Consider the following 68031-nt stretch of genomic DNA (forward strand, 5'->3'; position numbering starts at 1 on the left):
GTAACTATTGAATATTTTTTGTTGGTTTAAATCAAACATTATTAGGTAAATTATTTCTTGAAAACGAAAGAAATATTTGTTTAATAATAACTTATTTCAAATGTTTGATCGTGAATGACGTCTACATAGCTATTTATTTAGTGGTTTAACAGTTTAGTATAGAACAAATAATTCAAAACTCGAACAAAACGTAGTTTCTGTAGTGGGGGTAGAGTTTAATACAATTCTACACACTGCAGCATTATACCTAATGGCTAACGGGTGCTCGTGTTTCTGTTGTTTCTCACTTACTCATGCGCAACTTTATGTCGAGTTGGAAGCATTGAACTCGATGTGGTACGTATTACGTAATGATTTATTTTATAATATGATTATATTAATAAATATTAATTTTAAGCCATGGTGATACCTCACTGAATTCAACAAAAAATATGTTATCATACGGAAATGGGTGGAGGTAGTTTTGGATGTCGACATAGATCCGTTCATCCGATAGAATTAAAGAAAGCTGTTATCGCAGTGACGAAGTATAATAAATCCCGATTCCGAGTACTCAACTACCGTGCGCATGAGCAATAATTAATAAGCGAATAAAACAATATTTTGTTCAATGTTCACGATCGTGCGTTATCGCAGACCGCAGTGATAACGTAATCGGCTAATCGATGTGGTAACGGCAGCCACTGGACGAGTTGCAACCGTGGTGGTGTTAATCCGCCGTCGTCGTTGACATCACAAATGATTTTCTAGTTGTCTATAATATTATACAAATTTACAATAATTATTGCGACGTCTGTTTGATCGACTGACACGTCTTGTTTCACATTGCCTGCGTCCCGTCGCCAACAAACGATTACTGGATTTTAACTTTACCGATCGTTGTAGTTGTTTCGTTCGCTATTCACGGTGGTTGGTCGCTTTCCTCCTTCTTGGTGTCTTGAACTATCGGTAATCCAGAAGAGAGATGGGTGCGGCCTAGCGTACTGTCGTTCTGTATACTGGTAAGTACTAAGAAGGCGAGTTTCGTCGAGTAACACTCGATTGCATGTGAATATGATATCCCTGGCCTCTGTTTTATGTGGTCAGAATTGATGTTGTTGAAGTTGGACGGCGGTGGTGACTTAGTGCAAATACGGATGTACTTGTTGCTATAAGTGTTTTGTTTTTTTTTTTGCAGAACAGTCTGTTACAATAATTGTTATAAAATGTATAATTTTCAAAATATTGTTCTAGGACTGTGGCAATCAAGTGATTTTGGGGTTGTAACTGTTAATGTTTGTAACGGGAACCTTCTGCTGCTGTTATTAACTTCGATGAATTTTAACTGTCGACCTAGGTGCTATTACCTTAATCATCACTACTACTTCTACTACTTTTACTGAGTACCTTTAGGTGATCCAGTTACAGTGGTAAGAGTATACATAAAAGGTTAGACACATGAAGAATACTTACAACTAACAAAACAGTATTTTTAGTAAACTAACGAGCAATTGAACCGAAATGGAAGGTGTTCCACGATTGTATATGATTGGCTTGCCAGCCAAACGGTGTGTTAACAACCAGACGCCTGATTTTTCATCTGCTTTAAATCATGTAAATATTAAATTATATGTACATAATATTATAATTGAGAAAAAAGTCTTAAATATTCTGGGTTCAATATACTGCTATATTTTATAATATTGGAATGTATCAACATGCTAGTAGTATATTGAAGCTGAAAGAAATAATATTTGTATATTCTTTGAAAATGTTTGAATAGGTTCATACTTTTAGTTAAAAGTTCGGTTTACTAATAATTTGATAATAACATACACCTAGCACTTTAATCAATTTAATACAAATACTTAAGTAATAAAAGCTAAAAAATTATGGTCATTCGTTAAGAGGACATCACAACCCAATATATTGTATTTATTTTAAAAATACATCGTATTATCTAATTTTACCTCAATAATTTTACAATGGTATTTATAAATGAGAGTAAAATTTAAAGTATGAATATTTTCAAAATAAAAATAAAAACCTTAGAGATGTCCTCAATCATTTCAGCTTTACACTTTATAAATTATAACCATGTCAATTCATTCTAATTTCAGAATTTATAGAAAACTGTATTATTGCATATATAATATTTTTACTTTATGAGCTATTGGAAGTATATATAATTTATAATTAATATTTTATGCAGCAAATACAAAAATCATATGACCGAGATCCCAGTTTGTATTCAGCTGACATAGACACATTACTCGCACTTAGACAATCTGCTGTTGACGTTGTGATGTCATCTGTTTGCACTGTAGAAGAGTGCACAGCATTAAAACGTTATTATGCACACCTTGTTCGATTAACGGATAAGTTTCCTAAACTGATAGAGCAACAAAGTATTGGGCTAAAAGAATCTTCTGATGACATAGAGGTTACAACAGCTAAAGAACCAAAACCACTGATTTTTAAATGGTGAGTATCTTTAATCTATTATATTATATGATATTATATTATATATTATAATATCTATTCAAAAGTTATTACGAGTAAATTTAATGTATTTTATAGTTAATTGTTATAAATAGACATTTATTGCTGCTGTCTTGACTTAAAGTACTTATGTATTTTGTTTATGACATATGATTTCATCTTACTGTCTTAATACCTCTTACTGTTTATTTAATGTTTAGGAAACGAGCTCTTGGTGGTAAAACAAACCTACAACATCAAATGAAAAACGATATAGACTCCACAGCAGTAGTAGATAGCGGCAACATTGGTTATGAGATGAGGTGTGTGTTGTACAATATAGGCGCAGCTTATAGTCGATTGGCTGCAGCGCAGGACAGGTCACCACCATTAGTATCTTCCAGTACGCCAACTACAATTGATGCAGAAATTCCATCAAACAATGCCCTCAAGATAGCTTGTACACACTTGCAGTGTGCTGCATGGGCTTTTCAGGTATTTTGCTCAATCACATATCCAAAAGATTTGAGTACCTAATCTGGATGTGTTATGTGCTTATATATATATATTGTATTGTATCTGTTTTATTTAAAGCAATTGCTTGGTGGTGATGGTTCCAATAATGAACAAACAAAGTGGAACCATCGGCAGCAGCCACAAGTTACAAGTCGTGCAGTTCTTGAATTCGCATACAATGTGACATTAGCACAAGCACAGGAGTGCATACTGGAAAAAAGTATGATGGATGGCCGAAAATCTCTAATAATAGGTATTGACAATAATAATGTACAATTAAATTCTATATCTTATAAAATAATACAATTGAAGTGAGCCAGTATACCAATTTTCAAGAAGCTGTATACTGGCAAATTAAGTAATTTTTGCTAATCAGTAGTTATTTTTTAAAAATAATACAGTTAATTTGTGTTTGCGTTACTTGTACAGTATAACATTTTTTTTTTTTTTAATACTGAAAATAAAAATTTAAATTTTTCTTTAAAATTCAAAGTAGCAAATTTGTAAATCTGCTTTTAGAGAAATTGACTGTAAAAAAATTTATCTATGTTAGGTGGTTTATTTTGTCAAGTCAACATTTTTTGAAGTAGTCATTGATTAAAGAGTAATAACTTTAAAAAAAGTTTTTATTTTTGAATTTAAAATATTTTCGACTATTGGATCAATTAAATTTAACAACATAATAATAAGATTCAAAAATAGTAAAAATATATAACATGATTTAAATAAATGTGTTTCAATCAATATTTTACTATTCTAAAACCAGATATACAAATTGACTACTTAAAATTTTTTATTTTTAATGTTAAAATATCATGAAAATAAAAAAAATGTTGTACTACAGTCTAATCTACAAGAGAACAATCAGTATGCTGATCCATTCTTTTCAGTGCTACAAATTTCCCACCAATTGCCTGGTGTTAGCATGATCAAATAGTGCTTGATGTAAGAATCGATTCATTTGTGATTCACAATAAGTTATAAATTTCTCATAGAATAGAGTATATTATACATGAAGTGTGCTAGTCAATAAATTAAATTAAAAAAAAATTTTAAATGTTCATAAGAATAAAAATTCTCAGGTCTTCATGTTACATGCTCTATTGTAAATATGTTACTTTATAGGCATTGTATGTGTAATTTAAATATATATTTGTGTATGAAACTTGTGACTATCATCCTCAAATATGATAGACGTACCTAATAATTTCACAAAAACATTAACAAGTAAATTAAATCATTTTTTGAAATAAATGTTAAATGAATAATTTAATTACTAGGGTTAGGATGTTTATGACTTTTGCATATTTTTTTCTTTTAGTCGTGCACTTTGCAGACCAAGTTATAAATTTGTTTTGTGCGGCATAGAATCAGATACATTCAATTTTATTTTGCATATTTTTGCATGTTTAGGGATTTTTATGAATAAATGCATATTTTGAAAAAAATTGTAAATAAATGCATATTTGGCCAAAACTATAGTAAATAAATGCATATTTCGCCAAAAAATAACTTAAATACAATATAAACCTCAATAAAAACCCATAGGTAGGCACAGTCAACATTTAACGAAAATGAGAAAATATGAAACCCGTAGTATATAATCAACTTATCTTTATTACTTACATGTTTTCAATTTCAAAATATCATATTTTTATATATTTGTATTTAAGTTTAAAGTTATAAAAAAGTTGTAAATTAATTATTTCGGATTAGAAATAAAATTTTAAAATGTCATGTTTAATTTTTTTTAAGAGCATATTTTGATATTTATTGTGCATATTTGCATGCATTTTTTAGTATTTTTAAGGTCATAAACATCCTAACCCTATTAATTACTGTTTATCTATATAGATTAACTGAGAAGGATTTACATAAAAAAAAAAATATGTAAAAATTAAAATATTTTAACCAATAAATAAATTTTTTTTCTTATATTTAAAATACTACATTCTGAATCGTTTGAAAAAAACAAATGATTGTTTAACATTAATTTTTGCTACAATTATTCCATGAATTAATATTTACCAAAAGTTAGCCAATTTAAAAACTGTAATGTAGCTTCTATTTAATTATAACAGAGTATACTATTATATTATTATTATTGGTATTAACTTTTTGATATTTTTATTATCAATCTAGCTAAAGTATCAGCTATGATATGTGAGTATTTTGCTGGAGCAGTGGATGCAGTTCAAAGAGTAGAACGTGAACCTTATTGTGTAAGCAGTAGCAGGCTTGAGGTGAGAAAGGTTTTAGTATTAACTCTGTGGTCATTCTCGACTACTACTAGGTGCTTGAGAGTGTTTTTTTTGTTATTGACAAACTATTATTTAATGTGTTATAGAAGTGGCGACTATACTCAGAATTCAAGTGTCGATATTATGGTGCTGTAACTGCCCTATTCCAGGGTCAACATGTCCAGGATCAGCTGCAGCAAATGGGGACCCGTGTGTCATATTACAGGCGAGCAGTGAATCTATTGGGTCGGGCTGGTTTGATATCAGAGAACGGTGGTAAGATGGCAACTTCAATGTCAAAAGATGAAGATTCGTCAGACGATGACTACTACTATTACTTACAATCAGAGCATGGACATCAAGGTGCTGGTCAATCTGCGGCTGCTAAAGTAAGACTATTCAAGAAATAAATTATTAAAATGATAACCTGGATTTATAAATTCGTATAACTGGTATAATATAACATAACATACACTTATTATTAGCAAAAAAAGTATAGTAACAATTGTTAGTTAAGAAAAAAATAAATTAACAATATCAACTACCAATATTGTGAACTGTTCAATTAAAAGGCAAATATTTTAATATTTGTGGAAGTCAAGTAATTTAGTAAAACTGTCAGATTCTTCAGAATCACCAATCACATGTGTGGGTGTTTTGTTAACTTATATTTAATAATACTTGTGTCGTATGCTATAGTATAAAACTATAGATAGCTATTTACAGTAAATTTATTAATATCCTATTCTATCTACATTATTCAAGTTATCTACTCATTTTCTCATTATATTTTTAGTATATTAACAACTATTCTTATAATTGTATTTGTATATGCTTCATCAATTAACAATTCATTCAGATGAGTAGAAAGTATACATCACTTTAAAATATCACAATTTTCTTCACCAAACTGTTAACCATAGCTAGAACTTTATAAACGTGCATACAGGTGCTCAAAGACAAACAATTGAGTATTTATAGAGACACATAAATCTGATTTATAATATAAGGTCACTTGGAGCTACAAACTTACTAAAAAGCACCTACGGGAAGAATTGTAGTGTTCAGTTAACCCAACCAATGGGTTTGAACAACTGACAACAAACTAACTAACTAACAACTTGACAAATTGTGAAGCAGAACGTTCATTCTCAAAATTGGCTCTAATTAAAAATCGACTAAGATCTACACAGATTAAAGATAAGTTGAATGCATCAACAATTATGTCAATTAAAAATGACATATGTAAAAAACATGATTTTGATGATGTTTTAGATACTTTTGCAACAAGTACATCTAGAAAATTTTTTTTAAATAATCATTTGTTCGTATTTTTGTGTTATTACCATATATTTTATAATTTAACATTTAAAAAATTAACTATGTAATGTAAATTTGGTGTCTGAGAAAAATGTTTTTCCTATTTAACTGATATATATCAATTGGCATATTATTATAAAAATACTTTTTTGTAAAATTAGTGCCCCATAAATAAATTAGCCCAGGGCCACTAATTTCATTGATCCAGCTCTGTCCTCTGTATGTTACTATTGGTTACAAATAGCAAGTTGCGGCTATCAAACAAGATAAAGGTATTTCAGATTTTGAATTTAATTACCCACCTACCAAACCTATCACCCCGGTTTACAATTTAGTACCTAACAAATAATTTAAATTTTTATGTTACCCGAAACTCACTCATAAGTACATTTGTATTTTATAGGTACTACCTATATTAATTTAATATACCTAAAAAAATTGTTGGATTTTAATAATAATATAATAAATTAATTGACTTATTCACACCAAATATTTAGTTAGCAGAGAACTTGCTTCAGCAAAACTTTTAAATATATTATCATTTATCATGATCAAAAACTTCTGAAATATCTCTTTCATAACTAATTATCAGCAATTCTTCTAGTCTATTTTGTGTCATAGTTGTTTTTAATCTAGACTTGAAGATTTTGGGTTTTGATAAAACCCTCTCTGTCAATGCACTTGAATTTGAGGGGATCAGTCCAATTTTCAAATTTCTGTATGTAGCACTGAAAATACTGAAGCCAAATTGTTGTTGTGGATTACTTTGTACATGTTCTTCATACTACATGCATTTATTACAACTATAGAATTCCGCTTGGGTAGAACTATTTTTTTTTTTCACTATTGTCGTCTGATTCAACACTCATAATTTTGCACATCTCTGTAGAACAATGTAGGTAATGCTCTAGTTTCAGAGGCTCGTATTTCCATTTTCTTTCGTGCTTGAGACTTACAACTACCGATGGTGTTATTATTACAAAAATATTAAGTGCATAGTTAACAATAAATCTGGGATATATGTTATATAATAATAATTAGCAACCATTTATAAACAAACAAAAATTTCCATCAAAAATCTCAAAATATCTGAGCATCTCCCAGGGTTGGGCCTATGACGTTTTAGCTCTGTCTATCTTTTGGTCTAATATATCTCTTTACCAGGTTTTGTCGCAATCAGTCCAGCCATTTAGGAATTCATAAAGGACAATTAGACAGAAATCCATTTATATACATATATATATAGATAGCGACTTTTACATTCATGTTTATTTACTTCCTGGTGCATATTATTCGTACTGTTGATATTTTCTGTATGTTGATGTTGTTCTTTGACATCATCACATTCTTAATTTTATTTTATTTATACATATTCCTGTTGACATGCTCACTAAGTAGTTTCTTGGCTATTTGAACGACTTTCTCCCTAGTCTTTTTCAACACTAAAATATCATTGATGTATGCTAATATCACTGATTCTCCATTTCTGTCTATTTTCTATTGTTTATTTATATCCCTTACTATTTCTCAAGAACTAGATTAAATAATGTAAGATACAGCACATCCCCTTAAGATAGGGCGGATTTTATCTCAAATGGTTCTATATAGATCATTCTGTAAAAATCAAATTTTACAAATTGTCTCCTTATTACACATTTTTGTTAGGTTTATACTTGTATACTTCTTTGGTCTCTTTTGGTAGTTATAATTCTTTCCATTATTAATTTATGTTTATTGCTGTTAGAAGTATATAAATATTAAGTGTAGGTCTTATAATCAAATTCTTAATATATAATTTAAACTTGTCTGAATACAAAGATGTACCTAGTTTATGGTTGATTTGCCTTTTCTAAACAACATTAGTAACTTCCTTTAATTTATTTTCAATTTGTGTTGTATTTTTTCTAAAATTACTGTTCTAAATTTTATTTTAATAATATTGATAATTGCATTGTTATAATATTATGATATTAAAACTATTAACTAGGTGAAGTGAGCATGTATGTAATGACTAACGAGTAACAATATTTAGTCTTGGTTATTAAGTTTTAGCATATGTAGCAAAATAGAAACTAAGTTGAGCGATAATATATACTATATAATTGATAAGATTAGTAAAAATGTGGATCCTTCAGTGCTAATTGCTTGATATGATCATCTTGACAAGTCGTAAATGAAGTCTTAGCTTTTAATTTATTGTGTGTGTTAAAGTAATGTATGCCAGAAGCAAACGGTGTATACGACAATAGAATTTACAAATATTATTTTATATTCAGGAATCTTTACTGGTATATTTATCTTGTTTGATAATAACTGTTACTATAAAATGAATCTACAAAAAGATCCACTGATCATAGTGCTTGTTAAAAAGTATTTTGTACATATTTTGTATATAGTGTGTTTTAAATTTAAATATATTCAAAATAGTATTTAATGTTATACTTAGTGATTTAATATAGAAGTGTCTACAATATTTTAGGCACCTATGTTAAATATTATAAACATACTTTTTTCAAAAATGATGTGTCTTTTAATTGAACGCTCACCACTTTTTATTTTAGGGCTCATATATTAATAATATCATTGATATTACTTACTTTAATCCAGTGTTTTCCAACCTTTTTAACACCACGGACCACTTCGACAATATTTTATATGTCGGACCACCTCAATTTTACGCAAAAAAAAACTAGGAAGATCTTTTTTTTTTTTTTGCTCATTAACTCATAAAGTATAAATATATAAGCAACCATGTTTGCAATTGAAATGATCATTATCAGTCGCGATAATGGTATAATTTATTACTCTGATACCTATACACTTATAAAAGTGGAAAATACTTATCGGTCGTCGGCAGAAACAATGATAAGATAACCGTATATTATAGTGAAATAAAAAATTTTTCACTGTTAAAAAAAAAATAATTTTTAATAAAAACGAAGAAAGGTACCGCGGACCACCTATGACTGGCCCACGGACTACCGGTTGGGAAACACTGCTCTTTAATCAATGGTGATATACATGTCTGTTATAGTATTATATAACAATTAATAGTAGTACACTTCTACCATTTGTAAAACTTGTTTTTGTAATGTTGGTTTAATTTTGTATAATTCATCACACTATGTGCCCATGTATTTGTATTGTTAAAACTGTTATTTTTACTACTATAGTTGTTTATTAGTATCAAATATTAAAAACTTTTACAATAATAACAATAATTATCATTTTTCTATTAATTTATAAAGGAATTGGAGATGCGCCGAGACACTTTGTCGTTTGCAATGGATGTGGCTGCAGCAAAGTGGCGAGCAGCCAAGTCAGAAAATGAGCTAATCTATCATGAACCGGTGGTGCCTGTGCTGTCCGATGATGATGATAGTGATTGTTTGGGAAATACCTTATCAAAAACCGGTGGTCATCGCCAATTGGATAGAGTCAAAGGTGCATCTCTGGTCAAGCCTATGGCATTTGGTGTTGATGATCCTGAGCTATTAGCTGTTGTTTTGATCACTAATAATAAGGAATCACCTAGTGTTACTACTACTTCATTATTCAAGGATCTGGTGCCAACAGTTACCCGTCACCGAGCCGCAATGTATCGGTTGGTATCATATTGAGTTAACAATACTCTGTTTTTGTTACGATTTTTAATAAATAATTATTTAACCAATCTACTCTTAGAGGTATAGACTTACTAAATGAGTTACTGTACTACTTATTGAAGTATAAAATAATTTTTAGTTAAATACTAAACATATTATTCATACATTTAGTCCAAATACCAATCCATTTTTATAAGTAAACTAGTTGATACCTGTGCACTTTGTTGCCTTTTAAAAATACCAACTCTATATTATATATAATTCAAAATTTGTGTTAAATTCGTTGTTTAATACCCCGTTTATCTAGTGGTGTTCAAAACTTAATAAAAATATAATAATATTAATATTATATTATATAATATTTAATACAAATAAAATATTAAATATATTGTGATCATATATTTCGATTTTTTAACCACGGATATAGAATCTATTTAAAATCTGATGTATATACTACTAATACTAATCCTGAGCACTACAACAGATCATGATGACCCTTGACTTCCAAAATAATTTTTCTCCACCCGTCCTGGTTTTTAGTCGCATTTCTCCAATTCTATATGCCCAGCTGTTGCAGATACTTCTTTACTTTATCCGACCATCCACTTCTTGGTTGTCCTTGTCTTCCTGTTCCTTCCATTTTTGCATGTATTATTTGTCTAGGCATTCTTTTCTCGTCCATTCTTTGTACATTACCTAATTATTGTATTCTTCTTGCTTTAATGAATCCTACTATATTTTGTTTTTCTAAGATATGTTTTATTCTGTTGTTATTTCTTAAGAGTGCGTAACAGTCGTGGTATTTGTTGTCTCCGTCTTACCAGTGCGTAATATAGCAAATTTACATTCAGTAAAACACTTGTAGCTCCTTTAGTTTAAAAATTACAGTGAATCAACCTATTATGAAATTTGATGGTAAGAACATTATCTGTGTTTGTACATTGGTTTTTTATGATAATTAAATTTTTAAGTGAGTTATGAGCATATAATATACAGTACATTAAAAATGCTCATAACTCACTTAAAAATTGAATTATCGTAAAAAACCAACGTACAAACACAGATAATGTTCTTACCATCAAATTTCATAATAGGTCGATTCACTGTAATTTTTAAACTAAAGGAGCTACAAGTGTTCTGCTGAGCGTAAATTTCCTATATTACGCACTGGTAAGACGGAGACAACAAATATCACTGTTACGTACTCTTAACACAGCATCATATATTTTCCTTACCATTTTTTAATGAAAAATTTTAATTTGTTGCTGTCTGCATTTGATAATTTCCAAGTTTTGGTTCCTAGCACAATTCCAGCTTTATGAGAGTTTTATATTACTTCATCGTTGTGGCTTTCAATAACAGTCTTGATCTAAAGAGTGAGATATTGGCAAAATATAGCAATTGCTGGCCATGATTTTTCTGCTTATTTCTTCGGACATGTTATTACTTTTATTGAGTGCAGAACCAAGATACACAAAACTATTAATGGCTTCAAAGTTATTCTCACTGTATTGTCTTGTACTATTTGCTATGTATCTACTGCAGATATTTTCATGTAATTAGTTTTATCTGTGCTAATTTTTAATCTTATAAAACTTCCCTTGCTTTCAATATTAGAATAGGCCCTTCTCATGGCACTTTTAAAATGCAGATTCGCCATGATTTATTAATAATGCTTCCTTTTGATGTACCTATATAGATGTTGAGTTTCGTGATTTTATATTTCAAAATGAGAATAAATAAATAATTAAAGAGCTACAGCTGCTCACACTGAAAATTAAAATTATGTTAATCATCTGTAGAAGAGCAATGATATAAGAGCGTCAGAGAGAACTATATAAACATTATGTGTTAGAAAGAAATGGATGCCATTGGCTCCAAAATCATGATTCATTCTTCCAATATAGATAATCTATTAATGTTTTAAAAGTGTTGAGTAGTAATAAAAAATTAAATTATTGATCAATTATTTATTTAATTTTTAGGTGGCTATTAATTTTTTTGTGATAAATCTAAATTTTTTATTATTCAATTGCCATAAAATTATCTAAAAAAAAGTATGCTTCTATATTAATTTTATATTAAAAATTTTAAAGGTAAAATGTGTTATACATTTAAAGTGTTTAATTAAATTTAGATATTTAATAATTACTTTATATTGATAATATATGATAAGATGATATTTATAGTCATAAAAAAAATTCCATTTTTGTGTTAAAAGAATTAATTGTGCTTAAAAATTCCATAATATTGATCATAATTTTACTCAATTTTACTGTAGATTAAAGACATTTAAATTGTTATTAATTTAATTTTGTAAGTATCAAAACAATGTTATATATTTACTATACCATTTCTGAAGACATATGCTACAGATGAGTAGTCTTTGATATTACACCAATTTGATATATCTATTTTATATTTTAGAACATAATAGATACTAAATGCTATACATCTAACTGAATATGCAATTTTTTCATCAACAACTTAAAACTAAAATATACACTTTTACAACAATTTCTTATGACTAGTTCTTCTTTTCTTATAAAATTAATTTATGAATCTATCAATGATATCGTCATAAGATGCTTTTTTATATTCTGTATGCAATCTAAAATTTATAAAAATGTAACATTTTATTTGATTTAGGTATTTTTTCTTATCCACTTATGTATGTATGTGTTGATTATTTGAAATGAAATACAAAAATGCTTTACTCTTAAAACCTATATAATTGTTTTATGTTTAATTCAATAGTTGACTTTTATAGGAAAACATAAAAACTCAACTAAATATTTTATAATTGATTGATCGTTATAAGCTTATTAGGTAATTTGATTTTTAGTATTAATGGTTTCAAAGATTAATATAAATTAGTGAGTTATGTTTAGTTTAAATTAGTATGTAATAATAGTCTAGCACTAATAATTAAAATACAAAATTATATCTTTGGATCACTTGTAATTTGGTTTTACAGAACAGAAAAACGCAACCTTGAGGCAGAAATGCAATCATTGTGCCAGAAAGCAGATGACCAATTGATTGAATTTTCTGACACATTACACCTGGAATGCTTAGAAATGTATGAAGGCGTAAATCCTGAATTCAGTGATGGTGTTAATGAGAAGAATGATGTGCCAGAACTCCCACAAGTAAGCATTCTTTGTGCTATTATTTATTATTTCAGTTATTTATGATTTTTGTGGAAAATAGCAATTAGTTAATTGTTGTGCTGCTTACCAAGCCATTTTGCAACAACGACATGAAAACAACGGAACATCATCATTTGCAGACGATGAAGACCAGTTGGACATTGACATGGCTCGGCTATCATCTGCCGTGCAGGCTGTAGATGGTATGCTGGATGAAATAGACAGACTCCTAAAGGTATTACATATTTATTTATTAATAATTATTATTTTTGCCTGTGACAATGTTTTCCCTGAGTTAGAACTCGTACATTACAGTATTAAAATACAATAAAAGCCTCAAGGTGTAATTAATACTTATTATGATATACATATGCATACAGTTAAAATTAAAATTAAAATAGTATTTATTTATTTATCTATCTGATTTTCTTTGAGTAGTTGCCTATAGCAAAGCTATATTTATATTTTTTGTATTCAGAACTAAGATAAAACTATTAACTCAGATAAATAAACCTATCCAAACCTTTTAATAAAATTGGTTAACAAAATATGATGCTTTTCTTTGGAACAAATTTAGTGGTTACCAGTGACGTAATTAAGGGGTTTCCACCCCCCCCCCCCCAACCACCCAAAAAAACTTTATATATTGGTATTTTATCTTCTGTGATACTGATTATTTTTAAAGTAATATTTTTTTTGCATTTTTCGATGAGGGAATTAATACCAATTTGAAACAAAATAAAAATGACGTTTAGTTTAACTAATATCTTGTAATTTGTGTCATAAATATATTTTAACCATTTTAACAACCCCCCTCCCCCCAGAAAAAAATCGTATCTACGCCGCTGGTGGTTACTGTTAACACGTTCAACAGGTTTCATTTCTGTTATTCTGTTTAAATATACCATATTTTTTGTGACAAATTTTTACATGTACAACTTAATTTTACTGTATATTATTTGGATTTAACTAATTTATTACATTTAATTTGATATTTCTATCTGCTGACAATTCGTATGGCGTTAATATTATCAAAGACCGAAGAACTCGGTGACTCCGAATATCGTCGAACGGTAGGTCGTCCGTATGATTATTCTGCTGGTCGGATGCGTGAATTACGCCGCGAAGCTTCCCGGTACAGGGAAGCACATGTAGGCCGTGCACGGGACAGCTGGGTGACTCTGAGTCGAGCTGTCCGAGATCGCCGTCGCCGGGACCTGGAGCTGCTAGCATTGCCACCAGATGAACTTGCTGCTCGCTTACCGCCTGCTCGTCCGGCAATATCTGTGATTGCGTCTGAAGTTGCCGCCTCTGGTTCTGTTGAACCTTCTTATGACGTAGCTGGTGAGAATTATTACTATTATTATTACTTAATCTAGTGAATATCAAGTAATGTAATATGTATAGTATTATATAAATTAACTATATATATGATTTTAATTTATTTCTGCCCTCGTTAGAGTCATTGGATCAAAACGAAGACTCGGAATCGGACGACGGTAGTGATAGTCGATTACGGATGTTGCAAAGAGAATCAATCAAACGTTTGGATCGGCTAAATATGGTAGTCGGAAAAATGAAAGAAGTGCGTGACCAGCGTCAAGCACTGTTATCCCGGCTTCGAGACGAAATGAACCGAGAAGATAAGGACGCTGCAGCCGCAGGTCTTGAAGATATGGTAGGAGATCTACGAGGATCGGAAGTCGATGTGACGATGGCTCTGAAAAAAAAGTTGGATGATCGATACGGAAATTTGGTACGTATTATATCATGTATTATTACATCTTTCTAAACACAAGTATATAATTAGTGTAAAATCATACAGATTATATATAATATGATAAATAGAGTATGTACTATGTACCTATCTATAGATCAGTTCAGTTTTTTCTTAGAGATGACGGTTTTATTAACAGGATTTAAACACACAACATACATTTTCAATTCAAACTTGTTAATTGAAACTGTTCAAAATTTATTTTTCAAAGCCAAATAAAATAATTAAAAGAAATGTATCTGATATCCCGCATTTATTAGTTATATGCGTGGAGTGTGGTAAAATTTGGTTTAGTATTAAATTAAAAACTTTAAAAAATATGAAACATATTATGTCAACTTTTTCTCACATAACACATTTTGAGTTTTTTCTTGCCTTAATTTCATTAATTTTTTATTACATATAATATAAATTATAATTACATACATTATACACATTTTAAATTTAAATACATGGAAATATATTTAGTTCTTTTTTAAGAGTTTCGTTAAATTCATAATATGTTGTTGGTTTGTAATTAAACCTATAAAATCTTTTTAATGATAATTTTTTCAAGCTCGTATTAATTTTTCATTGAAATGATGAATATGTAAGGTGAACATGATTGATCAGAACCTGTCGGCTCAACTAAAAATTTTGGACGCTGTGAGGTCGGCGTATGCAAGAGCCGCACCTGAGCGGCGGGCATTCGCTAATGCCATGCAACGGCGTCGGGCTGTAGTGTCATCATTACTAGACGCGTACGAAAGTTTTGCGGTATCCAATGGAGGGTCACCATTAGAAACTTGTAATGAAACCGTGGCGGCGTCACCGACCTGTGGACTACTTCCAGACGCAGTACTAGCTGAGCGGTGTGCAAAGGGTTTAGATTTTTACCAGCGATTGCTAACCAACGTTTCAAAACTGTTACAACGTGTAAAAGGTATGACATTCTTTAGCAGCTCAACAGTTCTCTAGGTACTGTCTGACCACCTCAACTCATTATTTACGTTCACTATTGTTGATATCCAAAATTGCATGTTTTGTTTCCAACAGGTACATGTCAAGTACAGACTGAACAGCGAGATCAGATGATAAAACAACACCAAAAGTGGGAATCTACAACACAACAGACAGATGACGATCCAACTGCTACAATTGGTGGTCTTGATGATTTACTTGCTGGTGTCTCGGGTATTGACGACCAAGATCACCAACAGGAAGACTTAGCCGCCTTGATTGAGAGCTTCAGTAATTGTGGTGGGCCTAATAAGCCTGTTTTGCCTCTAGGGAGCAGTCACTGGGATGAGCAGCATAACCATCATCGTAGACTTTCACCGCTTGGATCTGAACAGCAACAACAACAAAAACAATATTATCATCAGTACCGTCATAATCAAATACAATTGCCGTCGTCATCCTCATTTAACCCCAGCGATGGTGGTATTCCCTACTATGATGATCATTTACCTTCCACAAAAGAAATTTACAATCGTCACAACGACAGACAGCAACAGCCAGAACCAGTAATATCAACAAGTTATCCGTATGCAGCCACTTACAGCGTCACTGTTAGTACAACAGCACTTACGGTACCTGTAAATTCTACTCCATCACTCCCCTCTCCTTTATCATCATCATCATCTACTCCATATAACTATTACAATTATCAATTACTCACGAAAAAATCATCAGAAAATCCTACATTATCGTCATCATCATACAACAACATCATAACTACAGGTGCTTCTAGTGATATTGACTTACCCATGAAACCTATGATGAATACTCTCCATTTGAGTGATAACAATGGCAGTGGCCAAAACATTATTTCTTCGTATAATCAGAGTATTGGTAATGACGTTTTTCCAAATGCCGCAGCAGCAGTTGCAATTTTGCAACGGCCACTATCTTCACAATTCAGTGGTAGTGTTGGTTATGGATATCACCATCCTCATGCATTATTAGAATCGCGACAGCAGCAATTTTATTCATCACAAAAGTACCAGAAACAAATCTCAACCACCAACGCTGATACGACAAGTGTTGTAGGAGTATTTGCACCACAAAACCAACAGAAAATGATAGCGGGAGGTAGTGGTTTATCTGCTGACATATCGCAGCCACAATTTTCGATGTCTTCACCTTCGATTTCAACAGCTACTGTTAACAGTTGTGGTTTAGCTGCAGTTGTGCGATCGTCTTCTACCGCTGGTGTTGGCACATCAACTGTTGGACATTTTTACCATCAATTACCATCACAACTTCAACAACAACAGCAGCAGCAACAACAACAACTTCAAATTTACCAACAGCATCTACAGGAACAGAAACCACAGCAACAGCATTCACAACAACCTCAGTTGTACCAACAACAATTTCAGCCTCAGTTATATCCACAGCAGCAGCCTCAACTGTACCAACAGCAACCACCTCAGATGTATCAACATTTACAGCAACAGCCTCATCAATTGACAACCAAATTAGGAAGTACCACTGGTAATTTTTACTACCCTTCAGCGCTCCAGCAACAAACATCCCAATTGTATCAACTACCACAACACCAGCAACAAGTTCTACTGCAACCAACGTCAACATCTGCTGTAACTGCCAGTCTTCATCAACCGTCATTATTGTCAAATAACAGGGTTAGTGTGGGCAGTAGTTATTATCAACAACTCCAGCATCATTATCCCCCAACAACAGTTATATCAGCAACTAACCTCAACTCAGTGCCAACTACCCTTAACAATTACATTTATCAGCAGCCATCAATTGTCTTTAACCAACATCAACAGCAGCAACAGTACTATCAACAACAGCATCCTATTACTAGTGATGGCAGCGGTGGCGGTGGTTGCTTGACCACTATAACATCGAATGCCACTCCAATCTTAAATTTATTGGACGATGATCTGTTAATATCAGGCCCACCACCGATTCAACCAGAAAAAATTAGTATGAGTAGTGGCAATGATACAATTACAACATCAGGTACAAACAGTAAAAAGTGACTGACTGTTTGAGGAACAAATAGTGATGTTTATAATTTTAAATGTTTAAACTTATTACAGTACTTGTGTTACTTTTTTTAAAATATATATACGTGGGCGAATGTGTCTGTTTTATCAATGTTCATAATAATTATGATTAGAAATGTTAAAATCAGTCATTGCCGCGCATTGTGATTTTTATTATTTTACATATATTTCTATTTTATTCCATTATAATTATCTTTAATATTTTATTGTAATACTATTATTTCATTTATTAATATATATACATATATCTATAAAAATATATTTTTTATTTGTGTGTGCTGGTAATTGGATTTTTTGTGTTTGTTATTATTTTATAATTGTATAGTGGTTATTATTATTATTAATTAATAATTATAAAACTATTTTATCTATTATATACGTGCTCATTGTTCTTTATTTTTTACGTACAATTAATCTATATTTCAATTTTCATACAAATAATCATAATAATGTATTTAATAAATTACAATAAAACCAAAAATGCCTTCCTACTTTGTAATTTAGTCGATTTTAAATGAAAGTTGATGGAATTTTGATAACTTTATATATAGCCCTATATTATCCAAATAATTTTTTTTCTTTACACAGAAAAAATGTGAAATGTTCTAAGTTAAAAGCAAATAAACAACATTTACTTTACTTTAACAGTTTAATAGTTTAAACCAGTGGTTCTCAACCTTTTTGTAGCCGCGGACCACCTAGACAGCTTTTAAGTAGGACCACGGACCACTTTGGGTTTTGCTTCAAAAAATAAAAAAGCTGTGTTTTACTTTTTTTAATTTTACCTGGAGATTAGTGTATTAAGTTTAGTAAAAAGTTAAAAGCATATATAAATATTTAGAAAATATAATAATACCGGTGTACTGGTTGAGAACCGCTGGTTTAAACTACAGAACAATTTTTCGATAATTTCCGATTGCACATAGGCACCTTTATAAATTCGTGTTATTTAACCATACTGCGGTGGTGGCGTGAACTTTTCTTCCTATGAAGCCAGATTTAAATTCAAAACAGACGAAACATGAAAGTAAACTTGCCATTTATTATTTTTTATATAATTATTAATCGTATACATTTATTAAAATTATTTAAATATTTAGAATACTCACTGCGATTTAATACAAGTTGTGAAATACTAAAATAAACAATTAACATTAATTAATAGTAAACAAAAAATTATCATTTATTCTCTAATATACGTAATTTGTCCATGTTCTGCACTACTCGCTTTCTTAAATTAGTATTTTACATTTTACATTCTTTGTATAATTTTGTTCTAAATAACAACTCAATTATATACATATAGTGATTATGACAACTTGAGTTCTCGACATCAGAATATTTTTTGTATATTATTGGTAGAGCCTTTTCCTTAGATAGAAATATAATTTTTTTTTCGGTCTTGATTTTTGGAAACAAATTTTGAAATACATCTAAACAAATTTCAACTATTCCTAGAAGTTTATCCGATGGAATTTTGAGACCTTGTGCCAGTCCAACGTTGTCGAATGTTTTTTTAGGATTAAAATTTGATTTTACGAAATTGGTCGAAAACGCGAAAATTTGCAAGTAATTTTGAAGTTGAAAAATCATAAAAATTTTTTAAAAATTTTAAGTGCGTTTGAATTTTAAATTTTTACGAAATAGCGTAACGATAACGATTTATCCTGAAACGATTTTAAATATTTGTTATTATTCAAAAAATATAAGCCCTAGATACTTGAAAATTTTACCAGTTATTTATATTGATATTTTCTTTACATGATTTAATTTTAAAAATATTTTGACTTTTTTTGAGATATTTATAGACAACTGAAATTTTCAATTTTTCATAAATTTTTTTTTTGAAGTGTCGATAAAAATTTTTTGGCCCAATCAAAATACTTGAAAATTTAATACAAAGTTCCCCATAAGTTATTCTTATAGTGATTAAAGAATTATAAGAATATATAGGCACAATTTTTTTTTATAAGCGTTTATAGTTCAAATTTTTACGAAATCTGTAGAAAATGCGAAAATTTGCAAGTAATTATGAAGCTGAAAAATCATAAAATTATTTGTGTTTATGACTAAGGATTAAGAATACAACACTAGGTTTTCCATAAGTTTTCCTTCAAGTAGCTATAGAGAAATGTCGAAGCGTCATTATAGGAAAAATTTGAGGTGCGTTTGAATTTTAAATTTTTACGAATTTGCGTTCCGATAACGATTTATCCTGAAACGATTTTAAATATTTGTTAGTAGTCAAGAAGTATAAGTCGTAGATACGTGAAAATTTTATCAGTTATTTAGATTGGCATTTTTTTTACATGATTTAATTTTAAAAATATTTTGACTTTTTTTGAGATATTTATAGACAACTGAAATTTTCATTTTTTCTGAAAAATTTTTTGAAGGGTTGATAAAATTTTTTTGGCCCTATCAAAATACATGAAAATTGAATACAAAGTTCCTCATTAGTTATTCTTATATTAATTAAAAATTTATAAAAATACATAGGCACAATTTTATTTTATTAGTATTTGAAGTTCAAATATTGACTTAATACGTAAAAATGACGGCAATGTTCAAATTATCTTAGATAGAAATTCATAAAAATTTTTCTTTTTAGATCTATGATTTGAAAATTTAATACAAGGCTCCTAACATATTTTTACAATAGCAGTTGAAAAATAAAAGAAATATACATGAATACATTTTTTTTTAAAAGCATTCAAAGTCTTAATTTTTACAAAATACATAAAAATCACGAAAATTCGTAAATTATTTTATTCTAGAAATTCATAAAAAATTTTCCTTTTATACCTAAGATTTAAAAATTTAATACAAGATTCCTTACAAATTTGTCAATCTTTATCACAAAAAAAATGTCCACCGGAAATTCAAATTAAATTTTTATTAGCATTTGAATTTCAAATATTGACAAAAATTCGTCAAAACCATGAATATTTGCAAATTATTTTGTAGTTCAAAATTCATAATATTGTTTGTATTTATATCTAAGGTTATAAAATTTAACACCAAGTTTTCCATAAGTTTTGCTTCAAATAGTTATAGAGAAAATTTGAAGTGTCATTATAGGAAAAATGTTTTGAGCGTTTGAGTTTTAAATTTTTATGAAATCGCGTAATGATAACGATTTATCCTCAAACCAGGTACATGTATATCTATGATAATATAAATGTATTATGAATTATGATAACTACATGATAACTACACTAATTGATTAACCATGCCATATGCAAAATGCGTCTTAATTGAAAAATAAAATATTTGTTTCAAAATAGAATATATGATAATATTTAAATATAATATATCCTAGACTGACAAATCATCTCCGTTCAGAATCGTTTTTCGTATACAATGATACCTATCATTGCATTCAAATTTAATCCCATCTATTACAGTAACCTACAGTACAGCAAAGCGACATCCACGACTTACCCGCTTTTTTAGTAATTATTTAGTTTCAAAAATTACTTACCTGAGTTTATTATCCATTTTCTATATACTTCTTGATTAGATGATGGGATTAAATGAAAAACATTATTACTCGTTTTTCGAGTTTTATTACAATTAAAGTAATAACTAACATCTATCACCACCAGACATAGTTAAATATTTACTTTAAATATTAAATTGAAAACAAACGTTAATCAACACAGAAAATAATATTATGCACTAGTCGACAATAGTCTATAATAGCTATGTAATAGTCGATTTGATATTCAAATTTAATTTAAATAATAACAGTACAAGACCTACAAATTCTGCTTGTAAAGTTGTAAATAATACGATATTATTTAGAATCAAGACGTTGATGTGTTCACTGCGACACATAGACGTATACAATTCTGTCAATTCTACTATTTCTACTTTATAAATGTATAATAATAATTATTGTTATTAAATGGTTAAAAATAAATTTTTATACAACCCATGTCTCATATGACTGCAGTGTAAATAAGAAATTTCTCAAATAACATTTATAAGTTATAAATAATATATAATATCATTGACTGCGACAATTCAGAATAATTATTGCTATACATCTATTATTTTATTTAAGAGGATGTCAGTGCACTATTTGTTTTCTCTATCTGGCCAATGCACAACATTGACAAATTGCATTTACGCAGGATCAGTTTTTCTGTTTTTAAGTAATGTTAAGAGTAAAATCACCCATCACAAAAAAAGATAGAAAATAAATTTTTAAGGGAATGACATCGATTTTATATTTTATTGTAATTTGACTTTGTATTCGACTTTCAAAATCAACAAAAAATTTTTGCAAATTTAAATTTTTAAATTTTTTTGGTATAATATTTAGGCAAATTGATACATTATTGATATATATATATATCAGTTTTTCTGGTTTTCTTTTAGATAGATACCTATTCTAAAGGACCTTCAAAATTTTCCAATGCTTATGTTGACATCATAATATTCTAATATCATATCAAATTATAATTTGTAGATATATCAATAATATAATGATTTATGAATAATGATTCTACAAAACTCAGTCATATTTATTAATTTCTAATAGGTTAGGTTAGGTAACTGTCATTAGATATTTGGCGTATTGTAAATTGCGAGTTGCGACTTTCAACTTCATGAAATAACTCGTGAAATTAGTAATTAGTAATTACTAATGAACTATTAACATAATAATATTGTGCGATAAATGATAATGTGAATATGCGTTATATGGCACTGCGCCCGCCCGCATATTAACATTCCGCACATCAAATAAAACCCATAGGGAAATACGGCATTCTCATTGGTCTGAAATGTTTAGCGCCAAATTCAAATTTAAATTACGATATAATTACCTTATTTACCAATTTCAATATTAATTCATCTATTTAATGTATACATATTACAATATGCCTAGTTCATAATATATTATAACACTATACTGTTTAACACACAATGCAAACTGTTACAAAACAAAAAACATTAACAAAAACATATTTCATATACCAACCAATACCAATAATATAGATAATAAATAGTACTTCATTTAAACTTTTAGACCAATGGACCAAAATATGTACTAATTTCAATAATTTCAATAATATGCTTGTAAAATGTAATATAAAATGTAATATAAAAACTGTAATATATCAATTACCTACTGCAAGATGGTTAGTTATATTGTACTTGTACTATTTTCTATTTTCAGGTATAACAGAGAAATTTAGGTGCGTTGGTCATGTTAAATGTGTAGATAAATTCAAGTATTTACTATTATTATTTATTAAATAGTTTAATTAGTATAATATAGTTTAGTCATATCATTATACAATTTAATTAAATACATTAAGTTATATTTTGTTTATTGATATACATAATTTGACTCACCTTAAAACTGTAATACATTAAGTACCTACCTACTACATAGTATATTTTATACCGAAGCCCATTGGAGTACCTATATCCAACTACTTTATTTACTAATTTTATTTCACTATTAATTCATGTCCATGCATATAATATAACTCTACTATTATGTATATACATACATCTATAAAATACATTAGTCATATTATGTAGGTACATAATATATATATATATATATCAATTTGTTTATTACATTTGATATTAAATAAATAAATATACGTGATAGACCATAGACCTATATATTGAGTAATATCAAATTATGTCATATCATTATACAATTGAACCATCAGAGTATTATATTATACTATTTGAAAAATATAGGTGCGTTGATCATGGTAAATGTGTCAAGTATTAACTAAATATTAATTATTATTATTATTTATTAAAAATACTTATAGTATATTCATATAATTAGTTATAGTATAGTCATATAATATGATTAAATTCATCGAGTTATATTTTTAATATACATAATTTGACTCAAATAAAAATTGAGTACCTACTACATAGCATATTATAATATGTTATTGTATACTTAATGTGAAATAACCTGTTTCCAATACCTAGTTACTCTCTATTAGTCTATTAATGTTATGTACCTACTCTTGGAGTACCTACTCACCTATGTCCAACTACCTTATTTACCAATTTCAATGTTAATTCATTTATTTAATGTATACATATTACAATATGCCTAGTTCATATATTATGACACTATACTGTTAAACACACAATGCAAACTATTACAAAAAAAAACCTATTTCATATACCAACCAATACCAATAATATAGATAGTCAGTGGCGCCGAAGTCCATGTTTATGTATGGCAGCTGCCATACATATAAAAATTTGGCTGGGGGGTGGGTCTTTAGATGAAAATTAATAGGAATAGGATCACAAATTATTAAGTAATATTGCCCATTGGGCATTGAGAATATTTGGTATTAAACATCAATGTTTTCGTTGAACCCTGAACAATAAACGCTAAATAGTTCATAATAAATAATAATACAATCAATAGTAAGAACAGTAACAACTATTAGCGCAGAAATCGGTGTTAGTTGCTTAGCACTAGTCAGCAGTCAGTCATTACTTTATTAAGTATTCAGGTCAGAGTGAGCGACTTATTTGTTATTTTTGTTGAGTTTATTGTCTACTAGTGTTCATGTACTATTTCTGTTAACTGAATAGTTTATAATTAAATGAATTATTATTTAATATACTTAGTTTATATTTTTAGTTATCACTTTTTCTATTATTTTGATTTTAGTCTTTTGAGTTTTGACTTTTTAAGCACGTTTATTTTTAATAATTAAAATACTTTATTACCCATATTAATATATTATATGAATGTTAATACTGCCTTATCGACTATTATTTATACATTTAAGAATTGAGTATACTTATTTTATGTACATACGTATATGGTATATCCGATATCGTATATAGAAACATTAGAAACAAATATTTTGAACAGAACAAAAATAATAATAGAAACCATCAACCAATAAAGGTATCCGCCGACCGGCGACCATCTACCCCACTACCATAATTAATTATACTACATTATTACCGTCCATCTATCATAACATAGCAAGCACGAGGGAATTATTTAATTTATTTTGTTTGGCTAAATTAGCTAATATTTTTCCAAATTTATATTTAGTTTTAAAATTAGCTGTTACATTACCTGTAACAAGCTGTAGCGTAGAGCGAACGTTTTCTAAATTAAAACTTATAAAAACAAAGTTAAGAACAACTATGTCACAAGATCGTCTCGAGAGTTTAATGAAAATATCATGTGAGCAAGATATAATTATTAATAATGAAAATGTAATTTTGTTATTTGCAGCTAAAAGTAGTGTTCTAACTAAATGTTTGATTTATTAGTACATGTTTAATACTTATATTGTTATGAAAGGACATAATTATTATTAATACTGTATATTGTATAATATAATATAAAATAAAAGGTTGAATTTTGTTTATATCTTTGTATTTTGTAGTAAGTACTATCGTTGAAGGCAATTCAATATAATTTGTATATTATATATTTATGTTAATTATTACATAGTTGGAAAAAGGAGAAAAAGCTTATAAAAAATAAGAGTGTGTAGAAAATTGTTTGTGAGAAGTTTCAAATTTTATTTGTGGGTTGTGTTGTAGGTGGCGGGGGTGGGTGGGTGGGTGGTTGTTGGAGATTCTTGCCATACATTTAATTTTGTACTTCGGCGCCACTGTAGATAGTAAATAGTACTTAATTTAAACTTTTAGACCAATGGACCAAAATATGTACTAATTTCACTATTAATTCATGTACATACATAATATGCTTAAATTATATAAATATATCATTAGGTATAAAGATGCATGTATATAATAAATAGTACATAATATATATAATATATCAATTTGTTATTCATCATTAGTAATTACCAATAACTCAACCTCAACCAAACTGTGATACATTTAATAGGTACCTACGACAAAGTATACATGTAGGTTAGTTATTATTATCATTTATTAAATAGTTTAATAAGTATAGTATACTATAGTCATATAATTATGCAATTTACCTGCCAGAAATTAATTAAACACATTAAGTTATATTTTGTTTAATTTGACTCGCCTAAAAACTGTAATATACTAATTAAGTAGGTAGTAGGTACTACAAAGTATACATGTAGGTTAGTTATATTGTACTATTGTCTATTCAAATAATAAAATAAATATACAATGAATCCCTTTTAAAAAATATAGGTCCGTTGGTCATGGTAAATGTGTAGATAATAAAATCAATTATTAATTATTATTATTATTATTATTATTTATTAAATAGTTATAGTATAGTCATATAATATGATTAAATCCATCAAGTTATATTTTTAATATACCTACATAATTTGACTCACCTAAAAACTGTAATATACCAAGTACCTACTACATTGTTTATTATATATCGATCCCATCAAACGATCAAACCTACCTATAATATAAGTAATAGAGTAGTCATATAATTGTACAATTTAACTGCCAGAATTCAATCAGTTCTATTAGATCTACTGTTTACACACAATGCAAACTGTTACAAAAAAACATATTTTATATGGTAGGTATACCAATACCAAAAATATAAATAGTAAATTTATAATTTTAGACCAATGGACCAAAATATGTACTAATTTCACTATTAATTCATGAACATACATAATAGGCTTGTAAAATGTAAAATATTAATAAAATGCAATAAAATAAATATAATATAAAAACTGTAATATATCAATTACGATATAAAATATATTGAATATATTATATTATTAGCAAACAATACAAATAAATATAATACATAAATATAATAATAATAATAAAAATGAATATTTTTTTTATAATATTTTATAATATATTAACTTTATATTATTTTGAATGATGTAATGATTGTCTAATCTTTTTTTTAAAATTAAATATGAGAACCAACTCAAAAGAAAACTAAACACCTATGGTAGTAATACTTTAGTATAGGTTTGTGGAATTAGTTATAACTATTAGTTAAGATTTAGTTATAACATATATACAGTGGCGGCTCGTGGGTGCTGGTGATGGGGGTGCGACTTTAAATATAATACATTAATGCCCTGCCCCCTAGTCATAGATATAACAAATTGTCAAATTAAGTATAATGAAAATAATAAAATGAAACATTTATTATAACATTATTTGACATGTTGAAATAGGTAATTAAAATAAAAAAATAATAAATTGTTCACTTACAAGTTATAAGATGTATGCAATGACGACAATCTTAGCCGTTTCCTACTAGTCGCAGCCTCGCAGGCCGCAGAAGAAAATAGAAATGAAAATAATATTATAATTATATATAATTATATCATGGACGACGCTACCAGTCGTCAAAAACGCGTATATAAGACCGCAGTTCAAATGTACACGCATGTATACATGTATATATTATTTTATTATTAAAGTGTCATAAATAATAAAAATGTTTCAAGATAATAATCGACAATAACAATAGCGATTAGCAACCGTTAACAACGAGCGTATACGGTTAATTTTAAAAATAAACACTAATATTTTTCTTTATGGACGACGCTGCCGATCGTCCAGACCCCGCAATAAGTTCGCAGCTAAAACGTACCCGCACGCACACGACTGCGGTGCCATCGGTTATAATGTACGTATTCAGAATTACGTCTGGACGACGCTGCCGGTCGTCCAGACACTGCTCGTGTGTGCATGCGTACCAGCGTACCCATATGCTCCTGGTATCTAAGGGAAACAAATTTAATGTTCGTATACGACAAAATATACTAGAAATTTAAGTTAGGTCTTAATAAAAATTATTTTTTTTAAATTATAGAATTAAAAAAAAAAATAAATTTTCTTCTTTTAATTAATTTTAGTAGGGGGTGCGATCGTCCCGTCGTCCAAGCCACGAGCCGCCACTGCATATATATATGTTAATAGTAATAATAATAGTATGTTCATATTTAAATAATAATATAATAAATAATAAACTTTTATTAATGTGATTTTGCATTAATAACACAATTTCTAATGTTAATATATTTACATTAATTAATTTTATTAACATAATAACAAAGTTAGTTGGAAATATAATGATTAATAGGTATTAATAAATATATTTAATATTATTACTTTTATTTGTGAATTTGTATAGGTAATATGATATACTTTTATTAATGTGATTTTGCATTAGTAACACAATTTTTAATGTTATGCAGTAAATTTCTGGGTTTCTTTTTGGGACGGTTACTATCACTTGTTGCTGGTCTACCTAAAGTAAAAAATGCTATTGTTAAAATTGTAATTGTTATATTTGTATTGTGTATCTTAATTTTACCTGCAAGCAAACGTTTACTTCCTCTAGTAATTCCTGGTCTTCTCCTAGCTATTGTAGTTGGTTGTACTTTTATTGATGCTCCGTCTCTATGTCTAAGAGATAACGAGGATGTACCTGCTGTTGCTAAAAAAGTATTAAACTGGCCTTCTGTGTGTATTTTATCTAATCTTTTTTTGAATTTTAACAAATTATCATAAGTTGATTCACCATACTTTATTATATTATTTGACAATTTCTGAGTAATATCATCTAATATGGATAAACAATCTTGTTTTTCTAAATTGGGATTGTGTTCTTTTACAATCTGCATACTTTCCGTTGAACTCTTTTTATTTGAATCTTGATGAATGTCATGAGATATAGGTGACTGTGTATGAACTACTTCTGCAGGTAATAAGCCCTCGTAAAACGTCTTATTTGGTACTTTTTCACCTAATGCCAGTTTTGCTATTAAGTATTTGTCTTCTATGGTTACTGGAGGAAAGTTAACTCCAATTTTATTAAAATATTTGTAAACTATACCTTGATGTTTACAAAATTTTCCATGTATTCCAACTTTACATGAACAAATACCAATAGTAGGTTCAACGCAATACATGAGCTGTTTGTTTTCTTCACTCGGTACATAATACTCTTCATTTTCAACATATATTTTGTCTTTTGAAGCATAGTCACAAAGTTTAATAATTTTTTCAAAATATTTACGTGCTGTGGGGTTTCTATCATTTGAAAATTCTTGAAACTTCCTTCTATAGTAATCTTCTAGTTTGGTGCAGCAAAAATCAACAATTGAAACAACATTATAAGCCTTAACTCTACACAGCACATTTTCTTTAAATATTCTTACAGAAACTTCACTAAAATTGTTAGTGTGATGGCCTCTATTTGTGTGATCTCTCCAGGCTAAACACCAGCGTTCTTTATAAGTCCAATGTTCTACAGTAACATATCTGCACCATTTACTATACATACTTCCAATTTCTAAAGTAACTTCAAATGCGGTATAAGCTTCTTCAACTGTTTCAGCATACAGCATTTTTCTAAATGATTGCATCATAGGTTGACGGTCTTCTTTGTTTATATTATTTTTACCATCCCAAAGCCACCTCCAAACAGCTTGTAAAACATGAAATATGCAAAGAAGAGATTTTGAGTTTGGCCAAACTGCTTTCAAAGCATTAATTTCTGCATCTGAATTGTCTGTTAAAAATATGGTAGGAAAACTTTTCCCACCAAAGGCATTCTGTACATTATTTTTAATCAATAGAAATCCAGCTTTATATGATTCTTCACTTTGACCTTTTGTTATAAGAACACCCAATGGTGCAGCACCAGCTGCACACGGTGTTAATAAAAAAGTGATACAATGGTTTTCTGGGTCACAAGAACTAGTAGAATCAACAAAAACTATATCTTTAGCAAGTGGTAAATCATGGGCTCTTGACATAATTGGTGTAAGTATAAGTACTGAAAAAGGATTATCTTGAATAAAAATAGATACTCCATTTTCATTATATGTTTCTTTCTTTTCTTTAAGTTTCTAATACATTAAAATATTAAAAATTAATTAAATAAATAAAAAAAGTACATTTTAATTTATATAAATTACATGCATTGAATTGTGATGATTATTTAACATTTTAAAAATACTCTATTTTTAGTAGATTAATGGTAACAACTAATAACATACCATGATTACACCTTGACCAGTACGAGGGCCTAAATGTGTAGATCTCCATTTTTCATGCCAGTTTTGTACAGTTCTATAAGTAGGATTTAGTCTAGCATTAGCAAAATCTTCAACTGAACAATTCATCATAGTCATCACACTTTCATGATAACTGTAAATTATGAAATTATACCGAGTTTTAATTCATATTTAAATATAAAATTAATATAATAAAACATCTGGTCATATTTAAATAAGACTATAATTATAATTATAAGTACTTTTAATATTTTCACATTTATATACATATAAAACAGATAAGTATATGAATTATTTATGTTATTTTATTATTGTTCTCAATTTAATTAAGAAGTAAAATCATTTGTATGTATGATTCTTACCGAATGGCTTCTGTCATTGTCATTCCATCATTCATATATTCCTCAAAAGTTTGTCTTAAATCATCTGTTGCTTTCAAATATCTAAGGGCTTCTGCTGTGTTAATGCTATGGTTGTGTTCATTCCAAATTGTAATAACACCAAACAATTTATTCTGTAAATTATGTAACCATAGGCACATGGAACACAATTAACATATATTAACATATTATAAAAAAAATAACCCTAACAACAAATTATATTATAAAGCGTATCCTAATTCTTTTTAGTTCGAAAGAATTAGTATTTTAACTACAAGAAATAAAATATTCTCTTTAATATGGTGAAATATGAAATTATACACATTTTTGTAACTAAAAATTAAAAAAAAATTATAAAAAATAGGTCAAAAAGAAGAATATCTACTAAAAAAGAAGCTCAAAAATGTTATAAGGCTAAAGTTGCAACGTTGCAAGTATAAATAATTATACATAAAAATAGAACTATAATTTAGTACTTAATATGTCTGCATTTATTACAGACCTTAAAACAACTCATGATTAATATAGATTTATACAAAATTTATATAGGTAATTGTCACAAAAAATCAGAATACACATATTTTACTTTCACAAATGGATCAGTTTTTCTTGTAGATACAGTATCTACTTTAATCACAAATTTGACTTGAGCTTTGCAACTTGTGTTTTTAGACAGTCCTCTTTTGTTACTTTCTTTATCAACCTTATGATATGAACTATGATGGCACACAAAATGTTTTCTACATATTTAAAAATTTACCAAGTTCAATTAAATACAAAACCAAAAAATAAATATATTATAACATTCACTAACTTGCATTGAATGTATTTTCCATTTGGAACTGACGAACGAAAATTCTTCCATCCACTTACCTATACTGCATAAATCTACTAAATTTGAACGTACCTTGGTTACTTCGTCATTTGTTTCAATAATTACGTTGTTAAAAGAAGTAGGAAGATTACTTGAGTTTAGTTTAAGATTCATTTTCACAGAAGTTCAAAAAACTTCAAGAATAAAAGAATATTGGACAACTTGTCGACTACTCATAAGCATTTACAGACAATTGAAGATAACATAACTTAGAAAACAAAAACTCTCTAATCATATTAGAGTGTTTATGTGACTAAAAATAGAAATAATAAATTTATAAAAATTATCTATTCATTTCTAACTAACTTTGTTTGTTATTATGTTAATAAAATTAATTAATTGTGTTATTAATGCAAAATCACATTAATAAAAGTTTATTATTTATTATATTATTATTTAAATATGAATATACTATTATTATTACTATTAACATATATATATATATATATATATATATAATATGTTATAACTATTAATATTAATCATTATATGTCTAACTAACTTTGTTATTATGTTAATAAAATTAATTAATGTAAATTTATTAACATTAGAAATTGTGTTATTTGTGACTATGCTTCAAAAGACAAAATATATGTTGAAAATGAAGAGTATTATGTACCGAGTGAAGAAAACAAACAGCTCATGTATTGCGTTGAACCTACTATTTGTATTTGTTCATGTAAAGTTGGAATACATAGGAAATTTTGTAAACATCAAGGTATAGTTTACAAATATTTTAATAAAATTGGAGTTAACTTTCCTCCAGTAACCATAGAAGACAAATACTTAATAGCAAAACTGGCATTAGGTGAAAAAGTACCAAATAAGACAATTTACGAGGGCTTATTACCTGCAGAAGTAGTTCATACACAGTCACCTATATCTCATGACATTCATCAAGATTCAAATAAAAAGAGTTCAACAGAAAGTATGCAGATTGTAAAACGGACAATCACGGACAATCATTACATCATTCAAAATAATATAAAGTTAATATATTATAAAAAAAATATTCATTTTTATTATTATTATTATATTTATGTATTGTATTTATTTGTATTGTTTGTTAATATAATATATTCAATATATTTTATATTTTTTAAATAGTAAATAATATATAGTAGTATAGGTATATAGTATATCGTAATTTAAATTTGAATTTGGCGCTAAACATTTCAGACCAATGAGAATGCCGTATTTCCCTATGGGTTTTATTTGATGTGCGGAATGTTAATATGCCGCCCGCCCTGCGGTAGTGCGGTCTGCACCCCGCCGCCTAGACTACTACTAGCGATCACAACGTTATCCGATCCAACTAGCCAAGCGTCTGCAGCGCCTTATAGCGGCACGCGGCACCCGATTATTACCTCGCCGCCGAAAATACGGCCAGTGAGCAATCTATAGTATTTATAATCAATGGTAATACAATTAATGTGATTACAATTTAAACATATTATTATTATTCAGTTGGTCACACTGACGTCTTATCTTGTAGCACTTGTAATAATCTTACATGACGTCATTTAATTTATTGTTGTAGGTACATTTGTTTTATGCATTGTGCATACCATTCAATTTTCCTATAGGTAACATAGTCGTGTTTTTGTTAAATACATTTTTTTAGTTGCGTTCATACTAAAATCATTCTTTTATTTTATAATATCTAAAATTATCGTGTTGAATTGAAGAGTTTTGAGGTAATTTATTATTTTTGCATGTATAATTTGTTTTAATCAAACAAAATTTAAAAAATAATTATTATTACCTATCTTGAATCACGGTTAGAAACATAAAAAAATTAATCTTGAAATGTAATAGTGACTAGGGTTTATGATACTAACACATAATATCAATATATTAAGACATATTATTATGGGTATGAGATTCAATAGTTTGAATTAAAAATAAATTTACCATATGTCATGAGTAGAGGTCGGATTTATATTCTCTTAAAATCCTTAAAATATGATGTTTTTATGTCGCATAAATTAGGCAATATATTCTCTTAATATTCTTTTAAAATATCAGAAATATGATGTTTTATGTCCTTTAATATGCAAAATATTCTTTTAATATTAAAAAAAATTCCGTTTAAATTTATTTTAAATTTATTTTAGCTAACGAAATAATTTACGTGCTATCGATAAAAAATACCTGGAGATTAATTTTTATTAAAATCCAGAAATTAATTATTTATAAACAGAATTATTTAGTGAACATTATACCTATCAAAGTGCTAATATACGTAAAATATATTCATTATATGCCGACATTACAAAATTATTCTCAAATATTCTCTAACGTGTTAAATATTCTCTAACCCATAAAATATGCTATTTTATGCAGAATAAATTTTTTCCTATGAATTCTGTGTTTCATGAATCGTAAAGATTTCTCACTCCCACTTAACTGCATAAACTAGAAACAAATATGTAAAATTATAAAAATCCGACCTCTAGTCATGAGGAATATAACGAAATATTCATCCATGGTTGATAGGTGACAATATATAGCCATGTTATTTACGCGTCATGTCTAAATACCTAAACTAAAATATTTTCACACTGTGCCTAGATACATACTATGTAGGATACAATATTAATATATATTATAATGATTTTTCATTATTGGAATTCTACGTACCTAATTCGATTGTCTACTGTCTAGTGCCAGTTATAGTATCTGAAGTATGTAAGCTACTCTAACTGCTTCATTCTATCTCATGTTTATTTTGTTTTTAAATTCGATTGCCAATTTTATTAATACATTGCTAATTATTGAAGAAAAAATAATTCCATCATTCAATCTCAATATTATTCAAATTAGTTACCGAATATAGTTAAAATTTAATGTTTAACAATGTAAGTTACATACTTATTAATATTAGTTTCAAGTAATTATGAATATAATTAGTACATACTAAATTATTAAAATTATTATTTTTTTGTTTATTACAATTTGACAATTTGTGAGTTTTTCACAAATTATTTGAGTTGTTAATAATATATAATCATATTATCTTTTTAATTATTTTATGCTCTACTATGTGTTATATATCATTTTAATCAGATGAGTTTAGAATGTAACCAATTATTTACCAATAATTATATATACCTAGTTATCTATTACAAATAATATCAATAAAAGTCTCATTGCTTATTTTTTTTATTACTTATCTACTTATATAAATTTTATAAATTTTTGTGTTATTTTGAATAATAGATATTTAAATTTGATTTCAAATTTATGTAGTTCATTCAATTAAAAAAAAAAAACCCCCCGATAGGTTTATAATTCTGTTAAAATTAAAATTAGTAGTTGATTTATTTACTTATAAAACTATTATTTTTAAGTGTTATAAAACTGTATAAGCTATAATAATTAATAAAATATTTAATTTTGTTTTAGTGTTAAAATGAATGAAACATATTTGAAAAAAATTCCATTTTTTAAACTTTTAAATCTTGAAGCTATTACTCCAGAAAATGATTTATCCACGGTAATTATTTATTTAAACTTTTTTTAAAGTTGATAATTCAATAGTACCTCCTATTGTATTATTATGCTGTAAAATATTAAACAATCCATTATTTTGTTAACTAATGCAATATATTTATAAATTTATAATGAATTGATGTATACCAAGTAAATTTGTTTGTAAATCCACTTACTTTGAAAAATGGTTATATTTATCATATTTTAATTAATGTGATTTGCGTAAATCGTGTACTTATACCTGCTTCATAAGCCACTTATTTCCCGACAAATACATTTATAAAAATACACTAGTATTTTCAGTCCACTTTTCATTAACATATATTTTAACTTACTGATTCTTATTAATATAAATTTAATAAATAACAGTTTACTTTTAATCAAATTTAAGTTACATTAATTTATAAATATTTAACCTTCTATCGGTCACGCTGGGTGATACAGAATAATCTCTCAACTCAAATACAAATACCATTAACGAACCCACCTTATATGCCGTACACCTGTTAATAATATATATATTTCACCTAAAGAGTGAACCAGAGTTTTTTTTTTTAAGTTTTGAACTTCATTATTTTCTATATTAAATCTAAAAAAAACAATTTTCCATAAAAATAATATGTATATAATTATTAAATAAATAAAATACATTTCATAAAACAAATTTTTTTTGGAAAATGTTTATTTCATTAATCTATTTATATACCAATATATATTTATGTATATTATTGTTTTTTTTCAGATTTTCAAAAATCATTCATTAGTTTCACCATGCTATAATGCAGATCTAGCATACAAAAATAACAGTATACAAACCGGATATGAAAATTTTTGTATTAGAAAAGGCGTTTTAAAATTGTTTCCATTTAAAGATTTTGACTTTATTGATAAACATGTTGTTTGTCTAAAATGTTGTCAAAAGTTTGCTTCAAAGTGTTCGTATAAAGCACATGTTGGTACTAATATTTGTGTTAGAACTTACAAAGGGCCGAATCTTATCTATCTTAAGTACAAAAACAAAAATTATAAACAATTCTGGAAAAAAAAAAAAAAATTACCCAAGCCTGAAACTTCGAACACCGTACAGACTTGTAATAAAGTCTATTCAGATATAATAATACACCAGAAAAATAAAGATGAAGAAAAACCAATGGTATATTCAGATAAAAATAATTCCTCTGTGAAAAGATTTATAGTAAGTCCAAAGAAGAACATTATTGGTAATAATGTTGAGGTTAACCTAAAAAACAAACGAGGCAGTCCAAAGAAGTTAAATGCTGTGACACCTAATAGCCAAAATCAGGGTATTAGCAGCTTAAGTAGTAACCTGGAAATTGATGGGTCTGATAAACCAAAAACCGTTAAAAATTGTAGTTTTGATTATACATTCAATAACCATCTTAATGCAGATGAAAATTTACAATTGTTGTCTTCCAAAATGAAAAATTTAACAGCTAGGTTTTGGAAACTTTTAAAAAAAGAGTGTGAACCAAAATGTGTAGATATTAATAAATATCAATATTCCACCCAACACCAAGGCCAGTATAATGAAGAAGAAAAAGTAGATTTATATTTTCTTAAAATTGAAGAACTAGAATATGATCTTAAGTTTCTGTATGAACAATTGCACGATAAAAAAGAACATCCATATAATGATGAATTAAAATTAATGCTGACAAGAATTAGTGAAATACGTGATAAAATTAAACTAAATAAACTGAATAAGACTGACTTGGAGGGATCAATACCAGACAAAGGAAAAGAAAATATTCAATGTACTTTCAAAAAGCATGAAAATGAAACTGAGATTGAAATGAATAACATAGACTTAAATAAAAATGAAAAATGTACAGGGATATGGATAAATAATATTAGTAGTGTTTCTCCCCCAATAACCATAAAAAAAACTGATAGTTGTAAATTCATTAATCAAATAAATGTAGATAATTATGATAATATAGAATCCATAAGGCAGGATAGTTTTGAAGAAAATTTAAAAACAACTTATAGAGCTCCAAATATTATTAATCCAGTTAAAAATAATTTAAATGATCTTGGATTAAATTATATCAATAACCAACTGAACTGTAGAATATGCAGACAACATTTTACTTCTATTGCTGAATTGAAATTGCATCAATCTGAACATTCAGTTAAGTTAAATAATGAAATCTTGTGTACGGTCTGTGGACTTAAATTTAAAATGTATAAAAATTTTAAAAAACATGCCAATAAACATAAAAAAGACTTATGTTATAAAAATAAAAAAAATAAACATTTTGTATGTAAAATATGTAATAAACAGTATGACTACCTTAAATCATATTTTTCCCACATTAAAACCCATAATGATGAATGACCTTTTTTGATTTCCTGATATATGAATTTTTTAATGTACAGTATTTTGTATAAAACATATAAGACTGTCACAATGTTTAAATGGATATATTTTGTATTTTTGGTTTATTAAAGATATTTTGTTATTACAATAAAATTGCTATGAAATAAATTTTTGTAACTTTTAAAATAAAATATTGTTTTAAATATTGAATTATATTGTTATATAAATATTATTATTATGACCAATTGGTTTTTTAAATGAATAAAAGTCAAAATATTGATAAAATTAATTCTTTGTTTGTACTTAATTTGTAATACATAACTTTTATAGTAGGTATAAGATATCAAAAGTGCTATGTCTATATTATATGTTATGTAAACATATTCATATAATATATTTTTAAATCATAAGGCAATGTTGAATGTATCATTTGCTGATCATAAATTGTCTCAATTAATATGTGCCTAGCATTATCTAGTTTTACTTACTAGTCAGCGATGATTGAGTAATAACTACAAACAGTGAGTCATATTGTCTGTATGAGTATCTAAAAGTGCCTCAGTTTCATAATAATTAATGTGTATTGTGTATTTATGATTTTTAATTGACCATTCTATTTTAAACAGTTATTTAAAAAAATACCTATACCTAAAATAGTAGCACTAAGTATTCCTTTATTGCAATAATATACACTATAATATGCATTTTACAAGTAAGATACAAGGGGTGTTTATATTAATGATAAATATTATTAAAATCAATAATTTTATAATATTGAAGCTAAAGGTAACTATTACAAGTAATGCATGAAAATGTAGACCGAAATTTTGTAAATTAAATTGAGTTTATTATTAATAAACTAAATAAAAATAAAATTGAAATTATATAAAACAAAACCAGCCGTCCCAGAAAATGGGAATTTATGAATTTTGAATTAAAATTTATTGATAACAATAAAATAATATTTATGTGGTAAGTATAATTGGAAATAAGTATATATAAGCAATATCTATACTGCGTCTTGTTTGACTTATTTTTAACTTTGAGCATCTAACACTGTATATGCTATTACAAATAACTTTTTAGTATTCACTTTTTTGTATACACGTTTAAAGTTTCTTGGATTATCAATAATTTGACATCATTGTTTACTAAAAACCTAAATTATAATTCTACTAAAAATCTATGGTTATTTAATGTCCTGTATAACATATATACGTTTTTTTTTTATTCACTAATAATGTATTTAGTTTTTATGGACATTAATTATCAATCATTTATTATTTTAGCTAAATCTATTAAGAACTTCTACACTTAAGCATAGTACATAGTGCCTATTGATCACATTTGATTTATAATAATTGTTTATTCGGTTAACATTTAAGGTTTTAACATCAATTATATTCTGCACATTATTTAATTTAAAACAGAAATATTTAGAGCATTATTTCGTTATCAGGTTTCACTAGTGCAAAAGTGCAATCGATGTCGGATCGGCTGAACAAAACTAAAACACAGTAACTAACGTTCTTATCAAAATCGACTTTTTTGTATCCTCATTGTCATCTTGTTACGCTGAATTAAACCATATTATTTTCTTTGGATTCGGATGATTATTTATCAATTTACAAACAAGTATCTACAAGAGTTTGTTATATGATAAGAATTTTACAAAACTGAAACACAGTAACTAACAATTATATATTTTCCTCGATATTTTCTAAGTTATAAATTATAACTTAATAGCCAATAAGTAAATAAGACGTAAGTTACATATTATTTATTGTCTGAATGTAAAATATAAGTAATCTAATATTAATTTGTTTTAACATTATGGCTTGTTAGATTGGTTGATTCAATGGCAGATTTAGCGACTGTCTTACATGATCATGACTATTTCACTGTTACTACTGAATTAAATTCAAGTTGTGTGACTGAAACACCAAGACCAGGTACTATAACTTACATCTGAGTATATTTTAGTTTAAATTTATCTTCACTAATTGAATGAATTATGTTGTTTTATGTGTTAGATGAAAATGTTTTATTAAGTGCAACACATTCTGATCATGATGAAACAGCTATACATAATGATGGTTGTAATATTAAAAAAAAATTCAGTAAGAAAGATCAACATGCAGTTTGGCAGGAAAAGAGGAAAAGTAAAATAGAAAATGCTAAAATAAAACATCCATTTAGAAACATTCCCTGTCCAGAAATATGTAAAAATAAGTGTAATATTAATATTTTGGTTGATCAACGACAACAAATTTGGAGTGATTTCTGGGTTATGGATTATACTTCAAGAAGAAGGTACTTAGGAAATTGTATTACAGTGTCTCCAGTTAAGCGTCGAACAACAACAGATTTCATAAATAATTTTAAAAGGAATGAATCTCGTTATTTTTATCTACCAGCTGGACCTAAGAAAGATAAAATCAGAGTATGTAGATCAATGTTTCTTAACACATTCGGATATTCAAATGATTCTATATTAACAGCTCTTTATAAAAATTTAAAAAATTGTGACAGTCCATGTCTATCAACTGTAAAAGAAAATAGAGGTAACAAAACTGGTGTGAGTAATTTAAACATTGACAAGACCTCAATAATTAACCATATAAAAATGTATAATCCATGTTCTAGTCATTATCGTAGACATAATACTCCCAATATCATGTTTTTGCCTAGAGAATTGACTGTAAAATCAATGTATGAAGATTTTTGTTTGAGATATGGAAAATTGTTTTCACAAGAAACTTACAGAGGGGTTCTAAAAGAGTTGAATATCTCATTAAAAAGTCCTATTTCTGATAAATGTGAAGATTGTACCAATTATGCTAATCAAATAGAAAATTCAATTGATGAAAATGAAATTGAGGAACTTACAACTAAATTAGAGCAACATAAAATCAAAGCATTTCAAGCAAACACTATGTACAAAAAGGATGCTAATATAAACACCTGCAGCACAACCAAAGTATTTTCTATGGACCTCCAAAAAATTCTTCTATTACCAATGATACCAGATTCGAAAACTTGTTTTTTCACAAGTCGTTTAATAGTGTTTAATGAAACATTCGCTTCCTTAAGACCAAAAGGCAAATCTCATTGTGTACTGTGGCATGAAGCTGTAGCTGGTAGAAAAGCAGAAAACATTGCAGATTCAATACTATCCATAATGAGAGAGGAAAGAGATGCTCTAAATTTTATTTTTTGGGCTGACAACTGCACGGGTCAAAACAAAAATTGGGTATTATTCACAGCATTAATCAGCACTTTGAACTCTAAGCACAACAATTCTATAGAAAGTGTCACTATTAAATACTTGACAAAAGGCCATACCCATATGTCGGCAGATGGAGTTCATGGAAACATAGAGAAAAAATTTAAGCAAATAAGGAATATATATGATTATGATGATCTCAAAAATAAAATTAAGGAAAGTAGAACAAATTTAAACATTATTGATCAAACACATTTTTGTAATTGGTCAAGCAAGAAACGATCCACTACCATAAAGAATGACCCAATAAAAGGTTTTAAATTGTCGAGTCTAGTGATGGTAACATTTTTTAAAGGATCTACCAAAATGGAATATTATACTAACTTTGATGAGGCACCAAAAGAATTAGACTTTTTACAAAAAAAATTTTTAAAAACCATCATTGATTATGAACCAGACAAAATCATAGAACCACGAGGTATTAACATTGAAAAAAAAAATGAAATAGTAAAAAAATTACTTCCATTAATGCCAAATAATAGAAAACATTTTTGGACTACCTTACCAGTTTCTTTAACTTCTGAAGACCTAGTTAGTGAAATTGGACTATCAGATACTTTTATTAATGAATGTGCAGAATGATGTATTTTTTATTACTTATTTGTGAATTATTACACTAGTAAGTATTCTTAACTTGGTTAATTATACTTTTATATTATATTTTATCATTTTACCAAATGTGAACAGAAAGGACTGCAATTAATTTTTATTTGTTTTATAAGTAGGTAAGAACACCTAATTTCATTAATTGTTATTTATACATTTATATTTTATCATTTATTAAATGTGAACAGAAAGACTGCAATTTATTTTTAATTTTATAGTTTTTTAATTTGTTTTATTTTAAGTAGGTTCAAACACCTCACTTCATTAATTGTTATTTATAAATTTATATTTGTAAATATAAAAGTAAATACTTTTATATTATATTTTATCATTTTACCAAATGTGAACAGAAAGGACTGCAATTAATTTTTATTTTATTTTTATTTGTTTTATAAGTAGGTAAGAACACCTAATTTCATTAATTGTTATTTATACATTTATATTTTATCATTTATTAAATGTGAACAGAAAGACTGCAATTTATTTTTAATTTTATAGTTTTTTAATTTGTTTTATTTTAAGTAGGTTCAAACACCTCACTTCATTAATTGTTATTTATTAATTTATATTTGTAAATATAAACTACTTAAAAGAATTTACAATTTTTAAATACTACGATACTGTGTTTTATATTAGTTATTTCGTTTAATTCAACTCACAAATCCCAGATTAAAACCAAGTAACTGCTATAACTTTGGAGCCAATAAAAAAAAAAATAATATTCAACACATATATAATTTGGAGGTTCATATGTTATCTATAATACAGGGTTACAATATTGTGTGATTAAAATTTTTCAGCGGCCTGTTAATGTTTAGAAAATTGGCTCTCCTGAACAATTTCACAAAGTGTAGTTACTGTGTTTTAGTTTTGTTCAGCCGGGATGTATACGTAATCGGTTTATGGTAAATTCACCATTTGTGGATGATATTATTCACGCAGACGAACACGATATGTGGTTAAACTCGACGTTTTTTGATGAGAATTTAATCGCGATTCCTTTTTAATAGTCAGTTCTAGTTTGTTCTTTGGTTCTACCGAATACGAAATAGTTGTCCAGAAAAGAAGTGTTGCGTATGTGCTTGTTCAAAACAAACGTTTCTGGGGGTCAATTCTTGAATGGCCGTGATAGTTTATCACGCGTGACATTCATGAATTATCACACAAATATCGAAATTATCGTATTTTGGTATTCTATTATTGATAATTTACGTTGATAACCAAAGTGTTAAATTATCCCTAGGCATTTTGCCAGTGAATTTGATTATCACAGTTATTTCATCATGTCATAATGTGAATAAATAGAGTATGGTAGTAATGACGTCATGATAGTATAATCAATTAGTGATAAGGATATCTGGTTCCAAACAAAACGATTTCTGTATGAGAATTGTGCATAATTTTAAAGTTTTTAGAGATAAATCGCATTAATATTGTTAAGTTTCTTTAAACAAGTTACGGTGTACAGTATTTGTGTTCTTGACTATGATTTAACGTTCTTTTTTTATAAAAACGACGAATATTGATTTATTTTGACAATTGTTAAATTACTTAACTACGTTGACTGCAGGTGAGTTTAAACTATAGTTGTGTATATTAATATTTTTATTACAAATCCATATTTTTAAAGGTATTTTGTTTAATATGTAAATTGTTATTACTTTTTTTAATTTATTGTATAGGTTGTTCATAATGGTCAATTGTTTTGTACCAAATTGTAACCATTACAGCGAAACAAAAATATGTAAATTTTTTAGATTTCCTGTGAATAAATTGTTGAAATTAAAATGGACACAAAATATAAGGTAGTTATAAGTTTTATTAATTTATTTTGATTGTTAAATATATTCTATCTAAATTGTACACCTAGCTTGTATGTGTTACCTATATTTCATAATTAGACTTTAATTAAATGTTTATATTATTATATTGATATTTTTAAGGAGGTCTGACAGATGTCCAAGTGTGAACTCCCGAGTTTGCAGCTGTCATTTTATTGATGGACTTAAAGAAAATAATCCAACAATATTCAGCTGGAATAAAGAAAAAACATTTTTATTTGTTTCCCCAGAGAAAAGAAATAAACGGAAAACAAAACCTATCTCAGTATGTTTTAATGTAGTTTTATTTTTATAATACATTTGAATAGCAAGCTTTAGATTAAAATAAAATTAAGTGTTGATGTTTAGTACTTACTTAATATGCAATATATATTATATTCACTAATTTTTATTAAAAAACATTTTCAAAAGTGTGGTTTACTTAGAATTTGACAAATTTGAGGTTAAACCTTAAGTTAATTTGAGATTAAATTAATACTTAAATAGAAATCAATCATTATTTAATTTAATTATTATCTAGTTTCTCTCATTAGTTTTATAATTATTTTCTATACTTTGGCTTTTTAAAATATTGAACATAATCTACTTAAACATCAGCATACAAACTTATAATTAATATAATATAATTATTACATAAAAAAATATTTAGAATAATAATTTATAATTTTTTTTGTAGAAAACATTAGTTGCCAATAAAGAAGAATTACCTGATGAACTTGAAGAAAATCATTCAGAAGTAGCATCTCAAACAGATATTGAAATTGAGTCACAGATGAACTTATATGAATCTACTAAGCACAATGAAGAGAATTCAGTTTTACATTTAAATGTTAAGTCGGTTGGATCCATTATTGATGAATCAGAAAATGCCCTTTTAAAGATTGAAATTGAGAGGCTTAATTCTACAATAAATAGTCTAAAAAAACAACCATTCTCGTTCGCATTTATAGAAGACAATGATGAAGCAATAACTTACTATACTGGAATGCCTAATAAGACTGTGATTCATGTATTATTTGATATTTTTAAAAATGTTTCAATAAATTATTTCTTGGGGTGGAACGTGGAAAGAATCAGTAGAACAGATCAAATTTTTATGACACTTATGAAATTACGTCATAATTTTGATTTCACGGATTTAGGAGTTAGATTTGGGTGTAGTCGTACAACTGTTACAAATATAGTATTGACTTGGATTCATGCATTTCATACTATATTATTTAAGACTTTCATGAATTCTGTTCCAAGTCAACAAAAGAATAAAGCATGTTTACCTAGTGTTTTTAATAACTTTGTGAACTGTCGTATGATTTTAGACTGTACAGAAATATATACAGCAATACCAAGTAAAATGGAATTACAAAAACTCACCTATAGCAATTATAAACACCGAAATACCTTAAAAGGTCTAGTAGGAATTGCACCAAACGGTGTTTTGACTTTTTGTAGTTTGCTATACCCTGGATCAACATCTGATAAAGAAATAGTTAAACATTCTGGAGTTATAGATGTGTTTAATAGTGGTGATCTTATATTAGCTGATAAAGGGTTTCTTATAAATGACTTATTGCCTGAAGGAGTATCATTAAATATACCTCCATTTTTGGGTGCACCTCAATTTACACCAAATCAAGTGATGAAAACATTGACTATAGCCAGAGCTAGAGTTCATGTTGAACGTGCTATAAATCGTATAAAGGGATATTCTATCTTAGAATTTATAACTCCAAAATTAGTTCCATATGCATCAATAATATTTCAAGTATGTGGAGCTTTATCAAATTTCCAATATCCACTCATTAAAGAGGTAGAAATGTTTTATTTACAACCAATTGAAGATTAAGTTGTACTTATATTTTTATAGAATATTAAAATGTAATTTTCAACTGATGTATATTTTTAATAAACTTGTATATTATAACACTTAATATAATAAAATTATGATTTAATTACAAATTTAACTACCTAGTTTTTTTATTGACTTAGGTTCTCTAGGTAACAGTAAACAATGCTTAGATTAAAAAAAGTTAACAAAATACACATTTTAACAATAAATGTAAACCAAAAAATATTATTTTAACAAATAAGGGATAAACTCCTTAAAATAAAAGTGTATAATTTTATCAATATTTTCAACCCATTGTTCATCTTTGGGAACTTCAACTATAACCAAATCCTTAATTGTCCATATAACTAAATAACAAATTTGTTTTTTTAGGATACAAAGTTGCCCTTGTATTTGTGCATAGTATTCATGATTCTTATTAATTCTTATCAAACCACCTTCATCATAATATATTATGTATGATTTATTATTTTTTAATGCATCAATTAAAAGATTATTACGATAAGAATATGGGCATTTGACTTCAATAATAGTATCTTGACCAACTAAGCCATCAGGCGAAGCACCTATAACACCTGATGAATGAAGCCATAATCCAGTAACAACTACTGTTTTTCCTGTTACTTGTTCAAATTCTTCTATTCCGTGTTTTTCGTTTTCTCTACCCCATTGTATAGCTTTTATGCCATCTAACTTATATGTTCCAATAAGCTTTTTGTCTTTTGAAAAGAGATGGTGGGTATCTATTACGTTCAATTGCATTTAATATTAGTCCAAAATTACTAGCTGTAATTCTGTATCTTCTTTTAATTAACCAAATTGAATTTAAATGCTGCCCAATGGTTTGTGAAGCTAAACTTTTTATTTCTTCTTCTGACATCCTAACTTTACTTAGTAAATACTGTTCTTTATGTGAAGAAATCTCAAATTCTGAAAATCTGATAATATCTTCTATTTCAATAGATGGTGTTATTATTGGTTCAGGAGAAAGTAGCCATGTTAAACCAATACTATGACTTTGTTGACTAAGTTTAGAAAATACATCAGACTTAACATTGCTATCAAAAGTAGCTATAGCACAGTAATTTTTTTTATTTTCAGGAACAGGGTAAAGTGCATCAATTGGTTTTGTTGTCATAAGAGATGGAGGAACTTTTTTTGACCAACTACAACCTATATTTAAAATAATTTTAGTATTACATTCTTTTGTATTGTTTAATAATAAATTATTTTATAATTATTACTTGCACTAGTTACTGAAATATTTTTAATTGCAAAAATTAATAATGTTGCCATATGATGGCAACGCACAAGTCCCCTAGGGCAATTACATTCAGCACGTATAATATCACCATTGTCAGAGAAATATATCTAAGTAAATTATAAAGAATTGTCAACATTGTGGCTTTTAGATAAGTATTATTAATTAATAGTATATGTCATTATGATTAATGCTAACTACATTCTGTTAATACCTAGAAATTATTCTATACCTATAGGTACGGCTATACTACCTAAAATACTAAACACAAATATTACATAAATAATTATTCATTGATTTACTTGTATGGAGTACGTTTGATCCCTCATACTAGCTTTAACTACACCTTTTAAATTATTTTCTACAAAAATACATTCCTTCACATGCCCACTTTCATATGCATTTTCACCCCTTTTGACTAACTTTACTTCTTCTTTAAAAAATGCATAAACGCAATGTAATTTTATCCAACTAGACGCAGCCATGACAGTATAACACTAAGTTAGTAACACTAGTATTATTGTCTTACAATTAAGTATTTAAGTGTAAATACTAAGTAGTAAATTAAAAACTGTATTTCACATTTTCACTTAAATAGTTTGAAAAACCAGTTATTCGGAATGTGAAATATTGTTTGTTTGGAACCAATAAATTTTATCACGGTGTGATAACATTATCATGACGTCACACTACCATGCTCTATTGATACATACTAAAAAATCTTATATTTCATTTAGAACCTAATTGTTTACAGTTTATTTTTTATCTTTTTATTTATTGCATTATATTATAAATAATATTATAATGATCAAAATATTTAAACATTAAAATATCTGTTGGTGATAATGGATGAGTTTTATGTAGCTGCCCTAGAAAATCTCGAACGACAAGAAAATGCTCTAAATTATAGAAAATTAAATCATAAAGAAAGGTTTGATGCTTTTTTATTACCAGACGATGTCTTTATTAAAAAATTTGGACTCAATAAAAATTTAGTGAGATATGTTATAAACATTCTTACTCCATTTCTGGTAGAACCGACAAGAAAATCTGCATTAGATATACAAACTAAAGTAAGTAAATTATACATTTCTGTGCGGCTGTGCATAACAATACCTAATTGTAGGTGAACTTAATTCCTAATCATTAATATTAACTGTTAAGTTACCTCTGCAATACACTTAAAATTTCACATCTTTTAATGTTTATAACAATTATACTTAATATTTTTAAGACATTCGTCAATTAATTTGTTAATTATAATTTAGGTATTTATAGCTTTAAATTTTTTCGCGACCGGTTCTTACCAACATCCCGTTGGAAATAGTCATTTGGCATTTGTTTCCCAGCCATCTGTTTCGAGAGCAATTTATGAAGTAGTAAATGCTATGAATCAACCACAAATATTTGATTACTGGGTAAAAGTTCCATCAACATATGACGAATTACGACAAACAAGAGAAAAGTAACTTACACTATAGATATACTTTAATAAATATATATATAATATAATAATTTTTTTACAGGTTTAATACTAAATTTAATTTTCCGGGAATAGTGAGCATTATTGATTGTACCCATGTTGGAATGTTTCCCCCCAAAAAGGATGATCCAGATCATCCTGAATATATATATATGTAAATAGAAAAAACTACCATAGCATTAATGTCCAACTAGTACGTATATTATTGATCATTACATTGGTTAAATAATAAATTTAATGATAGACTTTAGTATTAATATGTTATAATTTCCATAATAATACTTCTTTATTTATTTTATATGTTGGTATGTGATTCGGATATGAGAATAATTAATGTTTCAGCATTATTTCCAGGGAGTGTAAATGATGCCTACATTTGGAACAATAGTAAACTAGAACCTATTCTTAGAGAAATTAATAACCATTACCCTGAAGGATTCTATCTTTTAGGTATGAATATGTCCTAGTAGGCACTTTTCATTACATTGGTAGTTTTTATCCATATGATAGTTTGATTTTCTTTATATTATAATTTATTATCTTATAAGTTATTTATTACATAATTGAAAAAATTAAACACAACTAATATGGGTTACAGGAGATTCCGGTTACCCCTTGAGACCTTGGCTTATGACACCCTTAACACAATATCAACCAAATACAACGGAAGAAAGATACAATCACAGATTTAAATATGTTCGAAGTTTGATTGAAAGATGTATTGGTCTTCTGAAAATGCGTTTTAGGCAAGTTAATATTATTATATTACTGTAATGATTAACTTATTTATAATTTTAATACTTACAAATATTTCAAATTAGGTGTTTGTTGAAACATAGAATTTTGCATTATTCACCAGTAAAAGCATGTAAAATAGTTAACGCTTGCACTATTTTACACAATATATGTTTCCAAAATAATATACAATTTCAACAAAATGATGAAATTGAAGAAGTGGAAGAAATTAAATTTTATTATTTTTATGATATAATTTTGGTTAAACTCAGACTTGTTAGTAGGGTTACCATTTATGGTTGACAATAAAAGAAGACATTTTTCTCAAGATCAAGTACATTTTATTTTTCTCATAATGTACCTATTACACCTACTGTAATAATAATATGATATACATAATATTATATCATTAGGTATAAATTATATTTTACTGTTCACATTTATTAGTTGATATTTAGACTTAAGAAAATAAATTAAATACTATAGAATTTCTTTGTGATTCAGAAATAAATAAGTACTAACACAGAATAAGACAATTATATAAATACCTATTATATGTATACTGATATCGAGGTGATTATTAAAAAAATTCTAATTTCATGAAAAACCCTGACATTTTCCTATATTGAAAACAACCCCCAGGAGTTTTTATTTAAGCTTAAAAAGAGGACATGTCTGGGGAAAAGAGGACGTCTGGTAACCCTACTTGTTAGGGACTAGTTGTATAATAGTATTTCTTACTAGGTAGACTGGTTGAAGATTATTTACTATTAGCTTATTTTATCAATTTTCTTAAGTTGCTTATTGAGTCTATTATACTGTCTGATTATTACCTCTTTGTATAATATAGATGACCTGGAAGATATTGTTAATGTTGTACATACTGTGATAAATGGAATTCAAAGGATTGATTGTGTACAAATAATAAACTACCTACAAATTGTCTCAAATTATAGTGACAGAGACTTCATTATGCATTTTAGACTTGGTAAATCTGTTGCCAAAGACCTTATTTGTAGATTTGAGTTGACACATTTTTATAACAATTTGAAAGGTTTGATTTACTTGTAGATTTTGCTCAATAAATATAGTTCTCTCGTAGTTTCATGGTTCTTCATTAATTTATATTTTTTCATAACTACCTCACAGAATCTGCTGGTCGATTACCGTTCACTCCAGAAAAACACATTCTAACATTTTTATGGTTTATTGGTCATCAAAGTTCTAGTTATTAGTTGCTGATCGCTTTGGAATAACTATAAGTGGACTATTTGATGTTATAACGCGTGTTGCTGGTTATTTTATGTCATTATCCCCTACTATAATTAAACATCCAAATGCAGAAAACAAAAAAACAAACAGCAGAACATTTACATCAAACTAAAAAGTTCCCTAATGTAATTGGTAAGCAATTAATATTATAACTATATAGGTGGTTGTTTAATTTTTCATATATATAAAAATAATAAAAATAATCAATTATGGTATTATATTTATTTTAATTTGATTTCACAGGAGCCATTGACAAGACACACATACGAATTGGTAGACCAGAAGTGGGCCCAGATTCATATATAAATCGTAAGCAATATTATTCAATTCAGATGTACTGTAAATGAAAAAAAAAAGTTTTTAGATGTATTTATTGGGTATCCAGGTTCAGTACACGATACTACAGTATTTAAGGAGTCATCATCGTCCTTGTCAGAACTATGTTCAAGTAAATTTTATTAGGTACATTAATTATTGTAGCATTATTTTATTCGACATAAGTATAAATGTAAAATATTTAGATTACACATAATAATATATACTCTTTATACTATTGTTAAATAAGTAAAACATATATTGAAAGTTTTAAAATGAAATTCTATTGCAGGTGATTATTATATTTTGGCCAATAATGCATATCCATTGCGCAAGGAAGTCATGGTACCATACAAAGATAATAGACACCTCACAAGAAATCAAAAAGAATTCAATAGAAATCTTAGTTCTTGTAGAATTGTCTTAGAACATGCATTTGGTAAGCAAAGATTTCGGTAACTATATTTTCTTAAATTACGAAAAGTTGAAAGGATTGTGAAAGTAATTAATTCTTGTTCTGTATTGCATAACTTACCAGTTCTCATGAATTAGTTATGTTTTACGACCCTCCCGAAGAAGATTTGATGCCATTGAAAATTGAAAATCAAGGAGATGGGTTTTGATGTTGTACATAATGATCAATATGTAAGACTTTTAAGAGATAATGTGTGTGCTAAAATTTTCAACTAAACATGAATTAATAAATGTTCTTGGGCTACATCATTATTTAGTTCATCATTCTGTTTGAGTAAAATGAATAAATTTCACTTATTATTATTTAAAAAAATAGTTTAATAGATCATATATATTTTACACTTAACCTAACCTAATTAGTTCATAATCATCAATAATTACTTTTGTCATGAGTCGGCGTGGAAGATTTCATATTATTGTTATAGATATTATATAACCACCACTATCATTAAGTCCAGATTATTGACCGTAACAACAAGAGAGTCAGTTAATCACATCATATTTTACTTTTTTATATTACTAAATCAAAAATTAATTCATTTCTTGTTGATCTCTATATAATTATTACAAAATAGTTACATTGTTACCCTGCTTAAGCCATATAAAACTATGTAGATATTTCAAATACTAAAATCAGATCATGGTCTAAAATTATTATAGGTGACAGTAGTATGGGGGTGGAATAAATTTATGCAACATTTAATAGGCAATTTGGCAATTTGTAGAATCTATTCAACATTGAATACTATACAATTACATAGACATTTACACAAACCTATTATTCTTAACCCCATTACCCCAATTAAATATATTTTTGTCTTACAGGTCGTAGGAAATGTGGACACGAGATGAACGATGACAATTATTTTGAATAGACCCTGAAGGACTATGGATTTTTGACTATGATAACGTAATGAGGATGATCCAGTCCATAACTGGTAATTCGCAATAATTTTCCTCCGATATTGGGAATCATTTTATCATAAATAATTTATGAAAAATTAATTTTCATTTTTATACTTTGTTCTTTTTTTTTATCAAAGTCAAACATACTCTATAACAAGATTATTTTTTTTGTTTAATTCATACTGTTAATGTTTTTTCGTAGTAAAATAACTTATACTTATTATAAATCTATTACAAATAACTTTTTTAGTATTCAGTGATTTTACATCATTGTCTATTTCTAAGTTATAATTCTACTGAAAGTATACAAATCTATGGTTATTTAATCTCTAGTACAATATAAATATGCATTTTTTTTATTTACTAATGATGTATTTAATTCTTATGATCACTAAATCTCAATCATTTGTTATTTTAACTTAATCGATTTAAAAATGTTACACTTGAATATAGTATATACTGTAGGGGTGGCCAACTCCACGAAAAGCATGGATAAATACAATTATATTAACAGCCAAAATGTTTATAGATACATTTTATAATTTTCATGATTGTATCATATTTTATTGTTAAAAGTTTATATTGGTTTTTTTTTTAAATAAAACAAGCCGCACATGACTATGACGAGAGCTGTAAGTTGCCACTCCTGGATTATATAGTATTGATCACATTTTATGTGTATTTGTATTACTTATTACAATGTTGTTCGGTTTACTTTTAACATCAACCCATTTTGCATATTATTTAATTTAAAAATAAAATTATTTAGTGCATAATTTCAGGTTTTAAGGGTTCAATCAAAGTATAAATAATCTAATTCTTATAATCATACCTATTAAAAACTTTTCAAAATATTGTACATATCCTATTGTTTTGAATTAAACTTTATCATCTAATCAAAAATACCTCAATTTTTCCCGTTTCTTAGGTTGTTTTAATGAAAATTGAAAGTGTGTTCACTGTCCTTAATGTTGGCAATAATGCCTTTAAGTAATTTCTCTATAATATTGTGTTATCTTTATCAATCAGCAGTAGTATATATATAATATTTATTACTAGAGCTTGATACGTCATGTCAAAATGTATTCTTTATAGAATACCAGCATTATTTTCATATTTTTATAACATTCATAGGGTTCTCAAAACAAAAATTCGTGACTTTTGAAGCCTCTCGTGAGTGTGAGGCTCAGGGTATACTGACCACTTCTCCATCTCCTAGATACACCACTGTATATACCTATTACTTGAATATGTATTTTTTAAATTAGTATACTTGATGTAGTGCTATTTTACTGAATCCTGAAGTACATTAAAGGAAATAAAAATATTTTTGAGCTAATTAATATTTTGAATTGAATGAATGAAAACTAGGAAAATACCTTACTTTGTGTTAAAAATAAAAAATGAATCATCGAAGAATTCAAAAATGTTAAAATAAATAAGGGTATTGGGTAAAATAGCTAAGTAAATTGTAAGTAATCCCAGTGGTATAATTTTTATAATTAAAATACCTCCGAGTTACTAACTATGTATCTGTCGTAACAGTTTTTCAATTTTATCAAATTTTTAAAAATAATCATTATATGACATTTTTTGAATTAGTTCGCTGGACTTCCTGCAGTGTGGACTCTTGTTCATCACCGGGTTTATGAAAGAGGTCGTAACAATGTAGATTAGTAAGCAAAGTTGTGCTTGTTTAAGCCAAGCGAATACGCCTGTTGACCTTACTCCACCATCGTCTAAGCCTTAACCACTATAACCACTATCGAAAACACTAGATAATTGTATCATTATAGGTAGCGTATATTAATACATAATACAATATTTCGTTCGGTCTTATCTCTTATCCTCGCTATCTCTCCGGGTGTCCACAGTGCTCAAAAAATATCCAGCCGCATTTCATCATTACCGCACGGATTTCGTGATTCCTCCGCCATAGCACGGTAAGTGTCCAATATAAACAACACTGGCGTTTTTATTATTAGAATATATCACTATATAATATACCTACTTGGTAGGTGGACTATTCATGGAATCATGGTGTTTATTATATTAGAGGTGGCCGGAGGTGGCTAACTTGCGGCTCGCGTCTTATTAAAAAAAAAATAACATTCACTTATTAATGATAAAATGATAAAAAAAAAAATTTTTATAAAAATTTTGGCTCTTGATATTGTATTTATCTATGCGGTTCATGGACGTATTTTAGTTGGCCACCCCTGGTATATATTGTAGTGCAGTGGTTCTCAGTCTGTGTGCCGTGAGATCGACTAAGTGTTCTGCGAAAAACGTTTGATATTTGTAATTTCGATGCTAAAAAATATTGAAAACAGTTCTTTGTTCCATTAGATTTGAGTTGATTTGTGATGTATATTAAAGTGCCGTTAACAAAAAAAGATTGAGAACCACTATTGTAGTATATTGTATTTTAACAGTTATTTAAAAAAGGTACCTACTTATTGTATTATAATACATATTATATATTTCTGACGTAGGTATTCAAAAAATGGCCGTCCGGGTGCTAATATTTTCTTGCCCTATTTTCTACCACAAAACTGATTTGACTTTTTCCACCTAAGATAGTCGGAGTTTACCATACGTCGATCACCTGTGTGTAATAACGGCGTGTATCAAGAGTGGACAAGAGCGGCAATTCCACTCTCTCGTTCACAAAATAGATATCAAATATTTTATTTGCAAATAATCATAACTAAAATTTTCTTCATGCAATTTATCAAAGATGGTCGTTATTGAAATATCCACGAACATTTTGTACGTTGAAAAATGTCCATTTTATTTTAATAAATGGTGATAACGGCATCCGCGTTACAAAATTGTATATATAATTTATTATTTATTTTGTTTTTAACTCCATTGACGAAAAAACATACGATTCATTCGGAATAGTTTTGGGCAACTAATTAAATTTTTTCATGAATGTTAAAACGAAATTTATGTTAAAATCTGTTTTACATTCCTCACTATAGTTACTTAGTGCAACTAGGTGGGATAAGAGGCATACAGGCCATACAGCAGTGACGCAATATTGGCAAGAATTTCGATAGTTATGGATCTCTTTAAAAAATAAACAATTGGAGTGATCGAGAATTATTTAAAAAAACTTATGTTTTATTGAATTCAATAGACTGTAAACTTTTATGTTGCTACACATAATATTTTCGATTATACAACCATGAAGTGTATTCTTGTAAAAAAAATGTTGTAATTAACTGTATAAATAAATAACTATTGAAATTTTAAATAAACTTAGATTAGACGTGCTAATATTTATGAACCAAATACAAATTATAACACTAATCAATTCATATTTTAATAAAATAAAATTACTACGACGGTGGCTACTTATATTGTCTTATATTTTAGCGCATAGTTAATTTAACGAACTCAAATTAATTTTGACAGGTACGCCGTTAAAACCAGTTGCGCATGTATCGATGACTCGAAATAGAGTTCCGGAATACGGTAATTTTGATTTTTGCACATCGCTTGTATTGTAACTGGCTGTGGTCACATACAGCTGATCCAGATTTGGGCCACCAAAAGCAACAGATGTTATCTGGTAGGCAGGAAATTGGATGGTCGTCATCAGTGTGCTGGTGTTGGGATTAATTTTTAAAATCTAATACAAAAACATAAAACATACACATTTGAAATCATTAACTAAAATGAAAAATTATCTTTTAAAATCTCACGTGATCACTATTGAAACAAGCCACCCACAGGTTACCATTTGTGTCGATTGTCATACCATCCGGATCACCAGTTATATTTTTGCACTTAAAATCAAAAATCACCCTTCCATTGCCTGCATAATAAAGAAACACACGATTAATAATATTGTTTCTTAAAATAATAAAATCTGAATCTACAATCGTAGTGGTGACTAACAAATATTTCCCGATAAAAGATCAAAATCATAAGCTTCGACCGCATACTTATAAGTGTCTATGTAGTAGAATAGTTTGTTATCCAGACTCCACGCCATACCATTAGATATACTGATATTTGACAATCTTTTTGTGACAGTTCCGTTAAATTCAATCGTGAACAGCGAACCTCGACATTTATGGTAATAACCTGGATTGTCGTTCATTTCTGGTCCCATAGATCCTTGAAAAAATTATTAGGGTTTAAATACCAATGCCCTTCAGCAGATCTGTTCCACAACAACCTCCAATTTTCAAACTAACCTACCCAAAGGCGACCGGAGGTGTCAGCTTTTGCATCGTTTAGACGGTTGCCTGGAGTCTTGTCAATCGTTTTTAAATATCTATACTCGGCTCTATTTGAACATCCATCCCATCTTATTACACCAATAGCAGGCCCCAGGCCAACCAAGAAAGTGTTAGGTTGGTTGTGGACTGGAATGATGAAAGTCAAAGGATCGCAGCAATCTGTGAATGACGAGTAAAAATTATTTATTAAGTGCAATGTAAGGTAGTGTATAAAGAAAAAGTATTAAAGGAAGACCTGACAAATAAAATAATTATATTTTGTTCTAATCAATGGTTTTGATTTGTTTTTTTTTTTGTATAGCTATTTGTTGTCTCACTCACTACAATACATAATTTTTAGTTTTAGTTTTAATACTGAGATTAAATAACTTTAAGTCTGATCTAAATCTTTTTGGGAAAAAAATTGTAGCAAAATAACAAATTTGTAAATTTTTTTAACTTTTGATTGTTAAAACATTTATTAAAGTCAATTGTTTTATTTTGTAACTAAGATATTTTTAAATGTTATTTTTATATTAAATTATTTGAAAATAAATCATTTTTCAAAAACTATTTAGATATCTCACATACAAGTGCATATTTTAAAACTCTCATTTAATATTTAAAAATTTTTTATATGTTTTGAACTTCAAATTAGTTCTGTACTTAATAATACGATTTCAAAAATTGTATAAAATAAGCTATATGGATTAAGTATGGTTAAATATTGAATAAATATGTTAATAATCAACATTTTTTTAAAACTATAAATTTAAAAATTCTCTATTTTGAATTAAAAAAAAAAAAAATACATTATGTTGAAAATTTTTTATTTTCAGAATTAAAAAATGAAAATGAAAATAAATTACTATACATGTAACACTCAGTGCAGTGGTTACACAGTTATTGGTTTGATTCACAGCAAAGTGCCTAAGTGCATAAAATTGCGTGGTTTTACGCGATCACCAATTTCTCGAGCCTTTGTCCGATTGCGTCACCCCCGGTTTCCAACTAGGTTACACACTCCACTGGTAGTGAAAACCGCAACATGTCTCTTCGTGGAGAAGAAGGGTATTATCATACATATAATGATGTATACATAGATAAATAGATAAATAGATTAAATGATCTCCCTACCACCCACTTATGAGTAGTTATGACACATATTGACAAAGACCTTTAAGTAGTTTGAATAAAAAAACAGAGAAAAACAATGTAACATTCGTCTGTAATCTGTAAATGATTTCAAAGTAATAATAAATAAAATACAATAGTTATTTTATTTATCTGCAGGTCTTCATATTACATTTTATTAATTATTTACCTATCGTAGCGGTAGTATAACAGCTGGTTTCTGGATGGTATTTGTTAATTCTCTTCCTGTGTACGTCTACGAAATATAAGCTTTGAGTCAACGGATTCCAGTGTGGGGCTTCTCCTAGTTCCATAGGCGGAGATACTCGTTGAATGCTATTGTTCATCTATAGGAGATAATAATTTAATGTAAAAGCTACTGTATAGTATTGGTAATGTCAAACTGTAAAGGCTGCATTTTTCTTAAAAATGAATATTAAAAAAATAGTTAATCAATTTTGAAACACTCAGTCATTCAAGTAAGTAGCCAAAAAGCTAATTAATAACTATTTATATTACTCTCGATGAACGGAAAACTGGAACAGTCTTTAGAAACGCGAAAAACTGGTACGGTCTTTATAGAAACGCGGAATACTGCGGTACGATACAAAATAACCAAGGTTTCCCAAAATTGTATGGAGAAATAAAATAGTAAAATATTAACGATTACTTTTAATTTTATTTTACTAACGATCGATAGGAAACCACGAGTGAAAATAATCAATATTTTAACCCGTTTTGAATCAAATATATACAATACCTTAACACCTAAAAGTTAAAAAAAAAATTTACAAGACAAACTACACAACGAATGTGAGAACTATTTATTTAAATAAATGAAAACAGACAATTTTTAAATAATATAGTAAAATGTGTGTAATAGTTATTATTGATCATAAATCGTATATTTTATATACTTACTACTTTGTATGTTTTTATTTGTGTTTTTAGTTCATTTTGATTGCTTACGTTTTATTTTTATTTTTAACATGTTACTCAAATTTAACTTGTTGACGATAGTGATTTATCAAAACTATAAAAATATTTTAGGACCCCTGAAAATTAAATTTTGAAGAGTACCAGTGTTCCGTATTTTTTATATTTTTTGTTATAAATTCTATGGACCGTACTTATATTCTGACGACCGACAATCATTATTTGAAACGTTTAACGTATACGTTAATAGATACAAAAATCAAAAGAAAAGATAATCATAATTGTTTTTTTTAATGAGGATGTCTTTCTAATTTTTATACAAGATAAATTATTATATATTATGCTGTTTAAATTTTCCCAGCAGTAAAATTACGAGTATATTTCGTGAATTTATTATACCTGACATGGCGATGGTGAACATTTCTTTGGGCAACACGAATCCATCTCTTAACTATAAGTATGCGATCAGTTAGTTAATTCTAAGTTCTAACTATGTATGTTTCTAAAGCTGAAATATTGATTACCTATTGTAAAATACGCGTTGCTATATATTCATAATTTTCATCTAATATTAACTTAATAAATTGTCATTATTCGTTGGTTTCTTTTTATTAGCCAGTGCATATTAACTAAACAAATAAGTAGGTACTAAGAAAAAATAATTAACATATACCGTGTTTCTTATTAAAAATAAAAATAAATTATATTCTTGGATTGTTGTTTTTATATAGGTACCTACTGTTAATGAATTTAATCTACTTTTGCATCTGTTATCTGTATTACCCACTAATTTAAGTAGGTAAACAAACTCGTTATTTAATAAACTTAATTATTTAAAAAAATTATAATATCATCTTAGATTCTGAGCGGAGGGATCAATGTATTGATTTTACAATGCTATTTTAATGCGCAGTGTTATTTTATTTATTTGTATATTATTCATTTTTTTTTTGATGATGAGTTGTCGAAATAATGCTCCGATTTTCAACTTCAGTAAATACATATTGTATTATATAATATACAGAGTGATTCTTTTATCATGAATCACTCATTATTTCAAAAAGTAACAATGTTTTTGAAAATGTTTTTTTTTACAAAGTTTCATGTTGTTAAAAAAACAACGTTTTTATTAAAAAATTATATTTTTAAATTTTTTTAATCCTTATAATTTTTTAAATGTTTTGCTTTTTTGAATGACAACCTAGAGTTTTAATTTCATATTCCAAAGCAGAATATTTTTCTAAGTATTTTGATTCATAAAAATCTAATTTAGGGCGAGTAGTGACGTAGCCAGTAATTATCCATTGGGAGGAGCTTATCTTTTGGCATATCACTAAAATCACTTAACCGTTTGGATTCGTACTTCGTTTTCGTCATAGAACGTTCTATGTATTTGAGGAACCATCACCTGTGTATTATTGTGTTATCACTGCGACACTGCATTATACAATCAAATCTAATGAGTTATGAGAGTATCCTTTGTTTTATAGACCAATGGGGGGTTGAACTCCTAACCCCGCAACCACTTGGCGACACTAGAATTGCCTCCCAAATTGAGGTAGGTAATCTTTTTTCACTCGAATTGCCTCCGAAAACACCCGGAGGCAATTCGAGTATACCCAAACAGTCTACTCGAATCGCCTCCCACAGTAGACCATAGATTATCGATAGTTTTTACTATCGATGATATCGATTATATCGATTTCCATAATTTTCAAAAATATTATTTAAGACATACAGTATTTCCCAGGCAGATTAATTTGCCAAATGCAACAATCTTGTCGATCATTGATTATCAGTTAAAGATTAATCCGTCATCACCGTTCAACATGGTCAGTTTTGTAAATAACAATATTAGGTACACGCAGTTTTATAAAAATGAATGTTATTAGTGTTATTAGTGAAAAAGGCATAACGATTTTAATTTGTGATGGTTTTAAGTTTGATTCCAAAAAAATTTTGCCAATGACGTTAAGCGATGGACGTGTACAAAAAAAAATATGTTCTGCTTATTTAAAAACTGATAAGTATAATGAAATCCAGTTCGAAAATAGTAAATTTATTTATTATAGGTACGTCTTATTATTTATTATTATTACACCTGACTGTCTATTTACTAAAATATTTATTTTACGATTATTTTATGTATTGACTATTTATTATTTTTATTATTATTAATTATTATAACTGCAGCTCTCAGTCTATTAACTAAAATATTTATATATATTTTGTTTTAAATTTTTACTTTGCAATTTTTAACATCGTCTAAATTATTTGATTTATTGAATATTTATTCTATATATTATTATTTATTATTATTACACCTGGCAGTCTATTTATTAAAATATTTATTTTATGTATTATTTTTTCAGTTTATTTAATATGTAAAGTTATACCTAAATCGATTAATTATAACTATCGTAAGCGGTTCTGTAAAGCCTATAATAATTTTAATTCGATTTCGATCGTGTTTTTGGTGTAAACATTTGTGTAACCTTATTCTATGTTAAATAAAACTTAAACTCTAAAGACGTGTGATTTTAAGCGAAAAAAATAAAACATTATTTAATATTGATGGATACAAATTTCAGTATCATAAAACATTAAAAAATTATGTTCAACGTTGGAGCTGCTGTAAAAAGACGTGTAAGTCATACATTCAATTAAATAATGAAAATGAGATTATCGAACGTGCAAATGATCATAATCATATTAAAGATTCTGTTGAAGTATTTAATAGACAACAGTTAACTAATAATTTTCCAAGTTTAACAGTATGTTTTACTCAGAACACCTGAATATATTCCAATTTATAAATGTTTTAAAAAATGTACAAAAAGAAACTTATATTAAACAATGAAGTATTCGTGTAATTAAAAACAGACGGATGATGGTATGTGAAAAAGAAAATTATTTAAGACAAAATATGGCAAAATATGAAAGTGGCCAATTAACCCCGTCTTGATTATATTAAGAAGGTATCATTCAAGTTTTTACCAATTTTGTAATTTTATAACTATAACTTTATATATACATAGGTACATATATATAAATATATATATTAATTTTTTTATTATATTATTAACCTACACATTTTATTTTACTTACATCTAATTGCATAACAATGATACAAAAAACAATATTTTTAACCTACCGATAGTTGTAAATTTGTAATTTGTTAACGATAGTCCTAAATCTGTATGAAATGGGAAGGAAAATAATATTTTTTACGTTGCAGGGACGCACTTCGGGTAGTTGTTAAATATGGTTGAGACGCAATTCGTGTAGTTGTTAAATATCTTTGGGACGAAATTCATGTGGAAAAGGGATTTCGGGACGCAATTCATGTGTAGCGAAAAATTTTCCTCTCGCTACCTGTAATTGTATTACTGTTAGTAAAATTACGCACTTTTTATTTTAAAGTTAATTTTTAATTTCAATGAATTCCCATGATGATACATTCATATTTGGTAGCAAACACCATTCGGTTTTCATTTGTATTGTCCTAATATATTCGGAATAAATACCGAACATCAATCCAACAGACCACTATTCGTATTCTTTTTAAGTTTAAATTGTTTAAGTAGAATAAGTCGAGTTGTGAATCCATATAGGTAGGTATCTAGTAGAATTAATAAATATGTACATATAAATTGTCATTATTAACATTTTTCAAAAACATTTACTCATCCCGTATACTTTTTTTTAGTAGGTATATATCGAGTAATACCTACTAAATAAAACTATTTTTCTGCTAAATATTCAAAAATGTATTAAATAAATTAAATTGAGAGTCAGGTTGGTACGATTGAAAATGTTTATTGTGTCTGGGAAGGCATATTCGCATATCAAGCCCGTTTAAAATCCATACGCATACGCATTATTGACGTTTGTACCGACACCCTCCGCCACCGCTACCATGTTTCACCTCGTTGCTCTTTAAAACAACCCACCCTACAACCGTCACGGGTCCCGGCTAAAATCACTAGCGCTGCCACCCCAAAAGTCCACCGAAAGTGAAGCTGCGCCGGCACAGCTTGTCAGTAGATGTATTTCAGTGCAACTACTGATTGGTGATCCAACAGGGCCTGCAGGTAGAGCCAAATATCTTCTACTCAGTCCGCAGCATTCCGGTTCACAGCAATAGCACTGGTACGCATCTGCATGATATTTTGTTATTTTATAGGTGACAAATTATCGTCAACCCACTTTCATATGTTCATTACTTCATTAGTGGTGATATAGTTTAGTAGACTTAAGGGTTTGATACTTATATACAAGTAGTAATTTATTTTAAGACAGAAATTTAGTTGAATGTCCAATTAACTTAACAATAGACACACAGTATACAATTTAACAAAAACTTTTAGTATTAAAATATGTAATATAGGTAATCTGCTATCGTAAGCAAAAACGCCATAAGTTCTAAAAAATAAATAAAAATGAGGTAAAACAAAAAATAATTTTGGAATTCGGATTATATAGATGAATATACTGTAAGTCTAAAATATTACTCCAAAATGTATGCATTAATCAAATAACTAAAATTTCGTAAATCGTAGAAAATATCTTGGGTAGTTAGCAGGCAATAACACCGTAAAATCTCTATACTATAAACAGTAATCATTATCGTTGTTATAAATATACGGCAATTTATCTTAGACCTTATGCAAATTATAATTGATGGAACTTTGGCTTAATAACATGGACTGGTTTATCGTAAAGCAAGTCTACTATTAGAAAAATTAATTTATTGATTTATATTAAACTTGTAAGATATTTCATTAGACAGTTTTATACAGCGCAGTTTAGTTTGTATTGTATCGTTGCCACTTATATCACGTTCAAATGCTATAATTTGTAAAGTTGTAATATGAATGAATAATAAAAATGACATATTGGGACAAACGGATGTAGCTGTTTGGAAATAGAGACAATTGGACGTAAAAAAATATTAATTAAATAAGCAAAATTGTCATTATTATAGATCATCTAGATCATCAAAATATATTTTAAAAAAATAGAAAAATAATGGTAATATATGAAACTAGAATAAAATATAATTTTTACTCGGAATCGATCAAAATATTTCTTTGCAATAATATAAAATGTTGATTTTTTAAAAATATTTTAACACAAGGTAATAATATAATTAATATAATTATATAAATAACTAGCTCTTGACATTAAAAACTTCTTAGATACCTATTTTATATATTATATTTTGGACATACGTATATATACATTTGTAATTAATATAAATAACTACTTTTTAGTTTTAAGGTATTTTATATACATTTTTTACGTACTATAATACATTTTATTATAATTATTATATATAACTATTAGTTTTAAATATATTTTTAATTTTAATATTTTATATAATAAATAATTCGTTTATTTAAATATTTTTTATTAGTTTTTGTCGTATTATAATAAATATAAATAACTTATTAATTTTATATTTTTATTTACTGATTAATTTTTTTTTTTAAGGTCCAATTGTTTCCATGTCCAAACATAGCCATTTGATATTTTATTTTTTTAAATTATATTTTTTTTCGATCCATATCTTTTAATTGTTCCTGCCTTACTATAAGTAACCATCAGTCGTATCATAATAACATTTTTTAGTACCTAAATTATCTAAACTAACTATTTTTTATTTTTATTTTTTTTAAATTGAATTACAAATAATATTGTAATATTTGTGAATTCTTTAAAAATTGTAATATATAGGTATAATTTAAATTAATAATTATTTCATTATAATATTAGAAATTTTTAGTTATGAGATTATTGCTTTTGAACAAAGTTTCAAAAGTTTATACCTAATATATAATATGTATATAATTCGAATATTCAAGGTGTTATGATTTTAAGAAAATTCAAAATACAAAAATGCGTTTTTCTCAAAATCTTTCTCTGGCAACTTATACGGTGTTTTCGCTTATACTGCTTATAGTGGCAGAAATAACCAATACAAGTATTTTGTATCTGATAATAACCAGCTCTAAAAGTGTACACTGATTGTGGTTAATATTATAACAGTACCTATGTTTTTTGTAGAGTAAAATAAAAATCGGGCTTGTCGTACTCCAGGTGTATTATAGTGAGGTCTAGTTTATTTATCTCGTCATCGAATAAATGGACGGGTTTTTATCTGCATTCAATGATCAATCGTTATAACTTATTATAATAAGGGGTGGCCAACAGGTCAATCGCGAGGTGAATTAGAATCGATCGCGACACCATTTGGCATTTTTTTAAATTTTTGAATTTTGTTCAGAAAAAAAATTATTATTTTTTTTTCTTTTGTAAATTTGTGTATCTTTGTATACTATTGTGTGTATACTTATGTAAAAGTATTAGTATAGTTATAATAGAAATAGTTTGAATTAAATATATTAAATTACGTGTTGAGTTAAATTGTGAAAATTAAACGTGTTAATAAGTTGGCCACCCCTGGCTTATAATAAAGGTATTTGTATAGATAGAGTATTTAGTTAAAAATGAAAACGCAATAACAAAATTAAAATATTAAAATTTAAATAATTTGTAACTTCAACGAAGTTCATAAAAATTAAAAATTCAACTATTCAATTAAATCAAAATATGCTAATGTCAATATATATAATGACATTTTTAGTCAACGCTTAATCGTTTTTGAAATATAATAAAAAAAACGAATCTATTTTGTCGAAAAGTGGTTTTGTGTAAATATTTTCGTATTTTTTTAATTGATTTTTTCCTGTTATTTTGTAAATTACAACGACATTTTAGCTTTTGACACTCAAGTCTCAAATAGAAACCACTTGAAGATGAAAATCAGAACAATTTTTCTACTATAAAAAGTGTCTTAAAACAAAAAAAAAACGGGTAAGTGGATGTCGCTCTGCTGTAAAGTATAGGTTACAAGTGGGTTACTGTAACGGATGGTATTAAATTTGAATTCAATGATATGATATCATTGTATACGAAAAACGATTCTGAGTGAAGATGGTTTGTCAGTCTAGGATAATATACTATTATTTCAAAAAAAAGAAAAAGAAATGTAGGTATCTATAAAATAAATTACAAATTAATCAAATCTGATTCATTATGCACTTAACTCACTCAGTCATTCATAGAAGATATATACAATTTATTAAAAATAATTAATGGAAGGTATATTAAGCGGACGTAATATCCGCGTGTGTTGTCTCAGTCTTACAAGCGTGTAAAATAGCAAATTTTATGCTCAGTAGATCATGCTTTGTTCCGTTTGTATAAAAGTTAGAGTGAATTGACCTCTCATAAAATTTAACGGTAAGAATATTATTTATACGATCTCATGAGCTTTTTTCTTTATTTTAATTTTGAAGCGAGTTATAAGTGTTTTAAGATTTTTTTTTTTGTATTTGTTTATTGAAACGAACTTTAGGTCTTCGTCAATGCTTATCAAAATAAGTGGGAAGTAGGGAAATCATTTGATATATTTATCATGTATATATCACTATAATATGCTCCAAGATGAGGCATGTACGGTCTTCACTCATAGTGGAGTGGACCTATTTGGAAACTGGATGACGCAATCAGACGACAGCGTGGGGATTTTGTTATCGCGAAAAACTACACAAATTTTTTTTGCACTTTGATATGAATCGAACCAATGACTGTGAGTCGTAGTCAACTTTGTGACCACTGCGCCACTCCGGCCCCCAAATTTTAAGATGTAAAAAAATTTACAATTTTAAAATACTTATAATTCGCAGGGGCGCCGCGAGGGGGGTGAAAGCGAGTGCAATTGCACCCCCCTGGCTTTTTAAAAAAAATGTATGGTATTGAAAAGATTTATTATCTATTAAAAACTTTGTATCTGACGAAAAAACAAAAATAACTTCGTATATTCATATAATTGGAAAAAATATTTCTACGTATTTAACTAAAATAATTTAAACATTATTTAGAAATCAAAGTATACTATGCACGATGTAACCCCCTGATAAAATTCCTGGCGGTGCCTATGATAATTCGCTTCAAATTAAAATATAGTAAAAAACGTAGTTTCTTTGGCAGTCTTATAGGTTACAGATTAATTTCAGTGGAACTATTCCAAATGAAAGTAAATATTATCTTGTCAGATTTTTTTTTTATTTAATTCATTGAAAAATACATTGAATTTTCAAAGTTGTCATTAAACGATTGCGAAAACTGAGCAACATTGTCAACACAACACGCACCGCGGAGAAAAGGACAATGCATCGGAGCCTGATGTGATCAAACAAAACAACGCGAAATAATATCATAACGGAAAAACCCGGATTCGTCAGCACAGTCACGAAAGTGATTTTATAATATTGTGTGTTATTTATTTTGTTATAAACGGTTTCTATTGTAATACCATAATAATTTAATATAATAATAACAATTAATAATAATAATAGTGTCTAGGGTTTCCTGCTACCTGCAACCTGACATTTTTCCTTTTCTGTGGGTTTTATCGGCGGCGGCGTGTAGATTATATTATAATAACAACGTAGCTGACCGTAGAGTAAGAGGGACAGGAATATAGAGAAAGCGGTAAAGAGTAAGAGTGATAGCAACTTTTTATTATTATTATTTTATTATTTTAATAACAATTTATTATAATAGTTATTTATTATTATTATTTATTTAGTTATTATAGTAGTTATTTTAATTATTTTATTATTTTTTACACTTTATTTTCGTTACGCACAGTTTTTCTGGGCTAGGGTCCCTCCGCTCACATCGCGCCATAAGAAACTACGTTTCAAAAGCCCACCAGGACATCTAAATAATATTCTAATTTTTAAATTTAAACGTCATAATTAAATCTTAACATCATTAACTATTAATATAAGAATATAAAGTATAATCTAGAAATTTAAGTATCCATGAATAGTATTTTTAAATTACAATATAACTAAAATTGATTATTTAAATTATGTAATTTCATTCAAATTTGAACTTAAAATAGCTATAAAAAACTGTGTTTGTATAATTTTTAGATTTATTTTTTCGCAGCAGAATTAAATACTTACGTGGAATCTTGTTTTAAATTTTCCATTCTTAGATAAGGTATACAATTTAAACATTTTATACATTTTTAATAACTAAAGAGTTTATAAATGTTCAATTAAACGTAAAAAAACGCCTATATATTTTAGATATTATATAAACTTATGGGGAACTTTGTATTAATTTTTCAAGTTTTTAAGTTTTGACCCAATGAATAACATTTTATCGACATTTATAGAATAAAAAAACTAAAGAAACGGAAAATTTTAAATATCTAGAAATAACTGAAAAATTATTGAAATATTTTGATAAATTTATCAAATATAAGAATTGATAAAATAAACGTATACATTTTGTAAATTTCGAGTTTCTATAATTATTTGTTTTTGAATAATAACAAAATAAAAATATTGGTACAAGAGAAATTGTGTGAATTTCCAATGTTGTAATTCAAATGACCTTGTGATTTTATTTTTATTTCCGGTAGACATTTTTTATTTGATAAAAGGAGACAAACTCATGAAAAATCTTGTATTGAATTTTCAAATCTGAAGATGAAAAAAATAACATTTTATAAATTTCTAACTCAAAATGAATTTCAAATTTTCGTGGTTTTTACGTATTTTGTCAAAATTCGATCTTTCAATGCTTATTAAAAAAAAAATTGTGACTGTGTATTCTTAATTATTTTTAACTATACAGTTTTGACAATATATTAGAATCCTTGTACCTATTAAATCTTGAAGCTTTTTTACCAAACGAATAAAATTTTAGTGTCGTTTATAAAAAAAAAAAAAACTAAAATGATTGAAAATTTCAAATGTCTATAACTTAAAAATATTTGAAATATTTTGAAAATTTTTTCAAGTATAGGAAATGTCATTATAAAGTATAAACATTCAGTGAAAATTACATGTGTTTACGGTAATTTGTTTTAGAGTTACACCAATATCTAAAATCGATTTTCTCAATAATTTATTTTGTGTAATAGTTCCCGTTTTTAAAATTTGTTTTTTATTTTTCCTGGTGCTTCTGATAACTTAGATTCGCTTTCCAACCGGAAAAGCTATACTGAAGTTGAAAATGGTAGCATTATTTCGATAACTTATGTGTACACAGACAAAATAAAAACACTCATCATTGTAAAATCAATACACTCATCGCTCCGCTCAGAATCTAAAATAAGAAACACAATTGAATACCAATACATTCATTTGATCATATTATAGAAACTAAAAACACGAATATTATATGTACATAAATTGGCAATTTATTATTCCGGTCTTAGATGAATCATGTTTGTATGCACCTAGGTATTATAACTTTAATTTTGTTGTAATCCGCTATTGTCAATACAGAAAATTCTTAAAATATATTTTCAAAATGTTTTATACATTATACTTTTATAGGTAATATTTAATAAGCACATGCAAATTATTATAGTAGGTACCCACCTATTATTTGGTTTTTCTGATTACTCTTATAATTTATTGTAACAACCAAACGT

The 68031-nt window shown here is 27.5% G+C and overlaps 7 protein-coding genes across 8 annotated transcripts; 5 read left to right on the plus strand and 2 right to left on the minus strand.

Moving 5' to 3' along the window:
- The first annotated feature begins 474 nt into the window (after positions 1-474).
- LOC107168961 (tyrosine-protein phosphatase non-receptor type protein myopic) lies at positions 475-18375 on the plus strand. 2 transcript variants are annotated; one of them, XM_015518532.2, is made up of 15 exons: positions 475-1001; positions 1234-1409; positions 1467-1593; positions 2192-2463; positions 2682-2955; positions 3055-3229; positions 5119-5219; positions 5324-5605; positions 9785-10140; positions 13119-13293; positions 13355-13528; positions 14331-14637; positions 14754-15049; positions 15665-15992; positions 16106-18375. In XM_015518532.2, exons 3-15 carry the CDS (start codon positions 1501-1503, stop codon positions 18061-18063), a joined length of 4791 nt encoding a protein of 1596 aa, XP_015374018.2. In that variant the 5' UTR covers positions 475-1001; positions 1234-1409; positions 1467-1500; the 3' UTR covers positions 18064-18375. The 2 variants fall into 2 exon arrangements, with proteins under 2 accessions (XP_015374018.2, XP_015374017.2); XM_015518531.2 differs by having other exon boundaries at positions 476-1001; positions 1476-1593.
- Positions 18376-28211: 9836 nt separating this feature from the next.
- Positions 28212-31451, minus strand: LOC149062340 (uncharacterized). The gene is made up of 6 exons (XM_089215296.1): positions 31282-31451; positions 31050-31203; positions 30446-30597; positions 30066-30216; positions 28376-29915; positions 28212-28309 (listed from the first exon to the last, which is right to left on the minus strand). Exons 1-6 carry the CDS (start codon positions 31449-31451, stop codon positions 28212-28214), a joined length of 2265 nt encoding a protein of 754 aa, XP_089071422.1.
- A 1476-nt stretch (positions 31452-32927) lies between these two features.
- On the plus strand, positions 32928-37270 carry LOC107169597 (uncharacterized). Its single transcript, XM_089215993.1, has 3 exons — positions 32928-33034; positions 34746-34836; positions 35575-37270. Exons 2-3 carry the CDS (start codon positions 34753-34755, stop codon positions 37189-37191), a joined length of 1701 nt encoding a protein of 566 aa, XP_089072119.1. The 5' UTR covers positions 32928-33034; positions 34746-34752; the 3' UTR covers positions 37192-37270.
- Positions 37271-38767: 1497 nt separating this feature from the next.
- Positions 38768-41173, plus strand: LOC107172720 (uncharacterized). Its single transcript, XM_089217793.1, has 3 exons — positions 38768-38937; positions 39019-39125; positions 39207-41173. The coding sequence occupies exons 2-3, from the start codon at positions 39032-39034 to the stop codon at positions 41039-41041; spliced, it is 1929 nt and encodes a 642-aa protein (XP_089073919.1). The 5' UTR covers positions 38768-38937; positions 39019-39031; the 3' UTR covers positions 41042-41173.
- A 1266-nt stretch (positions 41174-42439) lies between these two features.
- On the plus strand, positions 42440-44867 carry LOC149062341 (uncharacterized). The gene is made up of 4 exons (XM_089217441.1): positions 42440-42635; positions 42748-42870; positions 43009-43171; positions 43583-44867. The coding sequence occupies exons 2-4, from the start codon at positions 42758-42760 to the stop codon at positions 44747-44749; spliced, it is 1443 nt and encodes a 480-aa protein (XP_089073567.1). The 5' UTR covers positions 42440-42635; positions 42748-42757; the 3' UTR covers positions 44750-44867.
- Positions 44868-48973: 4106 nt separating this feature from the next.
- Positions 48974-51339, plus strand: LOC149062342 (uncharacterized). The gene is made up of 7 exons (XM_089216931.1): positions 48974-49285; positions 49381-49635; positions 49747-49812; positions 49889-49951; positions 50111-50257; positions 50357-50463; positions 51118-51339. The coding sequence occupies exons 2-6, from the start codon at positions 49569-49571 to the stop codon at positions 50368-50370; spliced, it is 357 nt and encodes a 118-aa protein (XP_089073057.1). The 5' UTR covers positions 48974-49285; positions 49381-49568; the 3' UTR covers positions 50371-50463; positions 51118-51339.
- Positions 51340-54589: 3250 nt separating this feature from the next.
- On the minus strand, positions 54590-57947 carry LOC107169599 (regucalcin-like). Its single transcript, XM_015519392.2, has 6 exons — positions 57903-57947; positions 56758-56914; positions 55410-55613; positions 55108-55329; positions 54912-55024; positions 54590-54838 (listed from the first exon to the last, which is right to left on the minus strand). Exons 1-6 carry the CDS (start codon positions 57945-57947, stop codon positions 54590-54592), a joined length of 990 nt encoding a protein of 329 aa, XP_015374878.2.
- Between the last annotated feature and the right edge of the window lie 10084 nt (positions 57948-68031).

This window comes from Diuraphis noxia, unplaced genomic scaffold, assembly GCF_037042655.1.
Source record: "Diuraphis noxia isolate RWA-SAM2 unplaced genomic scaffold, SU_Dnox_SAM2 contig0001, whole genome shotgun sequence".
Classification (NCBI taxonomy): Eukaryota; Metazoa; Arthropoda; class Insecta; order Hemiptera; family Aphididae; genus Diuraphis; species Diuraphis noxia.

Bases quoted from the DNA above. Each gene is read 5' to 3' on its own strand.
- LOC107168961 (XM_015518532.2), top strand. From the start codon at position 1,501: ATGGAAGGTGTTCCACGATTGTATATGATTGGCTTGCCAGCCAAACGG. The intron at 5,606-9,784 runs GTAAGACTATTC...TAATTTATAAAG, and splicing joins GTCAATCTGCGGCTGCTAAA to GAATTGGAGATGCGCCGAGA. The intron at 14,638-14,753 runs GTGAGAATTATT...TGCCCTCGTTAG, and splicing joins ACCTTCTTATGACGTAGCTG to AGTCATTGGATCAAAACGAA.
- LOC149062340 (XM_089215296.1), bottom strand. From the start codon at position 31,451: ATGAATCTTAAACTAAACTCAAGTAATCTTCCTACTTCTTTTAACAAC. The intron at 31,204-31,281 runs GCAAGTTAGTGA...TTAAATATGTAG, and splicing joins AAATGGAAAATACATTCAAT to AAAACATTTTGTGTGCCATC. The intron at 28,310-28,375 runs GTAAAATTAAGA...TTTTTACTTTAG, and splicing joins AAGTAAACGTTTGCTTGCAG to GTAGACCAGCAACAAGTGAT.
- LOC107169597 (XM_089215993.1), top strand. From the start codon at position 34,753: ATGAATGAAACATATTTGAAAAAAATTCCATTTTTTAAACTTTTAAAT. The intron at 34,837-35,574 runs GTAATTATTTAT...GTTTTTTTTCAG, and splicing joins CAGAAAATGATTTATCCACG to ATTTTCAAAAATCATTCATT.
- LOC107172720 (XM_089217793.1), top strand. From the start codon at position 39,032: ATGGCAGATTTAGCGACTGTCTTACATGATCATGACTATTTCACTGTT. The intron at 39,126-39,206 runs GTACTATAACTT...TTTATGTGTTAG, and splicing joins GACTGAAACACCAAGACCAG to ATGAAAATGTTTTATTAAGT.
- LOC149062341 (XM_089217441.1), top strand. From the start codon at position 42,758: ATGGTCAATTGTTTTGTACCAAATTGTAACCATTACAGCGAAACAAAA. The intron at 42,871-43,008 runs GTAGTTATAAGT...GATATTTTTAAG, and splicing joins AAATGGACACAAAATATAAG to GAGGTCTGACAGATGTCCAA. The intron at 43,172-43,582 runs GTATGTTTTAAT...TTTTTTTTGTAG, and splicing joins GGAAAACAAAACCTATCTCA to AAAACATTAGTTGCCAATAA.
- LOC149062342 (XM_089216931.1), top strand. From the start codon at position 49,569: ATGCAGAAAACAAAAAAACAAACAGCAGAACATTTACATCAAACTAAA. The intron at 49,813-49,888 runs GTAAGCAATATT...TTGGGTATCCAG, and splicing joins CCCAGATTCATATATAAATC to GTTCAGTACACGATACTACA. The intron at 49,952-50,110 runs GTAAATTTTATT...ATTCTATTGCAG, and splicing joins CTTGTCAGAACTATGTTCAA to GTGATTATTATATTTTGGCC.
- LOC107169599 (XM_015519392.2), bottom strand. From the start codon at position 57,947: ATGGATTCGTGTTGCCCAAAGAAATGTTCACCATCGCCATGTCAG. The intron at 56,915-57,902 runs GTATAATAAATT...TATCTCCTATAG, and splicing joins GTTCACCATCGCCATGTCAG to ATGAACAATAGCATTCAACG. The intron at 55,330-55,409 runs GTTAGTTTGAAA...AATTTTTTCAAG, and splicing joins CTCCGGTCGCCTTTGGGTAG to GATCTATGGGACCAGAAATG.